Genomic DNA, 72,089 nt, shown 5'->3' with positions numbered 1-72,089 from the left:
CACCATTCCACAACAGATTTTCCATTCCCCAGATCCACAGGGGTCCAACCCTGCTGCTTTGAGGAAGGTGGATGGATTCTGAATATGTGAACAGACAGTCCACACAACAGTTGTTTTGTGATTTGTGTGGAGAAATGTGAGATGAAGAGTCAACGTGATCTGCAGACGATCAGTACAAGATCAGGACTAACTATTGCAAAATCAAGCAGAAGAATTGAAGGAGCCTAAATTCAAAACAGAGCTCCCAGACAATTAAATTTGTGCCTAAAAATTCTGAATATTGTTGAATTACACTGGTGTCTGGATTAACTAAAACACAAGACACGTGAGTGGAAAAATCATTTACAAAATATTGCCTTTTAAAATGAAACAGCTGGGTACCCGTGACTCAGGCTTGTAATCCTAGCTACTCATGAGGCTTAAATCTGAAGGTTGCAGTTCAAAGCCAGCTGGGGCAGAAACATCCATGAGAGTCTTATCTCCAATTAACCACCAGAAAACCAGAAGTGGCACTGTGGCTCAAGTGCTGAGTGGTAGCCTTGACTTGAAAATCTCAGGGACAGTTTCCAGTACCCAGTGTCCAGAATTCAAGCCCCATGAAATAAATATATATGTATATATATATATATATATATATATGTATGTATATGCATATATATACACACAATATGCATAAGGAATCACGAAATCCTATAGTCTGAAGCATGATGGATAGAAGTAGAAAACACCTTGTTAAACAAGGTAGTAAAAACAAAGGTATTGTCTATACTGCTTCTCACTCAAGTAGACTTTAAAAAAATAAAATGCAATAGTGATTCTATGGGGCTAACAAGGGCATATGATCAGAGTGCAGGAGGTTGAACACAGAAGAAAGATGGAATATCATGATCAATGCATATAATACACATATACTGAGAAACCGAGAATCCCATTAATGGTTACAGATAAGTACATTAATAAAAATAGGCTATCAGAAAATAAAGGAATAAAATCTGAAGCAATGAACCCATTCTTTGTATTAAAGGGAATTCCTGCTTAAAATACCGTTATTTATTTTATTATTGCATAAATATCAACTGATGCCACAATTCAGACTCTTGAAGTATTAACTGGCTTTTTCTGACAACATTCTGAGCAGGTGGAGGCAGCAGGAGGAGCAGCTGGGGCAGCCCAGACTCACACTTCAGCTTCCCTGGGAGGTTTTTGTTATGGCTTGTATCACTGTGGGAGGGTAACTATAACTCTGTTGACAGTAATAAGTGGCAACACCTTCGGGCTCCAGGACACTGATGGTGAGAGTGAACTCTGTCCCAGATTGACTCCCACTGAACCTTGATGGAACTCCGGACTCCAAACTATCTGCACCATAGATCAAGAGTTTAGGAGCTTTCCCTGGCTGCTGCTGGTACCAGGCTAAATCATACTTAATGACCTCACTGGCCCTGCAAGTGATGGTGGCAGTGTCTCCTAAAGACACAGACAGTGAAGATGGAGAGTGGGTCATCTGGATATCACACTTGGCACCTGGAAGCAGAAACATGAAAACAAATATCCACACTAATTATCAAGTTATAAGAGGGCATCCCTGAAGAGTAAGCATCCTGGATCACACCGAGCTGTGTAAATCCCTAGCATTGTCCTTCTTTACCTGGGAGCCAGAGCAGCAGGATCCCCAGGAGCTGAGCAGGGGTTCTCATGTCCATGCTGTGTGCTGACTTGGACTGACTACTGCCTAATTTGAGCAGCCTATGAAGAAGTCCTGAGCACACTGGGCTGTGCTGTTGGTGCATGCAAATCAGCAGCAGAGTTATACACAGCTGTCCAGCTGCCTCATCTCAGCAACTCTGCACATTCTGAGTCTCAAGGGAACTAGGTCGGGCAACAGAATAAGTTTTAAACACAGAAGAGAATCACCAAGTTGCTTTCCTGTGATGTGCACACAACAATGGTAGCTTTGAGGATCAAAGCTTTTTTTCGTCTTATTTCTGGAACTGAGTCAAGACTTGTTCACTGGAGTGTTAGTTCCAGAAATTTATAAACAAATTTTGCACAACACAAATTTGGCATTTCTTTATTATTATGCAGGACAGAAAGTTTTACAGTAGCTCTGATTCACTGATAATTTGTATGTGTCAATTTATCAGCACTGTTGTACTGTAATGAATCCAATCCATGAAAGTGGGATAAGTGGAGCTGTTGTATTGATAAGAAAATGCCTGGACTTCTGTACTGTGCTGTTTAGCCTTAATATCTCCTTCATCACTGAGTTTTTGTCCCAGGTGATCCATACAAGCATGTCCTCTCAGAGCCTTTCTCCCTTCATGTCTGAGCAGTCTTTATAATTTTTTCCTAACCTAGAATTGTGTATCATTTTATATATCCATGCTGAAGGTTCTCATATTATTCCTTCTGGCTTTTAATCAGCTTCACCACAACTACTATGTTCAGAAGTAGAGATAAATTCTCCTTAACAGGGAGGATGAACTTGGGCTGGGAAGGTTGCTCAGTGGTAGAGCGCTTGCCTTGCATGCCTGAGGCCCTGGGTTCGATTCCTCAGCACAACATAAGCAAAAGAAAAAGCCGGAAGTGGCACTGTGGCTCAAGTGGTAGAGCACTAGCCTTAAGCTGAAGAGCTGAGGGACAGCACCCAGGCCCAGAGTTCAAGCCCCACGACCGGACCCAAAAAAAAAAAAAAAGAGGAGGATAAACTCAGGTTATCTTGAAGCCTATTTTGTGGCCTAAACCTACATATGTCTCCTGTTCAATGGACTCTTCTAGTTCCTAAGAGAACACTGTGCTGCACAGCTGGGTAAAAGATATTGGGCCCAAGCAGAGTGAGTATGTTGGAATCTCTGAACAGAATCTTGAAATCAATAGAACATGGAAATGTCATCCATATTGGGATGAGGCAACATGGGAGAGCTGATTTTCTGTTGTTGACTCCATTGTAGGTGCTGAGATGGAGTGACCTAAGAGGACATCCATATGTGTTGGATTTGCAGTTGTCAGGGCTCAGGAAGTCACTATTGCATGGGATACAAAGTTGGCTCATCTTATCCATGTTATCACATTCTGAGGAATATCTGAACAAATCTGGGGGTGGGGGCAGGTTGTGTATGATCTGATCATGTAAGTGGCAGTAACACTGAGATTTTCATATCACCCAGAAGAGTTGTTGATCAAATGACTAAATTAATGAGGGAAAATTAGAGCCAATATTCTTGAGGTTAAAAAAAAGTAAGCTAATTAAATGAAAATTTCATCTAATCTTAGTGACATATTTCAAAGATTTTTATACCGAATATTTTGTGGAAAAAAGAAAATCAGAAAATTTTTCTAAGAATTCATTTAATAATAACCTAATTTTTTGATGTGAGTGAAGTAATTACCATAAATTTACATATGTATGATGTATACATATGTATATATGAATGTGTACATGTAAATATATATACATATTGATGAATAGATACAGAAGTGGATAATTTTTTCTAATCTAGAAGTAATGATGCTTTCATTTTAATAACAGATAGCACCTTCATTAATTGACCTCATTTATTCTCTCATAAATAAAACCAGTGACCTTTGCAGAACAGTTCATTTCTTTCTCAAAATTAGAAAAAGAGGAAGATGAGTTTGGATCATTTTTCATCACAAACTACAAATTCATACTGGATGATGTACAGGAAAGAGTGGAGAGAAATCAGCTAACAAGAATGCCCACTGGCCAATTTTGAGAGGTTTTGAATATTGAATAAATGCCACAGTATTCCATGAAATAAATTGTAAGTCCTTGGATTAGTAGTGATATTTTCACTAGGGATGTGATATCCATAAACTACCATATATTTCTCCACAAATCCTCACAATTTCAAAGGAAAAAGAACAACTATATAGCAGAGAAATCCAACAGCCAACACCTTAATCTAGAATTGAAATAAAGATCATCAGTAATGATGTCCTTATAGAACATAGCAGCACTTCTGGACTTTGCTCACATATATCCATTACTGAAAGAACCCTGAGGGGAAAAAGGCACAAATCTAATCTGAGAGGCATTCATCCACATGATTAGTATGTGATCACCATGAGCAATAAGAACACAAAATTTATGACTGAACTAAAACTCTGTTCCTTGGTGCCGTGATTATTGGGACGTGGTCTGACTACTTTGTTCTGACTTAACTGGAACCATATTCCTACCATTCTCTATAGGTTGAACTGTAGGTGTGAACCATTATGGCCATCATGACCATTAAAGTATTCTTTTGTTTGGAATTTTTGTGTCTTGAGATCATTCATCTACTGCCATCTCTTCACAAGTTCATAAACATGATATGTACAGTGACTAAGATTAAAGATTGAATTCACATGTCTGGTTAAGAGAACCTCAGTGACTTCAAACTGAGATCTTTTTGAAAATAATGACATAGCGAGCAATATCTGTAAAAAACAAAACAAAACAGTAACACATACAATTGTGACCACTGTTTTTTTACTGCTACAGAATAAGAATACATTTAATTTCTTTTAAAATTCTTTTTTATATATTTTATTGTAAAAATACTGTACAGAGGGGTTACAATATATGAGTAAGGTATTGAATACATATCCTATTGAGCATTGTTATCTCCTCCTTTGGTTTTCCCCTACTGTCCCTTCCCTCCCCACTTCCACAACTACTCCCTTCCCACAACTCCCCCAATGAAGTTGTAAAGTTTGGTTTCAACATAGCATCTTGTAATCTCATTGTTATAATGGGCCAACCTGTATCCTTTTTTCAGCATTTTGTTATTTATATTCTCCTCTCCAAATTAGAAAAATGTATATACAAGATGCAGGGCACCAGAATCAAATACAGTGAAAACAGGGGTTATACCATGGGGAAAGAACATACAAAAGAAACAAAACAATCACACAGTATATTATAAATACATTAAAAAAACAGCAAGTAAGATAAAACCACTTGTGTCCCTATCTTGGGATGCGTTTTGGTTAGCATCATATTATATGATCATATCTACATAGCTTTTGAACTTTTCTGATTGTCCTAGACATATACTAGTCTTTGTCAGCATATATTAACTGTACAAGAAGAGTTTTATTGTGACATTTCCACACATGTACTCCATTAACCTCACACCCTTGATCTCTCATCCTTATCCCGTATTTCCCTTCTTAAAGCAGTTGAATGGGTTTTGCTGGCCTTTTTCATATATTCCAGAGAAGCACTTCAATAATCTTCACCTTCATATAACCTCCTCCATTCATAGTCCTCCCTCCATAAAATGCCAACAGAGCCTATTTCATTCTCTTGTCATTCATTTGTTTCATATATATATATATATATAAATTGTACCAAGGGATTTCACCATGGTATCTGACCTGTGTGTAAATCATATTTCCTTTCTGTTTCTTTTTTGCTGGTTCTAGCGCTTGAACTCTAGGAATGACCAATGTCCCTTAGTATTTGTGTTCAATTCTATCTCTCTACTACTTAAGCCACAGCTCCAGTTTCAGCTTTTTTGTGGTTAATTGGAGATAAAAGTATCACAGACTTTCCTGGCCATGCTGATTTTGAACCACCATCCTTATATCTCAGCATCCTGAGTAGTTAGGATTACAGTAGTGAGCCACAAGTGTCAGGTTATATATCATCTTTTAATCAGAACAACCTTTTCTATTAATCTTGCTTTTGGAGACATCAATGGTATTTTTTTAAAGGATTGACCTCTTTCCATTGTGTTCTTTTCCTTTTAAATTTTATTTTAAAATAAAATCATTTAACTAGGGATACAGGGGGACCCATTGCAACAATGAGATGTACAAGACGTTATATCGAAAAACGAACTTTGCAATGTTGGTGGAGGTTGGGGGAAGATCGGATTCGGGAAGGGGGCTAGTATTGGAAGAGATGGGAAGGGGAAACAAAGAGGAGGCAACAATGCTTGATAAGAAATGTACTCGTTATCTTGCCCATGTAATTGTAACTCCTCTGTACGGTATTCTCACAATAAAAAATAGAACGCTTTACAGTGTAAAATAAATAAATTAAATTTGAATCATAATTACATTGTGGATTTTTTTACTAACATCGTAGGATATAAGATAAACTAGTCTTCCATTACTGAATAACAATGATTAGAACTCCATGATCATTTGGCAATATTTCTTTGATAGTTGGCAGAGATTTCAGTTTACAATGAAGTGAACAGAAGAATACAGAAACAAAGATAAATTCCAGAGAAGAATCACAAAGAAAAATTAATACAGAAGCTTATTTGTATACTAAGATATGATTTTTATCTACTTGTTTCTTCTACCCTTTTTGTACTACTTCTGTATTAGGAGAAGGTTTGGGCTTGTTGCTACCCAATCCTAAGAATATGGATACTCTTAGCCATGTGCAGGCTTCTTTATCATATACCATTATCATGTTATTTTTTCTCCATGAATCTAAGACCCACAAGGCCAAATCTTGGACAAATATTGAGATGATCACAGCGAAGGGTGTGGCTTCTCAGACAGGCTACTCAGCTTTCCTGCATATGTTCACTGCAATGGGTTTAGATTCAGCATCTTCCAAAGCAAACTGTCTACAAACAGTCATAGCTATTTGGAGTGAGAGCTTCCATGTGTAATTGATGTATTGTAACAAATTGGTGCAAAAAATGAATTCATGAAGCAAACAGAAATGGCCATGCCCAATTTAAAGATTACAGGTAGAAAGTAATGCACAGTTCCAAAGAACTATCATTTTGAATCTGATTGACATTATACAATAGATAAGAATTACTTTTTCTCCCTTTGCTTGTGAACAACTCAGCAAAAACAAAGGGAGACTGGTGCTCTTCACTAACAGAAATAGAAAAAATATTAAAAAAAATGCTCTGCTACAAATGGATCCAGATTTATTTAATAGAGATTGAAGTGTAATTCATGGCTCTGATCTGTGTGTTTGGTGATTTCCAACTGCATGTAAATGATGGAATGAAAAACTAATATGTGTGTTCAAAAGATAATTTGGTTAAATGGTCTTCAGTGAAATTGCATCAGACGTGTTTTTTTGTTGTTGTTTTTGCATTATTTTAAGAAAATACAATGGTCAAATGTAACTTATCACCCTGCTCTTAACTCAGATCATGTCAAGTGGTAAGGAGACAAAATGTGGCCTAGATGTCCACAGCTCACTTTTTTTCCGTAATGGTGTTACTTGTGGTGAGGGGAGAAAGGGAATCCTGCATGTGGGGAGTGTCAGGAATTAGAGAATCATGAGAAGCTTTTGTTCAATTTCTGCTCTTTGCCTTCAAATGAAAGCAGCTCTGTGAGATCAGAGGTTGTATTTGATTTGTTCAAAATATTCATGTCTGTAAGTGTTCATGGTACTATTTCTCCATTCTTTTGTAAATGTGATTCTTTGTGTTTAGCATAAGAATAACAAAAATGTTCTACCAGCATTGAGGAACTAAAGGTATTTCATATTTTGTACCCAGAGGGAGCTGTGGCACCTCAAATCTCATGGTGACAGAGGAATTTCATAGGTTGTGAGATGTCATAGGTTAAACTAACTGTCCTGAGATACAGTGAAAGATGATTCCTAAGTATGTGTGAACTCATTTTGGAGATAGTGTTTGCACTGATGGAATCTAAGAAGTCTGCTTTGGATGACAGGGTGCCTATTCATTATCTAAGAAATCAAACATGTATTAAAATAGAAAAAGCGTCTGAAAAGTGCAGTCTTCTCATTCAATCTAGAAGTAATCAACTGTTTCATGTGTTTCAAGGAATTGTTTCACCATGTTTTGCAATTCTATATCAAGAATTTCATTGATTATGCTACATAAATCTATGTTTTAATTGACTCTATGTTATTTTAAAAAGCATAGTACAAGATATAAAATGCATGTTATACTTAGAATTGTAGCTAAATAGGACTGAAAATGAAGCATTTAAGTTTGCTGTCAGACACCTGGCAAACATACATTTATATTTCTAGGAGTAATGGCATCTTTCCTGTCTTTCCATTATTCTTCCTAAGAACTCACTGCCCCTCTTCTAATATTTAATTCTCTGATTCTTAGCCTGGGCTGCTCAGGTCCAACATTGGGTGCTCAGAGCTCTCATAGGCTTTCCTAGGAACAAGAGTCTGAGAGCATGATACGGGTGAATGGCAGCAAAATGGCATCACAACCCCAACTCCTCAGCTCCTTCCCTGCTTCTCTATGTCTCATATGAATGTGCACACAAGTAATGTGTTTCTAATTCTGGAAGGACTCTTGTAATGTATAGACAATATCTCATATTTCTTTTAATATTTGAAATTACATCATCCGAGAGTGTTTAAATATTTATCAATATTTAAATAAAAAGCTATTCATATATGTACATGTCTTAGCTTTTAATAATGTGATGGGAAACTAATTTATTCTTGTGATTGAAACACTTCATTGTGGTAAAATAACAACAATTTATTATCTAAAGTAGTATTTAGGTCACTCATAATTATGAGGATTTGTGTGAGAGAAATCCTATATAATTCTTCATATTTTCTGTTATATGGAGTAACTTCATGTTTTCCATGCTATAATTTCTGCTGTTTATTTTCAAATAGCATGACATAAGGTTGACTCTGATCAAGAAGCCCTAGACATTCCAATGGGCATGTTACATTATAATCTCTTGTACAACTCTTACAGTTCAGAGAAGAAAAGACTTGTGAGAATTATCCTATTTATCCTGCAAAGAGTTGATAAGGCAGAGGAAACATGTTGGTATTAGAACCTTGTGACTACTATGAATGTATGAGTGCATTAAATATTTCATAGACAGGTGGTCTTAATAATTACTCACATATAACTTCTCCTAAAGATAGAGTAAGTAGAAGGTTTTCTATATCAAGGTACTAAAAGGCAGAAATGGCAATTTGAAGAAAAATAATTTAGTGATTATTACTGTAAACAATGTTTGAAAAACACACAACAAATTATAAATATCAAGTGGTGCAAACTATTATGACAATCCATCTGTATCAGCTGACCAGGTGTTTTACCTGATGAAGTGCAGACAAGAGGAACAGAGACATGGACCATGACAGAGACAGCAATCCCCAGTGCCTCATCTCCTAAAGACATTAGTACTATAGGGTTTGCTTCAGCCCCAGTGATTTAACATCACCTCACTCACTTCTTACAGGCCTCTTCCAAGTAAACATAACTCAGGGGGACATGAATCTTCCCTGAAAAGATTACTTTTGCTAAAAAAGCAGGCATGAATAGAGACAAGACGAAGTTTCCAGTCTCCAAATACCAAAGACAGAAGACTTTTCCCCACAATCCAGCCTGCTGACAGGTCCTCTTGAGTGTGGCTGGTCATACTCAAATATCCAATCCTGCAGAGTTGGTTGATAGTAAAACACTAACTCTATGACTTCCTTATTACTAAGATGAACAGCTTGTTTTCTACTGGGTTTCTCTGCCTTTTAGTGGTAATATTTTAGCTTTATATCTTATAAAATATGCTTTCCACCCTAGAAATGTTAATAAAATATATACCAAAATGTCTTTTTGACGTTTTCAATGGATTAAATTTGTATTGTATATTGTTGGTGGTGGTGTGTGTGTGGGGGGGGGGGATAATGGAGTGTGTTTCTGTGTATGTGTGTGTGTATGTGTGTTTGTACTGATATCAGGGCCTGTATGTTGCCATTAGCTTTTTTTATACAAGCTGGAGGTCTACCACTTGACAATTCAACATACAGGTGTTATTTGCTGGATAATTGGAGAAAGTATCAAAGACATTCCTGTCCAGTTTGCTAAAAACTCTGATCTTCAGATTTCATTCACTGAACCTAGATCTCAGTGCACTACTTCAGGAGTTATATGAATTCAACCTATATTATTATTTCTAGTAGTAATAAATTCATATGGAAAAAGAAGCCCCTCTAGCAAAAATACCTCTTTAGAACAGCTCCATCACAGCTGTTTTCATAATTCTTTCTATTTGGTATTGTGCACAGTTTATTAGGAATATTCTATCCTGATTGGAGCCTGCCTTTATGTCTTCCTCATTTTCCTTAGGGATTTTATACTCAACTGTTATTCACTGCCTTATATTGTAGAGCACTGTGTTTTCAAGTTGATTGAACACCGCTTTGTTCAACCTTAGGAGTAATTTGTGAGATAAAATTCTACTCTTTTTTATAAGGGGGGTATGGGGAGGGTATCCAGTACTAAGTTGAAAAAGAAGAGCTAAACTAGGTGCCTGTGACTCACTCCTGTAATCCTAGCTACTAAGGAGGCTGAGAACTGAGGATCTCGTTTCAAAGCCAGCCCTGGCACTAAAGTCAGTGAGACTCTTATCTCCAATAAACCACTAGAAAACCAGAAGTGGCACTGTTGCTCATGCAGTAGAGCGCTTGCCTTGAGCTGAAGAGCGCAGGGATAGTGCCCAAGCCCAGAGTTCAAGCCCCACGACTGACAGAAGAAGAAGGAGGAGGAGGAGGAGGAGGAGGAGGAGGAGGAGGAGGAGGAGGAGGAGGAGGAGGAGGAGGAGGAGGAGGAGGAGGAGGAGGAGGAGGAGGAGGAGGAGGAGGAGGAGGAGGAGGAGGAGGAGGAGGAGGAGGAGGAGGAGGAGGAGGAGGAGGAGGAGGAGGAGGAGAAGAAGAAGGAGGAGAAGAAGAAGAAGAAGAAGAAGAAGAAGAAGAAGAAGAAGAAGAAGAAGAAGAAGAAGAAGAAGAAGAAGAAGAAGAAGAAGAAGAAGAAGAAGGAGAAGAAGGAGAAGAACTAGTAAGTCCACACAGGGGAGGACACAGAAACACCGAGATCCCTGAATCCCTCCATTTAACACCCAGCATTTTACCAAATATGAATCACTGAAAGCATGTGGAGGGCTGAACTGGTAAAGGAAATCCATCAGTATTTGGTTCATGGCATAGTGCAGGTGGAAAGAACCAGTGGCTCCTCTTCTGCTTCTCTGCCTTGAGTCCTGATGACTTACAAAGTTGTTAGTTTTGGTTACCTGGAGCCATTGCTGGGAAAGTGTTATAATTAGAAGAAAACAGGCTGTTGCACTCTGTGAGGATTGGTAACTTAGTTACAGATGTCAAATGTGCTTTTAAAGGATATATAATATGATATGGACTTGTTCACAAACTATTCAGAAGATTTAAGGCTAAGCTTCTGGAGTTGGAGATGGGGGGGTTGTAGTTGGAGGAGTTCTGATTGAGGGTCTATACCCACTTGCTTCCAGCAGAGAAGTGCTGCCCCTCCCATCCTGCTCCAAGTAGCATAGCAGCCAGCCACCAGGGCTCAGAACCCACTGCCTGGCCTGCAACTCTTCTGTGATGTTCACTTCCACATCTCATCTTCCTAAGCATAAATCCATGTGTTCAGGGACTTATTCTACTCCCTTTGTGTTACAGCTTTCCTTCACTGATAAATGTTTTCCCACATTTAAACTCTCACTTTGAAAAAATCTTCTGCAACAAATTACCAGTTTCCACTGAAAATAGATACCATCCTTCTCAACCCAGTGATGGGGACACCAAATGCTCTCAGTGTAGCATCCATCTTACATCATTGGGTAGAAAGTAAGCTAGAACCTAAGTTATAAAGATGTGTTACTTAACTTGTCATTTCTGTGACTAAGACCTCAGTAAAAACAACCGAAATAGCAGAAATTTTGTTTCAGCTCAGAGATTAGAAATTTTAGTGTATCATATGGGCAGAGTAGTCATATAATGGCAGCCAAGTAACACATTGAATTGCTTACTCCCTCTTCCTTTTTTACTTTGTAAGAAGCCCTAGCATTTTGGAAGGGGTTGTGTACAATGGCATAGAATTTCCTCTCTTAGTAAATTCTCTCTACAGTAACTCTCACAGATATGGCCACAAGTATATTTCTTCATCTCGTAGCAATCCAACCAATTTGACAATGCAGATAAACCATCACAAACCCTCATCAAAAGTACTTCTATTTTCCTAAAGCTTCCGAGAGAATGGTGAGTGAAAAAGGAATATTATTGAGCATATACATGTTTCTTTAAAAGTCTCCAGGTTCTAGATTCTTACAAGGTTTTCTCTAAGGCGATCTCTGGAAAGAATAAATTGTCTTTCACAGGATCCCTGATTTTTGTGTGTACATCTATCTGCATATGTATGCATTTTTCCTGGAAATTTGTATATATGCAGCAATAAATATATAAATAAATAAATGTTCATATTTTATAAATATATGACCAATATAGACAAATACTCATTTATTTATTAATATGCCTCTTCTTTATTAACAGTGCACCTAACGATATTTATGATTCTGTATTTTACTTGTAGATTCTCATTTTTATTTCTTCATATATGACTATGCATTACTATGTATTACAGTTAAGAGATAGACAACACCAGAGACTAGACTAGAGATGAATATCATAGTATGGTTAATGTTAGTGCTAACTGTTCCTGACATGTTTCCATAAAGGAACGAATTTTGCACTCAATCATATTTTGTAGATATTTTATTTCTCCTATTTCTTATAGTTTTATGAAGATTTACAATTATGTAATTTGTTTTTAGCAAGCATAATGCACCTACCAAAAAGCAGCACACAATCCCAAACAGTTATACTCATTAGCTATTCATGCTCTGAATTTCTGCTGATCCAGATGTAACTCCTATCTGTCATGCTGTGGGTCACTCAACTTGCCACAAACATGAGTTTTATTTGATCTTCCTCAGTGGCCAGAGTGGCAGTGACTTCTAGAGGTCACAAACAACATCTAGAGGTTAAGATACAAAGTGAAATTCAGGTCACAATATATCCAACACAGAAACACATTTTTAGAGGGTTTGTAGTTCATACATTATAATTCAAGACCTTGAGTATGCTAAGCAAGCTCTCTAAAGTGAGCCATACTCCCATCACCGTTTTTAGTTTTAGTTTTGCTTGTCAGATAGAGACAGGACCATATTCCTCCCATTGGTAGCCAGTACTATAGGCTATCATTCTTTTTTGTATGTTTTTTATTGTAAGAATACTGTACAGAGGCGTTACAGTTACATGAGCAAGGCAATGCATACATTTCCTATCAAGTATTGTTGCCTCCTCCTTTGTTTTTCCCTTACCATCCTTTCCCTCCTGCCTCCACAACTAGCCCCTATCTATCTTTTCAGATAGATTCTTGGTAGCAATTTTGCCAGTATAGCCTCTACTTCAATTAACTTCTTTACTTTTCAAACTTCAGTGAAATTGTTGGCCATTTTTTAGTAATTACTTCAGTCTTGTTATAGTCTTAAGTTTCTAAAATCATTGTTGTTTTGACACATGAGATCATTGTTTGAATCAATATTTGCATATGCCTAACTAATTTATGCCAAATTAAGATCTTCTTAACCAAAATAGACTTCACCAAAAGCATAATTTCTCTAATTTTGAATGAATCCTTTTCACCTGGTTAAAGTATAGATTACTAGTCAAGAGATATGAGAGATTTTATAAATTTCCTTTGTCTGAAAGCAAATGCTTGACAGAAACAACTTCTGGTCACATTCCTTGGCTTCCATGGCCAATAGTGAGACAGAATGTTATGGGTAGGAACATCTAGCAGAGGCCACTCAATTTAGAGCAGTCAAGAAACCACGAGAAGACAGGAAGTGGACAGTAGAATATATAGTCCAAGTCCAAGCCCATAAGTGGTATATTTCCTCCAACTAAGCAGCACCCCATTTTTAACAGCTTCACATAATACTATCCCATGGTTAGTCCATAAAGTGATGAATCCACTCATTATGGTAGAGCCCACATGATCAAGAAACACCCTCATGGACACCATTTGAGATGAGCTGATCTCTTAGACATTTAGCAATCAAATCAATTTGTTATCAGGATTAACATGCCTCCTATGCTGTTCAGTTTCCATCCCTGAGATCAAATAAAATACCAGAGAAAAACAGCTTAAAAATTATTTTAGTTCTTGGTTTTAGAAATTTCCATCTATGATATCTTGGCCCTGTGAAAATTGGTCCTATGCAACTCAGAATCACCCATTTCCAATATTTCATTGCCAAACCTCCAGGTCTTTAGAAATTTTCCTCAAAGAAAGGAGTTATTTTAAGATTGTTGATATGCCACATACAATCATTTATTTATTACACAATGTAAGTCTTATTGAAACTTGATATCATGCCATTAACTACATCTGATTAATATGTGTGGATCAAATATAATTAAGCTTTAATTCTCTTTTACTAGGAAACCACAAGAACAGCAACAACCCTGTTTCTAATACTGAGAATGGCTTCTCATTTGCCCTGTGAATCCAAACTAGTTGTATAACCTAAACTACTAGGTAAGCAAGTTCAGTTGGTAGGAATATAAGTTAGATATCCAGTAGGGATGAGAGTAAGGAAGGCACTAAAAACCTAAAAATAGATGAGTTGACTAGCTCATTCCTGGGTATATATCCAAAGTAAAAACAACCAATTTATGAAAGTAGCATTAAGAAAGAATTTATTCATGCCTATGTTTATTGTGATATTGTTCACAGTAGTGAAAGTTTGGATTCAGTAAGGTGTCCTACAAAAGATAAGAGAGAAAAGTGCTTCAAACACACACACACACACACACACACACACATAAAGAAGCATGACATCCTATAAGCAGCAGCAAAATGCATGGAATTGAACAAATGCATGGAACAAATGCATGCAAAATGCATGGAAATGAAGATGTCCTGAGCATAGTAGGCTGTGATGTTTGATCATGTAAATCAGCAGCATCTGGGCACGGTTAAGCACAGCTGTCCAGCTGCCTCATCTCAGCAACTCTGCACACCAACAGAAAATATTGTAGCCACAGAAAACAATCAGCAAGTTGCTTTCCAGTAGCTTGATCATGCCATCGGTCCCTTTGTTTACTTTTTATTTATTTAACTGAGACAAGACCTGTCCACTGGAGTGTTAGTTCTAGAAATTTACAGACAAATTTGGCATATGTCTTTATAATCCAGAACAGAACATTTTGGAATTGCTTTTGTTCACTGATAACTTTATATGGCAACGTATCAGCACTGCTGTCCTATAAAGCAATCCATAATGGTGAAATAAGAAAGTGGACCTCATTGATAAGAAAATGCCTGGAAGTTGTGTAATGTACAGCTCTGCCTTGTTTCCTCCATCTTCTCTGAGGTTTTTTTTTTTTTTTTTTTTAGTGCTGATCAATTGGTAAAAGCAAGACTTTTCAGATACTGTCTCCCTTCATACATGAACAATCTTTGCTACCAATTTACCCTTGTGTATAAATTCAAATGTTTGTGCTTAAGGGCCTCATATTATTCTTTCTGGGTTTTAAACATCTTCACCATAGTTACTGTGTTCAGAAGCAGATTCTTCTTGAAAAGGAGGATAAACTCAGGTTATCCTAGAACCTATTGTATTGTGCAAACTTGCATGTGTCTTCTACACTCAGTAGTCTCCTAGTTACTAAGAAAACACTGTGCTTATCACCTTTGCTAAAGATATTGGGTCCAAGCAGAGTGAGTAGAACCTCAGAAAGGAAGATGATGTTGGCATCTTTGAACAGATTTTTGGAACCATTAGCACCCAGAAATGTCATCCATATGGGGAGGAAGCTACATGGGGCTTGGAAGCAAGAGTGAGGAGAGCTGATTGTCCATGCAAGGGAGAAATAGCATTGTTGACCCCATTGAAGGTGCTGAGATGGAGTGACACAAGAGGACATCCAGATGTTTGGGATTGGCCTGTGAAGGTGTCAGGACCTAAGGAGTCACCACTGTGTGGGATACAAAGTTAGCTTGAGCTAAACTAATAAGAGAAAAGAAATGAGCTATTCACTGATGAATTTGGATATCACATCCATTAAAGAAATTGCAAATCCTTGAATTCATAGCGATATTTCAATAAAGAATAAACTATTTGTAAGCTATCAACAAGTTCTCCATGCATTCTCACAAATTACCAAGGGGAAAGAATAACTGAGCAGAGCGTTCTACCAGCTATCACCTTAGTCTAGAACTGGAAGGAAGATTGCTAGTAATGGTAATTCAAAACATGAACCTCCTAACAGACACCACAAAAAGAACACCGCAGCACTTCTGGACTTTGCTCACAGATATGCACCACTGAATATAAACCTGTGAGAAAAGAAGTACAAATCTAATCTGAAAGACATTCAGCACCACGGTTAGTTTTGGTCACCGATAGTGATAAAACCACAAAATTGGAGGCCAGACTAAAGAAACTGTTCTCTGGTAGCCTAATTAATGAGATGTGGCCTTCCTAATTTTCCCTGACTGACCTAGAAGCAAATTCCTACCATTCTCTGCTTCCTTAGGAGTCTGAACTACAGGTATCAGTCATCATGCCCAATATGGTATTCATTCATCAATTTCTCTGTGTGTTTTGAAATCATTCACTTTCTACAATCATTTCTTAACAAGTTCATGATTATTGTATGTATTGTGACGAAGATTAAAAATCGAATTTACATGTCTGGGTAAGAGAATTGCCATGACTTTGAACTGAGATATTTTTGACAGCATGAAGTCATAGTGACATTTTTTCTGTAGAAAGTAGCAACATATACAGTTTTTGACCACTGCTTTTGTACTGCTAGAAGGTATGAATGAATGTTTGTTTTTCAGCATATATAAGTTGCACAAAAAGGGTTTCGTTGTGACTTTTTCACTCATGCATACAATGTAAATCATCAACTTCATGCCGCTGATCTCTATTCATTATCCCACTTTTCCCTTCTTAAAACCTTTCAACAGGATTCACTGTTCTATTTTACGTATGCCAATAAAGCACTTAAATCATATTCACCTTCATTTCCTCTCCTATCTTCTCTGTCTTTCCTTCCCAGAAACCCATAGAACCTATTTTATCTTCCTTTCATTCATTTATTTAGTATATATTAAATACATGAAGGGCTTTCACCATGTTATCTCACCTGTGCATGTCTCATATTTCTTGCCTTTTCTTTTATCTTCTCTTTTTTTCACTTTCTTTTCTTTTCTTTCTGCTGGTCCCAGGCATACTCTGGGCCTGGCCTATATCTCTAAATTTTTATGTTCAAGGCTATCTCTCTACTACTTGAGGCACAGCTCTGCTTCCAGTTATTTTTTGTGTTTAATTGGAGAAAGACACAAATTCTTTCTGAGGAAAGCTTTTAAATACTACCCTCAGACTTCAGCTTCCTAAGTAGCTCAATTTACCACCAGCACCCAGCTCTCACATCATATTCTAATCAGAATGACCATTTGTTAGTCTTTCTTTTAGAGCCATCAAAGTTAATTTTTAAGAAAGGATTCACAAGCTTCCATTGTATTATTTTCCTTCTTAATTTTTATTTAAAAGCAATTTAAATGGAAGGATAGTTAGATATTTATACTTGCATAGTAGGATGTAAGATACAAATATTCTTCCATTACTGAAAAATATCCATTAGAATTCATAGATCATTTGACAAAATTTCAAGGAGAGTTGGCAGAGATTTCTGTTTACAATGCAGTTAATAGAAAAATAGAGAAACAAAAGAAAATTCCAGAGAGGAAGTTCAAACAAACTTGATCCAGAAGCTCATTTGTATACTAAGATATGATTTTCCCTACTCTGTGCTCTGCCTTCCTGTGTGCTATTTCTGTATTGGGAGAAGCATTTCCCTTGTTGCTAATCAATCTCAGTATCCTTGGCATGTACAAGCTTCTTTCCTGACACTCCCGTAAGATCTCAGTTTCTCAATATGAAGTCAAGAGAGGTAAGACCAATCCTTAAATAACCAAGGACATGGCTTCTCAGAAAGCCCAATCTTCTTTTCTGCACATTGTCTTTGCAAAGGGTTTAGATTCATAATCCTTAAAAGCAAAGTCTCTACAAACAATAATAGCTATTTGGTGTAAGAACCCCAATGTGTAATAGGTGTACTGTAATAAATAGTTATAATAGTACATTAGAAGAGAAAACACCATTGTTCATTCTTCCATCTGTGAACAAGGATGTGAGTTAAATATTAGCTAAGAAAAGTGTAGTCAGAGTTCCAAGAAAGTATCATTATAAATTCTAGGGACATAATAGATAAAAATATTTTCTCTCCTTTCACCTGTGCACAAATCACCAAAAAAAATTAAGATTGTCTTCACTGACAGAAATGTCAAAAATGGTCAATGACACTGTACTACTTGTGTCTCCAAGTATGATTATATAGGGTATCAGAGTCTGTTCATGGCATTAAACAGTCTCTTGGCTCTTGGGGATTTCTAATTATAGGGACATGATGGAATTAATAACTAACAGTTTTGATCAAAAGATGATTTGGTTAATCAGTGATATTGCTTCAGAGTTCAATTGTAACTTTTTCCCATTCCTCTCCCTCTAATGTTAAGAGATGAGATGGCAGTGTGGTCCAGGATACCAACAGTCCACTTCTCTTTTTTATTTAAATGTCAATTTTATTGTTAAGGTGATGTATATAGGGGTTACAGTTAATTACATAAGTTAGGTAGTGAGTACATTCCTTGTCAAACTTGTTACCCTCTCCTCTATTTTTATCCCATTTTCCCTCCACAACAAACCACCCCAGGTTGTACAGAACATTTCCAACATACTGTCTTGTGAGTATCACTGTTGCATTCATTTCCCCTTTGTCCTTTATCTCAACATTTTTTGTTCCCCTTCTCTTCCCTAATTCAGACAAACATACATACAATACCCAGGGTACCAAAATCAAATACAGTGACAACAGGAGATAAACTATATGGGGAACTAAAGACACAAAAGGAAAAAGAAATCACATAGTACATTAAAAACAACAACAAAGAGAAACCTTTTATGTCTATGTCTTGGAGTTAATTTCACTTGCCATCATCTTGCTATTTGGTATTTGAATACTGATGTCATTGAATTTTTTCACTTTTTATTTCAGTGTGTTGTTTGAATTGTTAATGGCTGACCTCTATCTACATAGCATGAAAGTACCAGCGATGGGTCAGGTGTGTAAAAAACACACTGAAATTTCATCCTACTTCTCCCAGTTTTGCGACTGCATTCAAACTGCAGGCAGGTCACATCAAGTCCTTTGCTCATGGCCTCTCTTGGGTCTCTGTCATTCACGCATGGAGTGAGGGTTCAGAGAAGAGCTCAGTGATTGAATGGTTTCATCATTGACAGGAATCAGCGAATCCTGCCTGTCTGCAGTTTGCTCCCAAATTGCCAACACTTAGCACTAGCAAAGCATCAAACATTTGCTTATAGATTTCTATAGAGTCCTTCACATTTCCTTGAAAATATGAAAGGATCTCACTCCTTGCCACACAGAAACTGTGAAGGTGTATGATGTCACATACCATAACACAATGGTCATGACATCTGGTAGTTTGATGTCACAGGGGTCATGAAGTTCCAGTGGATTCTGATATCACATTTCATATCTGAAATATTATGAGGTCCAAAAAATAATATGAGCTCAGAAATGGCCTAATATATCACAATGGCAGCATGTCACACAAGTTATGAGGACAGGACAGGTTTGTGTTGTCACAGTGGATTAGTGGTATCATAATGGCAATGAGATGTCACAAAGAGATTGTGATATCACAATGGCTATGAGGCCACAATGCATTTCTGATATTAACCCACGTGCCACATTTGAAATAGAATGAAATTACAGAATAGGCATTCAGAAATGTTTATGACATCACAATGATAGTATGATGTAATAATGCTATGATGTCATTGTAGGTGGGTATTGTCAAAATGAGCTGATGGTATCTTAACGACTATATAATGTCACATTTATGATGATGTCACTGTGATGTTACAATGGCAGGTCTGACTTTAATTTTCCTTAGTTCAAAGTGAGCATATTGGTACACAAAGTGACTGTAATTTCACAAAGGCCATATGTTTTTTGAAAGGTTCTAAGAGATCATAATAGGTTTGGGATGTCACAATGTGATTGTGAAGCCACAATGGCAATGTAATTTCACAATGATTATGTGAGGTCAAAGTGGTGATGAGGTCACAATAGGTTTGTGATGTCACGAGTTCGTAATATCACAACCACATGTCCAATTTTAATTGCTGCTATTTCCAAATGGGGATGCGAGTTCACAGAAGGTGCTTAAAGTCCAAAAGGCCATGAATTTTCTTGAATGTTATGAGGTCATACTGGGTTTGTGAAAACCCAATGGAACAGTAATATCACAATGACAATGTGATGTCACAATATTATGATGTAATAATCTTTTGATGTCAAAATTATTAGGTGATGCTATATTGTGATGGTGTCACAATTGGTTTGTGATGTCCCAATGGATTGGAAATGTCACAATGTCATGCTGGATCACAATTGTCATGCATTCACAATGAGTATATGAGTTCACAAGGGGACTGTGATATCTCCAAAGGTATATGTTTTCACAAATGTGATGAAGTCCTAACAGGTTCTTCATGTGTCAGTGTAGCACAATGGTCATGATATCTGCCAATATGATGCCAGAATTTTCATGATGTCACAGTGGATTTCTGATATCACATTCATACCTGAAATATTATGAGGTCGAATACAGATTATCAGCTCACAAAGGGCCTAAGATATCACAATGGCAGCATGTCACAAAAGTTATGAGGACAGGACAGGTGTGATGTCACAGCAAGTTAGTGATTTCACCATGCAAAGTGATGTCACAATGCTTATGAGGTCACAATGGGTTTCTGATATCAACCACATGCCACATTTGAAATAGCATGAAATCACAGACTAGGCATTCATATTGTGTCTATGACATCCCAATAACAATGTGATGTCCTAATGGTATGATATTGTAGTTTTTTTATGTTACAATGAGCCAATTGTATCATAACAACAATGTGATGTCACACTGGTGATGATGTCACAAAGGGTTTGTGATGTTACAATGGCATGTCTGATCTCAATGGTCATTAGTTCACAAAATTGGCACACAAAGGGACTCTGATGTCACAAAGGCCATATACTTTTTCAAAAGTGCTAAGATGTCACAAAAGTTTTAGAATGTCACAATATAATCACTATGTCACAATGGCAATGTGATGTCACAATGTGATGATACAATAGCATGTCTGATCTCAATTGTCATTTATTCACAACGAGGATATAGGTACACAAAGGGACTGTGATGTCACAAAAGCCATGTTTTCTCAAAGAAGCTAAGAGGTCATAATATATTTGGGCTGTCACAATGTGACTGTGATTTCACAACAGTAATGTGATGTCACAATGGATTTGATGTCACAGCTGTGATGAGGTCAGAAGGGGTTTGGGTGTCACAACAAGTTTCTATTATCACAATGGCATGTCCCATTTCCACTGATTCTAGTTACCAATGAGGATACAATCTCATAGAAGGAACTTGAATTCCTAAAGGATATGAATTTTCTGAAATGTTATGAGGTCATAATAAGTTTGTAAAAACACAATAGGATGGATATCACAATGGCAATGTGATGTCACAATATCATGACATAATGTTTTGATATCACAATATGTTGCTCATGTCCTACTAGTGATGAGGTCACAATAGGGTTGGGATGTCACAATGGGTGGGTGAAGTCAAAATTGTATGTCAGGTCTCAATTGTCATAAATTCACAATGAATATATGAGTTCACAAAGGGACTGTGATGTCTCAAAAGGTAGGTGTTGGCACATATGTGATGAAGACCTAACAGGTTTGTGATGTCACAATGTGACACAATGGTCATGATGTCTGACAGTGAGATGTCACAAGGGTCATGATGTCACAGTGGATTCCTGATATCACATATCTTACCTGAAATAGGTCAAAAACAGACTGTGAGCCCACAACAAGCCTAAGATATCACAATGTTATCATGTCAAACAGTTACGAGATTAGAACAGGTTGGTGAAGTCACAGTGGGTTAGTGATATCACAATAGCAATGTGATGTCAAAAGGGATTGCAATGTCACAATGTTCATGAGGTCAAAATAGGTTTCTGATATCAACACACATGCCATATTTGAATAGAATGAAATCAGAATAGGAATTCAAATGTGTATAGAACATCACTGTGACAATGTGATGTCATAATGCTATTATGTCATTTTTATTTTGTGATGTTACAATGAGCTGTTAATGTTACAATGACACTGTAATGTCACACTCCTGATGATGCCACAGAAGGTTTGTGATGTTACAATGACACATTTGATCTAATTTTCATTAGTTCACAATGAGGGATGGGTTCAAAAAGGGAATGTGATGTTACAAAGGCCAGGTATTTTTCAAATTTCCTGAGGTCCTAATAGGTGTTTGATTTCACACTGTTTTTGAGGTCTCAATGGATTTGTGATGTACTAATGAGTTTGTAATATCACAGTGGCATGTCCAATTTCAGTTGTTAATAGTTCACAATTAGGATATGAGTTCAAGGTAGGAGCGAGAAGTGCCAAAGACCAGGAGTTTTCTAAAAGGTTATGAGTTCATAATAGGTTTGGGAAAAATCCTATTATGGGCCTTTTGTGACATCACAGTCCCTTTGTGTGGTAATATTGTAAACTAATAACAATTGAGATCAATCATGCCATTGTAACATCATAAACCCTTTGTGATATCAGCACCACTGTGACATGTCATTGTCATTATGACACCATCATCTCATTGTGACTTCACCAAACTATAATGACATCATACCATTATGAAATGACATCATCACCCATCACAACATCACAAGCCTATTGTGACCTCATCACCGGTATGGAATCACCAACTAATTGTGACATCAAAACGTTATTATGACCTGATACTGTAACATCACATTGCCAATGTATTATCACTGTCCCACTGTGTTTTCACAAACTTATTATGTCCTCATAATATTTTGGAAAATTCATGGCCTTTCTGACTTCTAGCTCTTTCCTTGAACTGGTATCTTCATTGTAATCTAGTAGCAATTGAAAGTGGATTATGTGATGGTGATATTACATATTTGTCATGACATCACTCTCCAATGGAGACTTCATCACCACTGTAACAACACCAACCCTTTGTGAGTCACATTGCCATTGTGACATCACAATCACATTGTGACATTCTAAACCTATTATGACCTCTTAGCACCTTTGAAATAACACATGGCCTTTGGGACATCACAGTCTCTTTGGATAACCATATCATCATTTTGAATTAAGGGCAACTGAGTTCAGACAGGACATTGTACCATCATTATCACTTTGTGACATCATCTCCACAGTTACATCACATTGTCCTTTTGCTTGCAGTAAGCACACTGATCTCCTCCTAGAGGTTCCCTACTGCCATTTGCAAATGAATTTTATTGTTTTTGCCAAGTGTTTCTTGATCCCTATCCTGGTGCTGCTACCAAAACTCAAACTCCCTTCTTAGGCTATTTTTCTTCCAGGGTATCTCTGTTATCAAACACTCACTGAGCAACAATTACCAATGCAGGTAACTCCTTTCCCTCAAAACCTTCTAACTTTTGAAGCTTTCTTCAAATATCTGGGGCTGACTGGGTAACAAAGGCCATATTTAGGGCTCTTCAATTCTCCAGGGCCTCAGGATCTATAGCCATATAGCTCCTATGGGCCTCTAGGAGCCATTCCAGAAAAGCATTAGGGGACTCACTGGGGAGCTTAGAGTCTCACTTACATAGATAAATTAGTTGATGTCCTAGCCACTGCTTGTATCCCTGCTAACAAAGTGGTGATAATTGAAAAGTGCCTCCTTGCCTCGATCCCTTTTGTAGTCCCAGCTTGGGCAAGTCTGAGGAAAGACTTGCTCCAAATGGACTGGTTCATAAGTGGGGAAACCATCTGGCACATGGACTGCCTTCAAGGCACTATGCTGGATTCACTCCCTTTCCCCCGGTACAAAGCATCTGTAAATGTTGCTGACAATGATCCCAGGAGGGCTGGTGTGTGAAGAATATGGTCTCCAATAAGAAGATGAGCCCCTCTGGTTTTTCACAAAAGGACAAAATTTGCTGTTGCCAGTAGACAGGTCAGTAGGGTTTTGTTGTATTATGGGGGGAGGTAAACCAGTACCATGTTGATAGTAATAACTTGTGACATCTTCAGGGTGCAGGCTGCTGCTGGTAGAAGTGAACCCTGTCCAAAACCTACTGCCACAGAACTTGAATGGGACCCCAATTTGTAAACTCATTGCATATTAGATCAGGAACATAGGAGTTTTCCCTGGTTTCTGCTATTAACAGGTTAAATTGGTACCACGGCTCCTACTGGCCCCAAAAATAATGGAGACTATTTCCTGGAGATACAGACCGGAAGGATGAAGACAGAGTCATCTGGATGTCACATCTTGATTCTGACATTAGAAACATAAAAACATAGTTAACATCATGCCAATAAATAAGTGGACTAAAGACTTAAAGAGAAACTTCTCTGAAAAGGAAAGAAGGATGGCCAATAGACACATGAAGAAATGCTCAACCTCTCTAGCCATAAAAGAAATGCAAATCAAAACAACATTGAGAAACCACCTCACCCCAGTTAGAATGGCTATAATCAAGAACTCTAATAACAACAGATGCTGGAGGGGATGTGGACAGAAGGGAAACTTACTGCATTGTTGGTGGGAGTGTAAACTTGTTCAACCACTTTGGAAAGCAGTATGGAATTACCTCAAAAGACTCCACATAGAGCTCCCCTATGACCCAGCAATCCCACTTTTGGGCATTTACCCAAATGATCACAAACAAGACCATACTAAAGCTACCAGCACAACGATGTTTATTGCAGCATTATTTACCATAGCTAAGACATGGAACCAACGGAGATGCCCCTCAGTAGATAAATGGATCAAGAAAATGTGGTATATATACGCAATGGAATTCTATGCTTCCATCAGAAAGAATGACATCTCCCCATTTGTTAGGAAATGGGAAGACTTGGAAAAAATTATATTAAGTGAAGTAAGTCAAACTCAAAGAAACATAGGTCCTATTCTTTCCCTTATTTGCAATAACAAAGTATATGTCTGAGACAAACAGAAAAGGTCAGATAAGTTGATGTTAGGTGAAATGAACCCCAAAATAAGTATTCAAATATTTTTGCTTTCATGCAATTGTTTCTAACATATTTATAAGATGATTTGTTTGTGGCTATGTATGTCCCTCCCCGATGATGTAAGCCCTGCTTTCACTGTATTTGATGTTGGTATTATTTGTGGAGGGGAAGGAAAAAACAGATCATTTAAATAGGGATACAGGTGGACCCATTACAACAATGAGATGTACAAATCATTATGTTGAAAAACAAACTTTACAACTTTGGCAGGAATGGATGGGAAGGGGAAACAAAGAAGGAGGCAGCAATGTTTGATAAGAAATGTACTCATTATTCTGCTCATGTAAATGTAACCCCTATGTAAGATATTTTCACAATAAAAAAGTTAACATCATTACTCTTATTTAAGTTTCCTGATAGTGACCAGTACTGGCCACACCTGCCCAACATTTTTCTTCCTTACCTGGGAATTACAGGAGCAGAGGCCCCAGGAACTGAGCATGGGCTCTCAGGTCCATGCTGTGTGCTGATTGGGACTGACTCTTGCACAGGATGTGAAATCCTATATATACACCATGGTTCAATATTCACAATATTTGGATACTCTGGGATAATATTTTCCTGTCTAATGTAATATATGACTTTATTTTTTGGTAACTTGCCTTGGGGACATAAAACCAACTCTGACTGAGCATTCTCATGATCTTCTCCATAGTCAAGACCTCCAAACATCAAGAAACTCCTCCTGTATTCCTGCTAATGGGGAAGTTTGTTTTGCATTGCTGAGAATGATAGGTTATCTAAATGGATCTAAGACACAGAGAACCAGATGCTCTGGGAACCTCAGGATATAAAGGCTCCATGTGCAGAGAAGCTGTGGTTGAGGAATTTACAATGAATTTGCTTCCCTTGGATTTCCCATCACTCAGGGCGTATACCTTGGTAGGATCTATGTGGACACAGAACAAAGAACTGCACAGACCACTGTCAGCCTCCTCTCTGACTGGGAGCAATGAGGGTTTCTCTGCTCAGCTGGGAATCTATTCCTAAAAGGCTACAACTTCCCCATATGTAATCCTCTATTTATAAAGCACTTCCTTTGAAGTTTGTCAATAACCACAATTAAACAAGGAAGATTCTTAGAGTACAGTAGAGACACAAGTAAGCCAGAGTCCAAGATCTGGAGAAAGAACTGAAGCTCAACTCAAGAATAGCTACGTGAGAAGTAGGGAAGAATTGGCTTTTGAGCATAGTGTAAGAGGCAAGTGGGGTGAGGAAACTGAGAAGTCCTCATTCAGAAATGCAGAGCAGAATCATGGAGGTGTCCTGTATGAGAAACAGAAGGATGTGGGAGGGGGTCTTGATGTTATTTCAGAGCAGAACCCTGATCCCTCAGCAAACACTCCACTCCAACACCTGTTCTTAAAGAAGTTCCCAGGCTCTAGCTGCCCCTTGCAGGGCAGCAGCTACTGTGAGATTTCCCCTTCTAGTGGTGACAGGAGGAAGTTCATGTGCCTCAAAGGATATGGGCCTGCTGATGGCTAGAGTGAACTATGTCCAGACCCCATCCTAACTCTGGTACACTTGATGACCAGGCAGGGAATGAGCAGGAGTTCAGGATTCAGGCTTGGTTTCTGCTGATTCCTGTCTGGGATGCTCTTTATATTCTTGCTAGGACATAGGAAGGAGTCTTGAGACCATGTCCATATAAGGTGTTCACTGGTATCTGAGCAGAAGAAAAAAAATTCATATGCATCTACAAACAAAACCAATGAAACACTGCATAGAGTCATTTTTTCTGATTCTGATCAGAAAACGAAGCAGGCTCACACTTTCATTTCCAAGGAAATGTTCTCGTTGTATGCAAGCATCCTCAGGATGAAGCCTCTGTCCTGCTTCCTCCCCAAGGTCAGAGCAGAGAGAAGAAGAGAAGCAAGGCTGTGACTCCATGTCCAGAAGTCAACTCCTGAGGGAGGCTGATCCTATTCAGAGAGAGCTTGTTTGGTGCCTTACTCTGCCTGCATTGCCATGAAGAACATAAATATCTTAGTCTGGACAGATAAATCAGCATATTTTTTAAAAACAAAATTCTGAAGGTTGCAAAGTCAGGAGCTATCATTTTATTTGGTCTTTCTAACTGTTCAACTTCTTGCAACATCCTGAGGCCTTGATACCTTTAACAGACACAGAGACAGAGACAGAGACAGAGACAGACACAGACACAGAGACAGAGACAGAGCAACCCAATGCCTCATCTCCTAATGGTATTAGTACTATGGGTTTTGCTACAGCTCCATTGACCTCACATGACCTCACACACTTCTTAAAGGCCTCTTTTCCAAGGACACATATCTCTGGGTAACATGAATCAATCCTTAAAAGATGGCCTGTGCTGAGAAAGAAAGCAGGAAATAGAGGCAGGCCCAGCTTCCAATCTCCAAATACCAAAAACAGAAGACTTTTTCCCCAAATGAGCCTGCTGGCAGCTCCTCCTGAGTGTCCCTTATCATAGTCAAATGCCCAAGCTCAGAGCCTCTTCATTGATGATAGAACACTAATTCTATGGCTTCCTTATGATTGCTAAACAGCATTTTTGTTTATTGTGGGCTTTCTCTACTATCTAGTGGTATTTTTTCAATATTATATCTTATGAAACCAGGATTTTTAAAGGAAAAATTAATTATTACATTTTAAATGTCTTTTTATCCTTTTCTATAGATTAAATTCAGATTGCTTGATTGGGGTTTGTGTGTGTGTGTGTGTGTGTGTGTGTGTGTGTGTGTTCCTGTGTTTATGGAAGTACTGGATGTCAAAGTCTAGGTGCTGCCCTAAGCTCTTTTGCTCTAGGCTGTTGCTCTACCTCTTGATAACTCCACTTAAACATTTTTTGCTGGTAAATCAGAGACAGGGTCTCATAGTTTTTCCTTCCCAAGTATTTGTACTCTGATCTCAGATCTTATCCTCTCATCCTTAGATTTCAGTAGTATCTGGATTAGATTGCATATTTTTTTGAGAAAAGTAATACAGAAAGAATACTGTCAGTATTCCACATCAGGAGTTACATAATTCTAACCTATCTTATTTTCTCTGGTAGTAATAACTAGGAAAATGAAGATGTTTTAGGCAATATATATCTGGCATCATGGCAGCAGCTTTCATTATTTTTCGTATTTGGTTTGTTAACAGTTTATTAAGAATATTCTATTCCTATTGGAGTCTGTACCTTCTGTCTGTATTTTAGGTTGTCCTCTTCTTCCTCAGTGATTCTATACTCAAAGTTTTAGTCCCGGGTATTACATTATAGAGAGCTATGGCTTCAAACTGAATTAATATTGCTTTGTTTAACCTGAGAAATGTTAGTGAGATAAAATTCCACGTTTTTCAGTAGTATGTGTAAGTGTGTGTGTGTGAGAGAAAGAGACAGAGAGAAAGAGAGTATGTCTGTGATTTGCCAGTAGGAAGTTGAAGAAGAGACCTAGGAAGTCCACAAAGTTGAAGACAGAAAAATGAGAGATAAAAGCTGCACAGAGATCCCAGAATTTCTTCAAGTCACCCCTGGGATTCTACCAATATGAATCACTAACTGCATGTGGAGAGCTGAAGTGATTAAGGAAAATCTAACTCTTTTTGTTGCAAAACAGATGCATGTGAGGAGCACCAGTGGCTCCCCTGGGCTTGTCTGACTTTAGTCATGATGTCTTACAGGGTTGCTTGTGTTGGCTTCCTGAAGTCAGTGTGCTGGGGAAGTATGATAATTTGACAAAAAAGACCCTGTTGCTCTTCATGTGGGTTGTTCACTGTGTTTAGTTATAGATGTCAAGTGCCTTCAGCTCCAATGGACTTATGAGGTATGTTTTTGACACAAACTACTGAATTCTTAAATCAAAGGTTCTGGAAACCACGCTAAGAGTGGAGCTGTAGGGGGAACCCCAGCTGTCACAGGCTCTATACTCACTTACTTCCTGCAGAGAAGAACTGCCCCTCTCATCCTGCTCTAGAAATACTGTACCCAGACACCAGTGTTCACAACCCATCTGCTGTCCTGCAGCTGTCCTGTGCGCTTTATATCCACATCTCACCCTCCGGAGGTTAAATCTATCAATGCAAGAAGTTTTTCTACACCTTCTGCTTAATTATTTTTCTTTACTAATAGTTATTTTTGCCCATTTAAACAGTCTCTTAAAAAATCTACCTCAACATATTGTTGCCTGACAAGTTACCAAAGTTTCCACTACAAATAAGAGCTGTCCCTTTCAACTAAGTAATAGTGGTTCCAAATGCTCTCAGTTCAGCATCCATCTTCTATCATTGTCAAAGTAAGATAGAACATGTTATAAAGATAGGTTAACTTTCCATTGCTGTGACTAAGATCTTACTGAAAGCAACTTGAAGGACAGAATTCTTTACTTCAATCTTGCATTAGAAATTGTAGTCTGCCATGTAAGCACAGTGTAGTGGAGTTCACATCATGACCCCCAAAAATAAGAGTGGATATTCTACTTCCTCCTCCCACCCCTTTTCTTGCAGAAGAGACACCAGCCTATTGGAAGAGGCTGTGGACAATGGTGTTCAACTTTCTCTCTTAGTCAATTGTCTCTAGAGAAGCTTTCACAGACAGGTGCAGAAGTGTACTTAACCTACAAGTAATCCAACCAATGTGACAATGCAGAAGAACCACCTGAGAAGTCATCAAAATTACTTCTGTTTTCTTAAAACTTTCATGAAAATGATAAGTGTAGAAAAAGTATTTAGCAGTGAATATATGTTTACTCAAAAGTCTCCATGTTCTGCATTTTTACATCTCTTTCTCTATAAAAGGCTCTGGAAAAACTAGACTACCTTTCATCAGATCCCTCATAATGTGTGTGTGTGTGTGTGTGTGTGTGTGTGTGTGTGTGTGTGTGTGTGTGTGTGTGTGTATGTGAATGTGTATCTGCACATGATGTATTTTTCTCTGAATATTTATACATATATATATATATGTGTAGTAATAAATATTTGTGCATGTTTTTAAAATCTATGATCCATAGAGAAACATACCCATATATTTATGAATATGCCACCTTTTAACTGGGCAACACTGTGAGACACCTGCTCCCCACTATTCATTTAAAATCCTAGCTACTCAGGAACCTGAGATCTGAGGCTCTCAGTTCAAAACCAACTTGGGCAGGAAAGTCCATGAGACTCTATCTCCAGCTATAATCACTGGAATACCAGAAGAGAAACTGTGATGCAAAGTGGTAGAGACCTAGCCTTGAACAAAATAGCTCAGGGGCAGTGTTCAGGCCCTGAGTTCAAGCCCTAAGACCAACAAAAATGCATGAATAGCTGATGAATATAAGTGCTTGGGATTGTATGCCAAAAAGGTTTAGGGTGCCTGGGTGCCGGTGGCTCATATCTGTAATTTTAGCTACTAAGAGAGCTGAAATCTGAGGATCATGATTCAAAGCCAGCCATGGCAGGAAAGTCTGTGAGATTCTTATATCCAATAAACCACCAAAAAACTGGATATGGCACCATGGCTCAAGTGTAGAGCACTAGCCTTGAGCTGAAGATCTGAGGGACAACACCCAGACCCAGAGTTCAATCCTAAAGAACGACCAAAAACAAAGTTTTGGGGTGGTTCACTGTACTCTATTTTTGTTAAAAACCAGTTGATTAACTATGGATCTTTATAGAAACACCTTGGCAGGAATGAGAAAACATTTACAAGATATATTAACAAATATAATACATTTTAGTTTATTTATTGAAATATCTGAGGAACACAGCACTAATAGTACCCATATTGTAGTATTATATAATGTAATGTATGGTAATATATGAATAGAGCAACAAAAAGGAGACATTTCATCCACTGCTACTGAATTTGGAAGGAGTCCCAGATTTCAAATTAGTTGCAAAATAAATCAGGAGCTTAGGGGCATTTCCTGGTTTCTGCTGGTACCAATGTAAATAATTCCCAATGCCCTGACTGGCCCTGCAAGTCATGGAGACTCTCTCTCCAAGAGATGCAGACATGGATGGCAACTGGGTCAACTGAACATCACATTTGGCACCTGAAAATGGAAACATAAAATCCATTAGCCACTTAGTAAATTATGCTTTCCAAGAAGAGCCAACTAATCCTTAGCATTGTCCATCCTTACCTGGGAGCCAGAGCATCAGAAGCCCCAGGAGTTGAGCAGGGTTCCTCATGTTCATGCTGTGTGCTGACTGGAACATTCTACTGCACAGTGTGTAAGCAGCTTATCAAGTCCTTGGGCTGTGCTCTGGGGAATATGCAAATCAGCAGGGGCTGGGCCAACTGCAGGGTGTCAGATCTCAGTGACCAAATAGAGACTTAAGGACACCATGTGGCAAATTTGCCTCTATACAGGTGCCTCTCTGATAATGGGAAAAAGATTGATTCTTTTTCATTTAAATATAAGTAAATGATATCACATTAAAACTGGGAGAAGTAAACCAAAAACCAGTCCGTTACTTCACATGGCACTGAGTAGCTGTTACTTAAGTTGCAAACTCTACAGCTACTACATGACAGATGACTATGATGTTTGTTCCCTTGTCAAAAGTTTAATTGTTATTAGGCTGGTCTCATATCCTTCTTTTTTGGACCCGCTACTTAGACCATGTGTGGCCAGCTCAAGGCTCCCCCTAGTGGCACAGCTGCTGTTGCTTGATGACTTACCCATTCTCTCTGGACTCCCATGGGTAGTTCAAATGGCAGCATTCACTTAGGGCAGGGGAAACTGCAGAGGGAGCTTCTGGCCAGACATAGCCACCCTGTGATCCTGGGGCTATGGGCTTAACTGAAACTTCACATTATTGCTTTGTTGCACGCTGGACACTGCCAGGTACCTGCTGCTTGACGTCAGTTTAAATAAGGGACTTCAAGACTAGAAAGGATGGCTGTTTTCAGATTATTGCATGAAGGAGTTATATTAGTCCAAGTTAAAAGCGGACCCCAAATGATTACATTATGCAAGCTGTGAGGTTTTTAAACTTGTGACAAGGGAAATGAGGAAATTCTACTCATTGCAAGGAAATCCTCACTTAAGCTTTAGTGAGCCATAACCACTTAAAACCCATGAACCTTCAACTGATCGTCCTTAGACTGTCCAAGCTCTACCAGGAACTGGCATATGTTCTTGTGCTGGTCACCCTGTAGCTGAATTACTTCTCCATATTCTGGATGTTTAATTACAGTACCATTGCAGGCAAATTTCTTCTTAAACACCTTCACAAGTTTCTTTTTATCATAATCATCAGCGATCCTTTGGACAGTAGTAAGGGTCTTCCTGCCATTTCTCTATTGAATTTTTTATTTTTCTTTTTTTAAATAAGTTTTTATTGTGAAAATACTGTACAAAGGGGTTACAATTACATGAGCAAGGTAATGAGTACATTTCTTATCAAGCATTGTTGCCTCCTCCTCTATTTTCCCCTTCCATCCCTTCCCTCCAATCTCCACAACTATGCTCCTCCCCCCAATAGCGTCTTGTACATCTCATTGTGCAATGGTCCACCTGTATCCCTACTTAAACAATTTGGTTTTTTTTCCCTTCTGCTTCCCAAATTATAACAACATCAAATACACTGAAAACAGGGGTTATACCATGGAGAAGGGTCATACAAAGCAAAAAAAAAAAAAAACTCGTGGTACTTTATAAATACATTACAAACAATAGTAAGAAAGAAAAAACACAGATATAATCCTGGGAGAGAGCAGGAAGCAGGTCATCACCCTTACTTGCATCAGCAAAGGGATCAAAAGGGTGAAGGTTCTGAATAGCAGACAAAGGATAAGAAACATAATGTTGAGAAACATAATGTTGATGTTCAATAAATCACTGAAAAACCTAGGAAGTATAATCCCATTTTTACAAACTTAGAAGATGCATTATTTGTATTTATGTCACCCTAAAGAAAAAACAAAGAAGATGCTAATATTATTATTCTGAACAAGCTTTCTTAAAGGGAGAAATCCAGACTGCAATGTTACTGAAAATGTTATTTCTTAGGCCAGGTAGTCAGTAACTGATATTCATTTTATTATTTGTTAGTAAATAATATATCTATATCCAAGATTCTCATTTGTCTATAGTGTATAATCAATAAATATTTAAATAGCGTTCTAATTTATTATGAAATGATGTTTTGGCTATCATTTACTGGTAAAGATGACCTATAGTAAACACTAAACTTATGTGTGACAACAAAGAATAAGGGTTCTGATAAATACAGAAATCCCTCAGACTTTTTGGTACATATTTAAATTAGCTTTGTGTTATGCAGCTGAAAGGTGTGCCAGAGAGTGAATCTTTTCTGTTCTGACTGCAGGAAAGTATTCATTTTCTGTCTAGATTGAGATTGGCACCCTTTGGATGGGAAAGCATGGGAGGACAGCATTCCTTCTCCATTCCCTTAAGTGGTGTGTTCCCACGGGCTACTTGAAATCCTCTTATTTACCTTCTGGTTGCAATCAACTTGTCCTTGTCAGTAAGAAGGTTTGAAGAATTTTTGTGTATGTAACATGATGAGTTCATAGTTATTGGAAGAAAAGTTGAGATAGAGCATGTTAGGATTTTGTCCTTTAGACATCCTTTAGAATCTGTGAAGAATCCTATAAACATTGAAACATTAATCTAAGGAATACACCAGGTTTGGATGAATAGTAAGACCAATGTTCAAACTCTGAGGACAGAGAGAACTCTAGATCTTAAATTGTTGATAATGTTGACTACATTCTTCAGCAAACATAAGAATTCTTACAGAAAGCCAAGTATGGTGGCCCATATATGTAACTTCAAGTAAATACTCCCAGGAGGAGGCAACAATGCTTGATAAGAAATGTACTCATTACCTTGCCCATGTAATTGTAACCCCTGTGTATGGTATTTTCACAATTAAAAAAAAAGAAAGAAACAACATGAGGAATTACCCCCCGCCCAAAAAAAAAGAAAGAAAATACTCCAGAAAAGAGACTAGAAAAGAGAGGAATAGAGACAATGAAATAGAAGAAGTGGTTAATTTGGAATATGATTTCTCTTGTTAGTAAGGATTTTGAACAAATAAACTATGGGAAATTATTATTTTCAAAGAAATTTTCTAACAAAAGAAATGTGGAGGATGGAGAATGAGTAATTTCAGAGCAAGAGAGTTAAAAATGTGATCCTAAAGTTTTCCTACTAAATGTAGTTGTTTGATAACATATTTCAAGTTTGGGATATAGATAAATAGATAGATACCCATATATATATATATATATATATATATATATATATATATATATATATCTGGACAAGACAAATGGCCACTGGCTTCAGTTGGATTGGTGCAGAAATGATCAGCAGTTCTCTAAACAATTATCTAACCTGAGAAATGAAAACTAACATCAGGTGATGAAAGACATTGAGGAACTCTCTCCCATCTACCCAACCTGCTTCCTACTAAACAACAAAGAAGAAGCTAAGATCAGAACACACTCTAACAGCAGGGAAGGTTAGGAGATCAGTGTTGATGTTCCACACCTGTGGGACCAGTCTACAGGAGGCCAACTCACCTGGTTCCAAAGCTCAAGTTTAACCTGGTCTTCCCAGGGGGACCCTGTCACTGAAACCCAGCAAGCAAATAAAATGGTTCCCACCAAGCCAGAAGTCTCACAACCCTACAAAGAACCAAGAAAGAGGAAGGAAAAGCTGGGAAAAGACATTTACCTGTACACACACACACACACACAAACACACATATATATATATATATATATATATACATGCAATATATGTATATTTTATAGGTTTCTGCATATGTATATGAACATATATGTATATATGCATACATATATACACAATTGAAAATATACTTATATATACACTTATCTCTAGAAGACCAATAGCCACTGGCTTCAGTTAGATTAGTTCAAGCGTGAGCAGCAATTCCCTAAACAATTATCCAACCTGGGAATTGCCAACACACATCAGGTGATGGAGGAGATCAAGGCACTCTCTCCCATCTACCCAACCTGCTTCCTACCATAACAGAAGCAACAAGCTCAGATCAAAACACACCCTAATCACAGGCGTAGGAGCTCAGTATTGATGGTCCACACCTGTGCTCAGCCTAAGGCGGCAGAATCACCAGGTTCCAAAGCACCAGTCCAACTTGGTCTTCATAGTGTGACCTTGTTTCTGAAACAAAGCAAGCAAACAAAATAATTCCTTAGCCAGCCAGCAGCCCACAACCCCAAAAGGAACAACAAAAGAGGAAGGAAAGACTGGGAAAAGATACTGGCCAGTACAGATTTGCATATATATGTATATATATATGTATAAACTATAAATAATTATATATAAATATATATGCTTGTGTATATATATGTATGTATATATGTTTGCACATATACATAGGTTAAAATACACACATAGACACATATATACATATTTATTCATTCATTTATATATTTATTAAACTTGACCCAGCAAATGGCCATTGCCTTTAGTTGGATTGGTGCAGGCGGGATCAGCGATTCCCTCAGCAAGTGTCCAATCCCGGAAGTGCCAACGCACATCAGGTGATGAAGGACACTGAGCTCAAATCAGCGACAATAGCCCTGGAGTTTGTGAAGCAACTAAAAAAGTATGTCTAGGGTTATGGGTTATCTTTAAAGGTGGAAAAAAACAGGACCAGATAGAGAGGATCCTGTAAACAAGATGGAGACAAAGGGAGTGTTAGTGGAAGTTGCCAGTTGCACCATCCCCTGGTCCCCCAGGTTAGAGGAGTAGTGGGGGATCTCTTGATACAGTAGTTGCAGACAAGAAGGGCAGAGCAGACACTTGGCCTTGGGAGTTGTAGGGAGGGGGGAGGGGACTTGTGGAAGCTCAGGCAAGGTGCATCTTGGGAGACCCCCTGCTAGGATGTAAGGGTGTGACAGGCATGAGACAGGGAGGGGCTTACAGGAGGAACTGTGGGAAGAGGTGGGGCAGTAAGAGTTTATATAAAGCAGGCAGCTGGTGGGCAGGATCATTCTGGACTCGGCTGCAGAGAGGACCAGGAGGAAGCCTACGTGCCTCACAGCGACTGACCAGAAGAGGAGTCCCAGAGCACGGTGAGTGACCCACGGCATTCCGGAAGCCAGGTGAGTGCCCTGGGCATCTCTGTAGTCATAGACGGGGTTGGCAGAAGGATGGAGGCAGCCCAGTGGGAGTGCAGAGCCGTGAGGCAGATTCAGGAGCGCCTGGCCTCCAGCACAGATGCCGACGAGCTATACAAATCCTTGAGGCTGCTCTCAGTCATGCCCATCTCGGCAGAAATCCTTGCCACCACGGGTGTCAGAGAGACAGTGAAGGGATTTAGGAAGTACCAGCAGGTGGGCAGTTTGGCCAAGGAGCTGGCTAAGCGCTGGAAGACCTTGCCTGTGCTGAGGCGCAAATCAGAGGCTCTGAGCCAGGTTCCTGAGCAGGATGGCGGTCAAGAGCCCAGGAAGGATGATCTGGGAGAGGGGGAGTGGAAGGGAACGAGGAAGCCGGAGACGGAGGACATGTTGAAGTCCTCAAATGTGGATCCGTTCTCTCAGAGTAGGGCGAGTGACCCGCAGGATCCAGGAACACAGGTGAGTGGGCCCAGCATCTCTGTAGACATGGTGGGGGGTGGCATCGGGATGCAGAATGCCGAGTCTATGTGTGGAGTTGTGCGGCAGCTCCAGGAGCGCCTAGCCTCCAGTAAAGACACGGACGAGCTTCTTCATTCCTTGAGGCTGCTCTCAATCATTCCCATCACGGCAGAAATCCTTGCCACCACGGGTGTCAGAAGGGAATTGAAGAGTTTTAGGAAGCACCCACAAGTGGCCGGTTTGGCCAAAGAACTGGACAAACACTGGAAGACCTTGGCTGTTCTGAGTCACAAACCAGAGGCTCTGAGCCAGGTCCCTGACCAGGACAGAGATATAGAGCCCAGTAAATATGATCTTGGGCAGGGGGAGGGTCAGAGGGAGGTGGAGGATGGTGAGAGGGAGCAGGAGGACCTGTTGAAGGCGTCAAATGTGGATCTGTCCTCTCAGAGCAGGGCGAGTGAACCCCTGGGTGGAGGAGTCCAGCTGTGTGGTTCCCGTGTCTCTGTAGATGTGGCCAGGGGTGGCATGGGGACGCAGACTGCCGAGTGGGTGTGGGGAGCCGTGCGGCTGCTCCAAGAGCACCTGGCCTCCAGCACACATTCGGAGGAGCTCCGCAAATCCTTGAGTCTGCTCTCCGTCTTGCCCATCACGGCAGAAATCCTTGGCGCCACGGGTGTCAGAGAGATAGTGAAGGGTTTTAGGAAGCACCCGCTGGTGGGCAGTATGGCAAAGGAGCTGGAAACACGCTGGGAGACCTTGGCTCTCCTGGGGTGCAACCCAGGACTTCTTTCTGCGATTCTACAGCAGGTCTCTGAACAGGATGGCGCTCAAGAGCCCAGGAAGGAGTCTCTTGTGATGTCAGAGTCAGGGTGGGTGCAAGAGGACAAGTTGAAAGAATCAAGTGTGGTTTGGGGGAAAGAGACAGCAGACAGGAAGGGAGGCTCCAACTCTGGGCCAGAGCCCCCACTGCTACGTGAATTCCAGGGACCTGGCAAGCGGTCTGCCAGCCCTTGTCCCAGGAGCAGGCGGGAGAAGCGTCCCCGATTGGACCCAGAATCCTCTGAGGGCAGCAGCAGGTCTCATCGTTGGGCTGTGGACAGCTCTGGAGTCTCGCGGGACCCTGGGCCCACTGGTATCCAGGACATGCCTGGCAATGCGTGCCTTCTGGTCCGGCAGTCTCAGGATCCACCATGACTCCCAAAAGAAAGTCTCCCTTGTGAACCCCAGGGACAGGCTGGGGCCAGACCAAAAGATGGGTGCCGATCCTCTAAAGAGGGGAAGAGAAGTTCAGGCCCCCTGCCCTCTAATGTCAAGCAGACCTCTGGCAAGCCAGAGACGCAGGCAGCAAAGCTGCGCGGGCGCAATCACCAGAGCGAATCCCAGCAACAGAATGAATTCCGCGCACCTCCACAGTCTTTCGAGGATGCCCTCAACCAGACCCAGCTGCTGCCGAGGAGACAGAAGACCAAGGGCAGGATTTGTGCAGCTGCCTTGGCTCAAGGATGCCTGAAAAGGAATGGCTCCATCGGCCCCAGAAGACCCTCGGATTCCGTGCACAGCTCAGTCCCAAGGGCAAGCGAGATCCAGGAAAACCAGGTGCCACAGCTGGCACCAACCTCAGCCGCCAATCCAGCCAGTCCCGTCAATTCCACAGAAGAAGCCAGGGTGCCAATGGTGCAGCTCAGCACTGACACTGCTAATTCCCCTGGGCTTCAGGCCTATTCGGGTCAGCTGCCTGACCTGAAAAAGATGTCCTCCTTCTCTTCATCTAGGCTGGGAGCCTCTGAGCCCTGGGAAGTGGGAAAAGAGGAAGGGGAAGGAGGAAGTGTTGAGGAAGGGGTAAAGGGAGATGAAAGGGAAGGGGGAAGGGGAGCAGAAGGCAAAGGGGGACAGGGAGAGGGAGGGGAAGAGATGGCCTTGCCTTTTGTCAGAAAGTCCCTGAAAATGCCACTGTACTCTGGACCAAAGCCCGACTCCCTCGCTCCCTGGTGCCCCCAGAATGTCCAGGGACTCCCGCAACACAGCAGTCCAGCCACTCACAGGCCGCCCTGCATTCTCCTAGCACCCATTTCCCAGATTTCTACCCCTTCTGCACACCAGCCTCAAGGGAACACTCACCCGAGGACTGTGGCGCACAGTGGTACAGACAGGCTGTGGCAAATCCGCTGTTGCAAAGCATTCAAGGATGAAAAACCGGCAGAGGGTGAGTCCTGGCGAGAGCTGTACCTGAGGCTTCGCCAAGACCGAGAGCAACGTGTGCAAGCAGCGAGCGCCTGCCCAAGCCAAGAAGAGTCAAGGCCAATGGGCGCAAAGCTCTTAAACCAACCTCAAGAAAAGCCTCCTGGCCCGGGAAAAAGCTCCCAGGCCAGGACTGTGTTGGAAGGATGCTCAAGGGCTGTTCTCACTGCTTCTGAGGGACTGGGGTAATGAGGAGAGTCAGCAGAGTCCGAAGAACAGAGTCTTAAATCCACTGGAGTCTGTTCTTATCAGAACACCGAGAAACACTTCATAAATGCATGAATGCAAAAGCTATATGTCTATTGTGTATATGTAGTAAATTAGGTATTAATTAATTAATTGGAAAACTAATATTTAATTGTATAACTTATCATTTTAAATTCTGAAACTGGGAAGGAAATCTAGGGAATAATGGACAGTCACTAGGCTGTCCTTCCCTCACTCTTAGCCTGGGCATGATGAAGCTTAGGACACAGTCTGTGCCCTTGAGCACAAGCAGTGACCTGCTCACTGCAGAGGACTCTGGTGACCTGCTGGGGACAGCACTGATCCTGCAGTCCTCTCTCATCTCCCACAACTGGACATGCTGTGTGCACATGTTCCCTTAAGGGCTGGAAGTCACAATATAGCTTAAGCTAATACTGAGCTGGTAAATCCCACCACCACAGCCAAAGATGAGAATTATTTGAAAAGCACTAGTTTTTAATATTAACTATCCAATTGGAAGTGTTCAAATCCAGTGGACAAATGATGGAGAAGAAAATGGAATCAGAATGAGTATTTATTAAATGATATGATGCATTATCATCCCATCAGCCAAAGGAGCCATATGGCTGCCTGTGCAATTCCATGGCTTTTGCTGCAATATCCTAAAGGGTATCAGAAATGCTTGGTTCAGAGAGCACAAGTGACTTACTATCCTGACTTCTCTAGCTTCTTGCTCTCACATTCACTCAGAAAAGCTGTTGTGCAACTCCTAAAAAAGGCTACACGTCACAGTTCTGCTACACCAGGCAGGGTGGTTTTTGTTCAGGGCTGTATCACTGTGGGAGGAACATGTGTATGTTGAAAGCAGTAATAAACACCAACATTCTCAGCCTCCACCCTGCTGATTTTCAATGTGAAATCTGTGCCTGACCCACTGCCACTGAATCTGTCTGGGACCCCAGAATACCGGTTGGAAACCAAATAGATTAGGGCGTGTGGAGACTTGCCTGGCTTCTGTAGGAGCCAGTACAAATAGGTTTTTCCATCAATATATAAGAGACTCTGACTCGACCTACAGGAGATGGAGACTGGCTCTCCCAGGATGACAGGCAGAGAGAGTGTAGTCTGAGTCAATATAGCATCTGCACTGGATCCTAAAATAATTAGAAAAGTGGACAGGGTTAATTACTAGCATCATGAGACATTTTCACAATTATCTTATTGCAGGCTATAATTTTTTAAAATTTTTTGTTTCATCCAACAAAATGTTCATTAAATACATGATGAACACCCCCACACACACATCAGAATTTATAAAACAGGGTCTTTGCTCCTTCTGGAATCTTCCTCACTCTCAAAGATACATATGCCACATTTCCATTCAAAAGGGCAAATATGCAGGAGTGTACATAAGACACTTGGGGAGCAGAGGTCAGCCCCTCCCCATCTCCTTCCTCAGCTCTAGTGTGTTCTTACCTGATACTCAGAGCAAGAGCAGCCCCAGGAGCTGAACAGGGCACCTCATTTTGAGAGTAAGCAGTGCTGGTCAGTCCAAGCAAGCTTAGAGCTGAGCTTTTATGTTGGACTTGCAAGGGAGCTCCTCCCTAAGGAGCAATATGCAAATGTCCTGGTGGGTGCAATGGTGAGAGACAAACTGTCAGGTGAGATGGAAACACACACTGGGAGGGTGGGGCCTCTCCTGTGAGCAAATGACATTAACTGGGACCAAGTAAAGCAAGAGAAATCTAATGTGTGTTCCCTAGAAAGGGAATGCCTTCATGATTCCTCCTGCTCTTGTCTGCTGCCTAATTCTTCAACCTGCTCTGGTATGCTTTACAGTTTTCTTGATAAGGATGCATTTCCATAAATATTGAGTCATTCTTATTTATTCTCTAGATATTTGTTTACAAGTTTAGGTCAGGTCATTTTATGTTGCTTAGTATAAACTACATTAATGTAGAGAGCAAAAATAAATGTACAATGTTTATCACAGATATACAATTCAGACAAACCATGGAATTCAGTATCAAGTTACTCAAAGGCCCCTCATCCACTACATAACAGAGGCTGTAATATACTAAGGTGACATTGACATTCCCAACATGTGGCATTATAGTTTGTTTCCTAGACTTGACCATCACATGTGTTGAACAGAGAACTTTTATTTGGTTTCAGCTTCTTGTTTCTGAAATCCTTCTGAGGGCTTTTCCCCTCATAGGTTCAGTGCCCTTCCTATCACTTCCTTTGGTTCTAAAAGGCTTCTAGTTCTGCCAAAGTATATCTGCAGATACCAATTCCCCTTCATTTGCAGTTAAAAAACAGTTATTATTTTGCCTTCAATTTTGAGGTATGGGGTCATGAATACAATATTCTTGTTTGGCTTTTCTATTGATTGTCACATATCCCATTCTACTATACTCTAACTTCAATTATTAATGATAAAATTAATCCAAGACTTTATAGAATTTTCCTGTGCAAATAGACATAATTTTCTTGAAGACTCTCCTTTCCTGTATAACAGCTTTTTATCTGTGTTTACCTGATTGTGATTCAGTAGATCTCTTTAATGCAAAAATAAATCTCTTTTTGAGTTATTTTTTAAATATTTTTGTCTTATTTATATCTTTTCCTTTATAGGTTTTATACACAATCTTACCATAGTAATCACTACATTAACCTATAATATTCTGAGGAATTATCTGTTCATTTTTTCATTGACTTATTTTACTAAAAAACTTATATTGTAATATATTCATTGATTCTTCTGCCATAATCAAGTCATAACATACCTATTCAGCGCATTGTTCCATTGGGTTCTAGAATTCCCAAAACTGATTTTTACACCAATGTAAATTTTTGCCTTTCTTCTCCTCTACCTCTCCTTTCCCTCCTCTGTATTCTCCCTAGGCAGTTTGTATTACTGGCCAAATTTGTATGTTTAAAAATTCAAACTTGCATTTGTTTCCCCTTTTTCTCTCACATGCCCATGATGGGGAAAACAAGTTTAACATACTTTCAAACCAAACAGACCATCACCTCTCAACTCTCCAGCCCAGGAAGTTATTAAATCTCTGTCAGAGAAACACAGAACTAAAGAGATGAAACAACAGTAAACCAAGAGATAAGAACCAATTGTGCTACCATTTAGTCTTGGGATGGACATCTTTCATGTAGCCTGGAGCAGACCCCTTGAGCAGCCTCTTAAAACTGGGACCTTTTCTCTGATTAGTAGGATAATAGAGCTTTAAAATCTTCACTATTCTTCTCATTTGACATGTGACAAATAATAAGCCTTATTTTCTTTTTCTTCAACATAGTGCTTTCATTTTTTGTGTGTGAATTAGCTTTGTGAAGTCAGGAGACCAAACTTTGGAAACACAACAACATAGAAACTCTTTTGAGAGAAAGAAATAACTTAACAAAAAGATGAGTGATAGTGTAAACTACCAAAATCATTTTGATACATAAGCAAACATTCCAAACACATGAGCAATCCTTGGGAAAATGTGTCCATTCTTGTGGTCAAGTGGGAAGAAGCAAACTGAAAACTTCCTCCCTCCTTGTAACAGCATTGGAGGGACACAATATAAATTAGAGGGATATAATTCTTCAATCATCTTCTATGGATGTCATTCTTTTCTAGACATAACATTTTTGAATGTTTTTATATTGAATAATCTAGGACTATGGCTAAATGAGTTAGTCAGATAAAGTCTTCAGTTAGATGTTAGTGACTCTGAACTTGAACTCCACCACCATTTCTGTCATTCGAAGGCCTGGAAATCCTCGGTGCCAGTGCTCCCTAGGTTGCACTGGAGAGACTTCTATGTCACTGGACTTGGGGCTCCAGAGATTCAGTTAGTCTTTATTGTGCTAGACTTTCTGTTTACTCTTTATTTATAAGGCATGATAAAACAATCATCCTAAATTTTGAAAGCTGGAAGAAGGAGAAGGGAGAGATAAGAGAAGTCAATCACTTAAAAGTTAAAGGCCCAAAGAATGAAAGTTTGACAAAAGCTTTCTGAAAGTTAATTGGAATACAAAAACATGACTAGCCACCCACCCAAAACTTAGAAATATTTAGTAACAATGAATTTATAGACTGCTAACCCCAATCATTCCCTAAGCATCAAATATATTGTTTACAAAGAGACACACTTGACCTCTGTATGTACAATCTAACTTCTCTCATTTCTAGCTAATATAGAATTATTGCAAGAGTGAAGGTTGACAAAAATGTTCTTGGTGTTTAGATACAGAGATAAATGGCCCTACTTCTATTCAGTATTGTCACTGATGGATATAGGAACTTATCCTAGGACATGATGTTTTTCTTTTTTTATGTGTCATGACTCAAGAAACCATTTGATTTCACAGAAAATAAAGTCCAAGTGCTTTAGAGCTTTAACAGGCAGTATCTCTTTTTCTGGCTAATGTCTTCCCTGGTCATTGTTGGGATGTATTGGGCAGAAAGAAATGATGGTCAAAGAGGAAAGCTTGTCTTCAAATTCTCAGTTCCAGTTGGATCTCATCTTCTTCAATTGTTAATCTCCTGGGATCTGGGGAACACCTGTTTGATGGTCTGTTATCTTCACTAAACCATTGATTTCCTAAATCATGTACTTTCATGAACTTATTTGAATAAAAAGAAAACTCTTTCTTTTGTCATGAGATGAGCACTATGTATGAAGATGAGAATGGTGCTTGACATACTATTTTGCTTCCTGGTTCCAAAAAAAGGAAAGAATACAAAATGTTTTAGGAATTCTTCAGTGTTCTTATGTTGTACTATTTAATATCTCAGCTCTTCTTCCTCAATTACATTTCTGGTCACAGAGATCTGGGGTGTTGTAGATGGAAACTGTATGATTGGTGCTTCTTTAATTCATAATTTTAATTCATTACTTGAGAAATAAAATTCCAACCTTCATTGTATCAAATTATGTTGACCTAGATATTTTAGAATAATGTTTGTATATTATTTTAAATAAATTACCTACTGACCTGACTGTAAGGCTAGCTAATCTTTCAGGATAGTGGATTCTTATTCACAAATATTCTCTCTGACGTTCACATTTTCCTTTTCCTCTTAAAGAATCATAATTTCACCTTCCTTTATTTTTCTCATCATCTATTCCTTTTGTATATGTGTAAGTTTGATATTGCACACCAAGTGAGAATTAACAAAATGAAGGAAGTCATGCTCAAAGTAAAATCACATCTCTAATCCTTCTGTCACATTGCTGGGTATCACAGGTACTGGGTATCACACTCACTTGCTGTATGCTTGTAGTTTAGGGGTTTTTTCCTGCTTATATTAGAATACCAAATAGTTTTTCTTCAACTTTATATGAAATATATTCCAAATACTTCTTCAATTTATTAACAATATATACTTGTATCATTCCATAGCCGTTCACAGAAAGCATCCTTCTTTTACAATGGAAAAAAAATCCATTGTGTGTGTGTCTATGTATGTGTGTATATGTGCATGTGTGTGTGTATGTGTGTGTATGTATGATCAGAGAGAGACAGAGAGAGCAAGAGAGAGATGATTGTTCAGTCATACTTCATGTACATGCATTTTGTTTCTTGCCAATATTTTTCCTACGGTCCAGAAGTTTATCTTCAAGGACATTTCTTGAAATGTGATATATGTTAAATGATAAAATCACGCTGCTTTGTAGATTTTGTCATGTTTTATTTATCATTTTTAGAATTGTCTCTTCAGTTGTTCTCTCTACTATTATTTCCATTCTTTGCATTAACTTTTGAAAAAGTTGCTGCAGGTAAAGATGTAAACCAAGAGAGTCTGGAGGAAGATGGCAGAGGAGAACATGGGGGCTAAATAAGCTCTCAGGTAGAAACCAGTTTTACTGTTCCAGTGGCAAATCTAAGGCTAGAGTCACACCAAGTATGCCATCATAGTACAAAGAGTTTGGCCAGAGAGAAAAACTTCAGGCAGCTTGGCTCCAGAGAAAGATTTGAACACTCTAGGGTCTGTGGGAGTGGCAGCAGCAGCTGCTACCGTGGCCACCATATCTACAGCAAGAGTCCAGGACAAAGGCACCAGAGGCAGTGTAAAAGCAGATTCTATCACCATAAGCAAGAACTGACAAAGAGTGAAAATCTTCATCCTGCTGATCATAGATAGTCACATACGGTAGATGGCCCAGAAACCAAGGGAAAGGTGCGAGTACCATCAAGATATCCTTACTCCTTCTTATAGAGCAGCAGTGGAATGGTAGCTCATCCCTCAGCCCTGGAGAAGAACTCCATGTTTGATATTGAGAACGACCAGGCCAGAGCAGCTAACATCTAACTCAGGCCTTAGAATAAGGAGCCATTCAACAGGTCATAGGAAACTGACCTGTGGGTCTCAGCTCAATCCTTGTGGAAAGTTGTCCTTCCCAAGCAGAGGGAGCTCCACTTGGGCAGGGCAGACTGTCCCTCAGTGGGTAAATAGACACAGAAGCTAACCTACCCATGCAGCATAGGCAGCAACTCCAACTGCTGGAGGGTAAAAGTAAAACAATTAGAAACTTGTTACACATAAATCCTGAGAATAGCTCTAGGCTGGCCTGCTTGACTCTCTCAGGAGCTAGACCATCCGGGAGAAAGCTACTGATTGCTAACTTTCCACAGCACTGACTACAACCTAGCTCCCGCACAGCAACTCTAAGCTGGAGAAAACAGCCACATCCCTCTTTTGTGATAGTCAAAGTAGATCACACTTCCACTGAACCAGCCTGAGAGGATTGTCGTAAAGACTCGGGTAAGACAGAGCTTCATTTGCCTGCTCAAACAAGCTGATTTAAGAAACTAACCAAACCACAGGAAAACCAAACACCACAGTAAAACAAAGACTCCACCAAGAGACTGGTTACAGACACAGGGAGACACAAGATTCCCCCCATCAAAAAAAATTGAAGAACCCTTTTTTTTTTTTCTGCCTAGTTTTGTTAAAATGTTTTTTGGTTTAAAAAACTGTTGCTTGAATATTACACTTAATAGGGAAAAACTACAAACAATTCTCCTAAAATCAGCAACAATGCAAGGATGCCCACTGTCTACACTCCTCTTCAATATAGACCTGGAATCCTTAGCCAGGGCAATAAGGCCAGAAAAAGACATTGAAAAGATCCACATAGGGAAGGAAGAAGTTAAACTATCCCTTTTTCAGATGAGATGATAATCTACTTTCATGATCCCAAAAACTCCATCCCCAAACTCTTAGAAATTATAAACCACTTCAGCAAAGTAGCAGGATACAAAAACCACCCACAAAAATCAGTCATCTTCCTGTACACCGACAATGGACAAGTAGAAAGGGAAATATAGGAAGCAATCCCATTCACAATAACACTCCCAAAAATAAAGTATTTAGGATTTAACCTAACCAAAGATGTAAAAGAACTATTTAATGAAAACTATAAAAATTTAAAGAAAGAAATTATAGAGGACACTAAGAAATGGAAAGACCTTCCATGCTCTTAGGTAGCAGACTTAACATAATGAAAATGGACATACTGACAAAATTAGTACACAAATTCAATGCAATTCCTAACAAACCCAATGATGTACATTTCTGAAATACACAAAACGAACCAAAAATTCATATGGAACAACAAAAGACTAAGAATATCCAAAACAATTCCAGGCAAAAAAGTCAACATGGGAGGGATCTTGATGCTGGACATCAAACTCTACTATAGAGCCATACTAACAAAGACAGCATGCTACTAGCACAAAAAAGACCCGAAGACCAATGGAATAGAGTAGAAAATTCAGAAATATCACCACACATCTATAATCAGCTGCTATTTGACAAAGGAGCCAAAGACATACAGTGGAAGAAACAGCTTCTTCAACTACTGGTGCTGGGAAAACTGGGAGGCTACATGCAGAAAACTAAAAGTGGACCCCAGCCTATCAGCATGCACCAGCATCAACTCAAAATGGATAAAAGACCTTAACATCAAACCTGAATCTCTGAAACTACTGCAGGACAGAGTAGGAGAGACTCTTGAATTTATAGGCATAGGCAGGAACTTCCTGAACAGAGTCCTGGGGTCACAACAAACTGGACAGAGACTGGACAAATGGGACTACCTTAATCTAAAAATTGTCTGCACATTTAAAGCTATAGCAACCAAGCTAGAAAGACAACCAACTAACTGGGGAAAAATATTTGCCAGAAATATATCAGACATGGGGTTAATATCCAGTATATACAGGGAACTTAAGAAACTAATCCCTCCCAAACCTAACAACCTAATTTCTAAATGGGCAAGGGAAGTAAAGAGAGACTTCTCAGAAGAAGAGATTAAAAATGGCAAAGAAACACATGAGAAAATGTTCACCATCCTGGTTGTAAAGGAAATGCAAATAAAAACCCTGAGATACCACCTTACCCCAATCAGAATGGTCCACATTCTAAAATCAGCCAATGACAAATGCTACAGGGGATGCGGAGAAAGAGGAACTGCTGGTGGGAATGTAGACTTATACAACCATTTTGGAAAGCAGTCTGCAGAGTCCTCAGAAAGCAAAATATTGACTTCCCTATGATCCAGCCATACCACTTCTCAGCATTTATCCTGAACGACAGGAACCAGTATAAAAGGACACATGCACTTCCATGTTTATTGCAGCACTGTTCCCAATAGCCATAATAGGAAAACAACCCAGATGTCCTACCACAGATGAATGGATCCAAAAACTGTGGTATCTATATACAATGGAATATTATGCAGCCTTTAGAAAGGACAAAATAATGGCATTTGCAGGGAAATGGATGGAGCCAGAAGAAATCATGTTGAGGGAGGTAAACAAAGAGACAAATGACACATGGTCTCCCTCATAAGTGGATGTTAAATCCAAAAATGTAAAGTTGATATGACAAAGATGACAAGGCTTAAAAAACAATTGAAAATAAATATCACATTAGGAACAACAACAACAAAAATAAACAAAGCACTTCCACTCATCTGGTAGAATCACTACTAAATAACCCCATGCTGCTGATCACATATATGGCATATATATGCACACCAGAGGGAAACCAGGAGGAAGACACAGAACTAGAGGGCATCAGGGAAAAACATAAAACAGCCGGACCCATCAGCTGCACTGGTCATTGATCAAAATGAACTAAGCAACTCAATGGCAGCGATGGCAGGGAGGGAACAAGCTGGAAAGAGGGAACAGATGACTATGCAAAACAAAAGAAAGGTACATATCACCCAGTGTGGAAGAAATAACTGTATTGTCAAAGCTCATAGAACTCATAAATGTTATTGACCATGACAGACAATTTGCCCATGAAAGTTAGAATGTGTTTGTGACTTTAACTAGCATCACTATTCCACAATACTGTGAAATTAGGAAAATTATGTAATCACTTAATCACAATTAAAGAATTTGAAAAAAACTGTTGGTTTTTTTCATCATTTAAATATTAGGTTTCTTTATTTGTTTTTGTTGTTTTTTTTTTAATTCTCTTTATAATTTTGTTCGTCACCAGATATATACTTATCTTCAATCATTATAGTTTATCCTTCATTATGTGCATACTTAATTCAGATATCAGTTACTCAGCTCACAAACTGTCAGCCTTAACTCCTTTAATTGTAGTAATATGTATTTATGCTTAAATAATTTTAAAGTGTTTCATTTTTAAATTTTCAATTACTTTTTATTTATATTTTATTGTGAAAATACTGTACAGAGGGGTTATAATTACATGGGCAATATCATGAGTACATTCCTTATCAAGCATTGTAGCCTCCTACTTCGTTTCCCCTTCCCTTCCCTTCCTCCCCCCACCCTACCTCCTCCACCCCCACTCCCACACCCAATTCTACTCCCCCCCACCAAAGTTGTAAAGTTCGTTTTCAACATAACAACTTGTGCATCTCATTGTTGCAATGGGTCCACCTGTATCCCTATTTAAACAATTTGTTTTTTCCCTTCACCTCCACAAATTATACTGTCATCAAGTACAGTGAAAGCAGGGGTTCAGGAGAAAATGACAGATAAGTTGATGTTAGGAAAATGAACCCTAAGTTACGTATTCAAATGTTTTTTTTCTTTCATGCGATATTTTCTAACACATTTATAAGATTATTTCTTTGTTGCTTTGTATGTCCCTCCCCCACAGTAAATTTTTTAAATTTTTCCTTTTTCTTTTTCTCTCTTCTCCTTTCCTTCTATCACTTCCCTCTCTCTGAATTTAGGTATTGGTTATATTCCTTCTCTCACTTTCCATCCCTATTTCCTCCAATCTTATTTTCTACTCACAATTCTCCTTAAACCTATTAATTTCTGGTCTGCTGACTCCTTATTTGATTTTTCTTTGTCCATTGATTCCTAGTTTATTGTTGAACTAGATTGCTTCTGTGGACAGTTTGACTGTGTCAGTCTATGTAACTACAGGTCTATGGTTCATGCTTGTTTTAAAATAGTCTTCTATTTCAGAATTGGTTTTGCTTTCATACCCAAATTGGCAGAACAAGTCAGAGAAACAGAAGAAAAAAGGAAAGTCTAGGTATCTCAACTCCCACCACCCATGATAATCAGGCAACAGAGCAGTTAATGAATAAAACAGAGGGGAGTTCCCAAAATCCTCCACAAACACTACTGGTAACCATGCTGAATGAAAAGATTGAAAGCCTGCAAAGGACTCTGTGTGAGTGTGACAGGAAAATGCGTGAGCATGGAAGTGAAATGTGTGAGTGTGATGAGGCTAACCAAAGATGAATACAGGAATGTCGTGAGAGTGAGGAGGCTAATCGAAGATTAATAGAGGAATTGCATGAGCAGGATGAGAATAGACAAAGATTAATAGAGGCATCATGGAATCCACAAACAGAAAGCTGGAGGAATCCATGAAGTACACAAAAGGAATGCTGAATGAACTCCAACAGAAGGAAAGGGAGTCCAATGAAACTATAAGCAATCAAGTAAGGGATTTGAGAATGAACACTGAAAAACAAATGAAGGAGGGAAAGAAGTCTATACAAGATCTAAAACCAAGCTCCAAAAAAGAATTTGAAGCCATCAAATCTGACCAATTAAAAGGAAAGGAATAAAAAGCAAAGTAGAAAAATCTTCACAGTAGGTTAGACCATGCAGAAGATAGAATCTTTGGGATTGAAAAGAGCCTAGACATAAGAGAAAGAACTTCCCAAACATCCAAAAAGATAGGCCCATTCAGATACAAGAATCCTTTGGAACCCCAAATAGACCAGACCAGAACAGTTCATCCCACATTGTAGTCTGCACAAGATCAAGTGAGACCACAAAGGATCCTTAAAGCTATCAGGGAGAAACGACCATCCAGCTATAAAGGGAAAACAGTAAGAATGACTGCAGCTTTCTCAGCAGAGACAATTAATGCAAGAAGAGTCTGGAAGATGTTTGCCATGACTTAAAGACACACAACTATCAACCAAGAATAATGCACCCACTAAAACTGTCCTTCATAATGGGAGCACAAATAAAAAGCTTCCACATCAAATAAATATTAAAGCAATATATCTCCATAAAACCAGTCCTACCTGGTCGAGACTACCGAGAGGGATGGAGCACAGCCTGCTTCCCCGGGCCTTCGGTGCCTTGCGGCCCCAGGCCTGAGGCTGAGCAGAGTCCCCGGGGATTGGCCTGTATGCAGTCTATGTCCGGCAGACATGGGGGGCTCTTGCAGCAACGAGCTCCACGCATCCCCGCGCCCCGCTGCAATGATTGGTAGCGATGGTGCTCCATGTTGCCGGGTCCAGAGGAAGACCTCGCCCAGCTGCCAAGGACGCAGCGCCCTTGTGTGGTGACAGGCATGGCGCAGCCAGGCGACCACGGCGGAGGCTTTCACCAGCTAGAGGATGGAGACCGCAGGAGGCCTTGGAAGCTCACCAGCATTCTAGGTTGCCGATCCGGGACCTGGGGTGACCTCCCTGCCCCACAGAGAGGCCGCACCCCGCGACAAGGACACACAAAGGCCCTAAGGGTCCTGGCAGTTGAGCGGAACCCCGGATGGAGGCAGGGGCAGCGGTTGGCGGCCGGGGCGGTTGGGCTGGTGCCCGCTGAGAAACGGTAGAGTGATGGCCACGGGTGACACAGGTGCCCACCAGAGCCCACCAAGGTTTGTGGGCCGCTGGTAGGTCTGTGTCCATCATATAGAAAGGGGGCTCTCAACTTCCCCAACCTTCTCAAAGACGACCTTTCGTCCACCTGGCCTTCTGGATGCGAAGAAGTTGCCAACCAGTGATAAAGGAGACGCAGGAAGTCGCACCTGTCAACGCCATGGGTTTGTAAAGACCATAGAAACATCTTCTGGAAGTGACCTGGAGTGGCGGTTAGAGACTACCTCCAGGGGACACAGCCAGAGCCGCACTCCGCGTTTGTTCCATTCCCTGGTTGGAGGACATGGAACAGAAGACCTGTGAGAAGGAAGAGGGGCCTGGCAAAGACGTTTTCCAGCGAGAGCCATTGATCTGTGTGCAGCTCATCCCCCTTGCTGCATGCAGAGCTGACTGTGCTTAAGGACCTTGGATATTCTGAATGCCTGATGTATTTTAAATGCCATTTTTGGGGGAGGGAAAACGGTTAACAGCTGGAGTTGTAGGCATGGTGCTTATGCCTTGGTACCAGGTGAAAGAAATACAAAAAGGCCACGCCAGTGCTTACAGTGAAGGGTAACATTGTCCCATTTTGTTCTACTTTCTTGTGTACATAGTGTATATAAAGGACAAAGGAGTCCTAACTTACATCTAGGCATTCTAGATGTTAGAGAGGTTGCCAGTGTATGATAAAAATAGTTAGTAGACTTTGTATGTTCTGTGCTAAAATTCCTAGAAAAGGTCTTCTGAAAATCTGAGCATTCTAGCACACTGGGTAGGTGGAGAAAGGTTCTAGAATATTCCTAGTTTGAAGACACTTTTCAGATTATAATTAGTCACATGTGTGCAGTCAGTGAAGACTGCCCATGTATATAGTGGGCAGACTGTGTCCTTACTTAAAAACATCTAGTCTCTCTAGATGTTTAGAAGTGCCCAATGTATATTAAATGTAGAGATAGTAACATATTACATTTTAGGTATCTTTTTGCTAACATTCACATGAAACACTGTCTTTAGAAAATGGAATAGGGAAACCACCGCTGTGAGCAGAATGGCCTGTCCTCCTTTATTGGGTTGGAGGAGAGGTGGAAGCAAGCAATTGCAAAATGTAATATTCTGGTGTATTCATTCATACCTGGACATCCTCAGATGCCATTTTTCTGTATTGAGCATTTTGTTTTGCTGTGTGGGTATATATATATATAAAATGGACCAAAAAACCAGTCCTACTAAAGATACTTAAAGAAGTCCTAAACATAGAAAATCAAAAAGAGCATAATAAAGGCCAAGAAACAGCTCCCAAACAGAGAATCCAAGAAGCACAGGAAAAGTCAAGTTGGCACTGCCCCCAAGAATATGGATAACATGGCAGGAACTACCAAACACCTCTCAGTCCTAACTCTCAATATTAATGGACTTAACTCTCCAATTAAGTGAAAAACACTGTCTAGTTGGATCAAAAAACAAGATGCTTCTATCTGCTCCCTTAAAAAGACATACCTTGCCCACCTTGCCTCCATCAGAAAGAATGACATTGCCACATTTCTTAGGAAATGGAAAGATTTATAATAAGTGAATTAAGCCAGGCACAAACAAACACAGGTCCCATGGATTAGCTTTGTTGTAATAACTGTACATGTGTAGGACAAATAGAAAAGGTCATGATGTTTAGTGAAATAAACCCAAAGATTGGGAAACAAATATTTTTTTTTCTTTCCTACTATTGTTTCTAACATTTTCATTATGTACCATGTGATTTTATGTTTCTTTGTATGTTACTCCCCCACATTATAACCACTATTTTCACTGTATTTGATGTTGGTGCCATACAATGGACAAGGGTCTCATATCTAAAATATACTTGGAACTCAAAAAATTAAATCCCTCAACAACACATTCTCAAGGAAACAACTGCCCAATAAATAAGTGGGCTAAAGACTTGAAGAGAAACTTCTCTGAAGAAGAAAGAAGGATGGCCAATAGACACATGAAGAAACGCTCAACCTCCCTAGCCATAAAAGAAATGCAAACCAAAACAACCTTGAGATACCACCTCACCCCAGTTAGAATGGCTATAATCAAGAACTCTAACAACAACAGATGCTTGAGGGGATGTGGACAGAAGGGAATCTTACTTCATTGTTGGAGGGAGTGTAAACTGGTTCAACAACTTTGGAAAGCAGTATGGAGGTTCCTCAAAAGACTTCACATAGACCTCCCCTATTACCCAGCAATCCCACTTTTGGGCATTTACCCAAATGTTTACAAACAAGACCACACTAAAGCTACCAGCACAGCTATGTTTATTGCAGCATTATTTTCCATAGGTAAGATATTGAACCAACCCAGATGCCCCTCAGTAGATGAATGAATCAAGAAAATGTGGTATATATACACAATGGAATTCTGCCTCCATCGGAAAGAATGACATTGCCACATTTTTTAGGAAATGGAAAAACTTGGAAAAAAATATATTAAGTGAACTAAGCCAAGCCCAAAGAAACATAGGTCCCATGGTTTCCCTTATCTGCAATATCTAGTATATGTATGAGTCAAGCAGGAAAGATCAGATAATGTGACGTTAGGAAAATGAGCCCTTAGATATGTGTTTAAATATTTTTTTCTGTCATGCATTTGTTTCTAACTCATTTATAATTTTATTTCTTTGTAGCTTTTTATGTCCCTCCCCCACAGTATAACCCCTGCTTTCACTATATTTGGTGTCGGTGTAATTTGTAGAGAAGATGGGGAAAAACAAGTCATTTAAGGATACAGGTGGACCCGATGCAACTATGAGAAGTACAAGTTGTCATGTCAAAAACGAACTTTACAACTTTGGTGCAGGGGCGGGGGTATTGGGTGGGGGGGCAGGGGGAGGCTGGGAAGGGATGTGAAGGGTAAACAAAAGAGGAGGCTGCAACGCTTGATAAAAAATGTACTCATTATCTTGCCCATGTAATTGTAACCCCTCTGTACAGTATGTTCACAAAAAATAAAAATAAAAATAAATAAAATAAAAAATAAATAAAAGAAAGTAAGAGAAAAAAGAAACATAGAATCAAAACAAGGCAAAATTAGAATTCCCTAAAAGAATATTTAAAGTAGAACTAATAAATCTAGAATTTCCCTGGCAATTTAAGACACTCAGTATATCCCAGAAAGTATTAAGCTCAGAAATCTGCCTTATGTTTTCCAACTTTATTTATTTTTGTCTTAAAGCATCATGGCTAAGTCAGTGTACATTCAGCAGTTGCAAACAGAAAAATAGTGATGTTGACAGCTCAAATGGAAAATATAGATCTTCTGGCTCATGGAATTGTAAGCCCTCTGTGCAATTCCTTAATAATAACAATAAAAATGTCAGGAGACAAGTACTAGTGGCTCATTCCTGTAAACCTAGCTAGCCATAAGGCTAAGATCTGAGGACTGATGTTGGAAGCCAGCCTGCATAGGAAAGTCTATGAGACAATTATATCCAATTAAGCGCATAAAAATCCAGAAGTGGAGCTGTGGATCAAGTGGTAGAATGCTAGCTTTGAACACTTAAAGCTCAAGGAAGAAGCAAGGCCTTTCCTTGAGTTCAAGCCCAAGGACCAGAACCAAAATGAAAACAAACCAAAAAGAAAAGGAATAAGGAACTGGATCCACCAGTGTACAACCAGGTGATTTCTAACAAAAGAATGGAGTGGAGAATAGATTGTTGTAATTATTGTTTTTCTTTACTGTGCAGATTTTACTAATCATTTACTTGTAAATGCCACCAGCATTTCCTTTAGAGTTTCTGCATGATGATTCCTAATGAACATGGACAATTAGTAGAGACTACACTACAATGTACTGAAACCTGCAGGCAGATGCTAGTCCAGAGGGGAGGAATGGAGGATCACCTGTCAAGATCGATCTACAAGCAGTTGAGAGCATTGGTACACACCCCTATGTGTCTATACAGGGAAAGGCCAAGGTAAGAAGGCCTGCAGCTTCACAAGCAGATGGTATGGGTCTGAGGGACACCAGAAATACTCCACTTCTGTGTTTAGCTTCACTCAATAAAATAAGCCAGTCTTGAAATGGCTATAGGCTAATAATTTCTTCTATTCAAAAAGAAACACTACTTGCTTGAATTAACTAACATGTCTCAATTTTACAAAAGAACCCCAAATAACACTCTCAAAGGTTCCTCCCTAGTTATGATTTGTATGCTCTATTGAATCTGGAGAGGCATTGCCATGTGTGTACTGCTGCAGACAGAGAGGTAGAGTACAGGGAATTCTGCCCAAATGATTCTACCAAAATCTTCAAGTGACCTTTAGAATCTAGCTGTATCAGAAAGCTGTGTCATTAGGTGGAGGCAACAGGAAGGGCAGTTGGGACAGCCTAGCCTCTCACCTCTACTTCCTTGGGAGCTGAATGTTATGACTTGCATCACTGTGAGTGTGTAGCTACTAGGCTATTGACAGCATATGCTTATGGCGAGAGTAAACTCTGCCCCACATCCACTGTCCTTGAATCTGGAAGGGACTAGGATGGTAATTACTTTGCACCATACATGAGGAGCTTTCCCTGATTACTGCTGAAACCACTGGCCCTGCCAGCCATGTAAACTCTGTTTCCCAGATATGTAGAATGAAAGGATAGAGACTGGCCATTTGTTTGTCACATCTGGCACCTGGCAGTGGAAACAGAAAACAAATACCCTCCTTGATAATCATGTTACAAGAGGCCTTCCTTGAAGTACTAGAGAGCCCCTGCTGTACTAGGCTGGGTATATCTCCTGCATTGTTCTTCCTTACCTGGGAGCAAGAGCAGTAGGAGCCCCAGACGCTGAGCAGGGACCTTAATGTCCATGCTGTGTGCTGACTGGGACTGACTCCAGCACAGGGTGTGAGCAGACTATGAAGTGCTCCAGGCAGTGGGCTGTGCTGCAAATCACCAGGGGTTGGTCAGAGTTGGGCACATCTGCAGGATTGGCTCAACTCAGTGAATCACAACAGGCCTTGCATCCACAAGTTTCCTAGGCTAGAAAAGAGGAACATGAATTTGCCTGCAGAGGATGTGGACATGATTTGATGGTAGGAGACACTTTTATGACTATTGTCAAAATGGATAATGCACAGAAGCAACATTGGAAATAGAGTATTTTATAAATGTATTGAAACATTCTTGTTTCTACTTAGATTTTTTTATTCAGTCTCAAGAATTATTTCTGGAAAAAAATCCCTGTGTTTTCTTTATGAAGTTCTTATGCATTGAAACTTTTCTTACTCTCTATTCCTTTCCTTTCCTTTCCTTTCCTTTCCTTTCCTTTCCTTTCCTTTCCTTTCCTTTTTTTTTTGTTGTCGGGCTTGAACTCTGGGTCTCGGCACTGTCCCTGAGCTATTCAGTTCAAGAGAAACACTCTACCACTTGAGCCACAGTGCCACTTCTGGTTTTCCTGTGGTTTATTGGAGAGAAGTGTCTCAAGGACTTTCCTGACTGGGCCGCCTTTGAACCACAACCTCAGATCTCAGCCTCCTGAGTAGCTAGGTTTGCATGTTTGAGTCACTAGCACATAAAAGGAAAAGAAATCTTAACCCGAGTAATGTATTTTCTTTTTCTGTATTGTAATATTGCTTTGCATATGATTTACTTTATCAAGTAATTATTGCAGTTGTTTGTTGCTGTGTAAGATCATGAACAAATTGTGATGTTTCTTAAAGTTTGCAGCTTCTGATAGTTTCCTGAAAACAAATTAATGAAGTTTGTTACTTTTATTAAAAATGTTCATATTCCCAGATTGGTAGAAACAACTTACAATCACATTTAAGTGAGTTTTAATGCCATCACTTAGGTGGACTGTTTCTGAGAGTTGGAGAAAAGTGACCATCTTTGACAGTCAGCTATCTCAATACATCATTATGATCATTATGATTATGTATGGAAGCTCAAATCCCTGTTCCTTCTCTGGTTTCCTGCAGAGTTCACCATTAGGTCATCCTTTGATTAGATTTGGTGAACTGGAGAGACATGTAAAATCCTTGACATAAGCAGGCTGACATGTGATCAGAAGTGAGGCCTGGAGAATTCTCCTGGAGAGACAGTTGGGTCAGGTGAGAGCATTAGCCGCTCACCCTGGCTTTTTCCACAGGGTGGAGAATCACAGGATTATGTGCTCAAAACCCTAGGACAGCCTCACTGAACCAGAGAATTCCACACTCCTCCTTCCAACTTCTCTCATGACATAGGAGTTAAGAAACTAATGATTAGACTCATTTCCTGTATTAAAACAATTCCTTCTTAGAGATTCTTGTCTGGCTTCTGTTTTACTGTGTGAAGCAGAAAGGATGACTTTATATGAGAAGAGACATGGCCGTGTCTGGTCATCTGGGACAGAGGAGGAGAAAAGAGACAAAGATTCAGAGGAGCCTTCACATTTCAATAAAAACCCTCGAAAGTGTTCAAAGCCATGCTACATCTGAGCAGCTCTATCAGCAGATAGAGGCACCAGGAGCAGCAGCTGGGCAGCCCAGCGCTCACTTCTGCTTCCCTGGGAGGTTTTTGTTTTGGCTTGTAGCACTGTGGGAGGTAAACTATAACTCTGTAGACAGTAATAAGTGGCAAAATCCTCAGGCTGCAGGCTGCTGATGGTGAGAGTGAACTCTGTCCCAGATTGATGCCCACTGAACCTTGATGGAATTTCAGAGGCTAAATTCTTTGCAAAATAGATCAGAAGCTTTGGAGAATTCCCTGGTTTCTGCTGATGCCAGTGTAAATAATCGCTAATGCCCTGACTGGCCTGGCAAGTGATGGAGACTGTGTCTCCTGGAGATGCAGACAGGAAGGGTGGAGACTGGGTCATCTGGATGTCACATCTGAAACCTGCCATTGGAAACATAAACACAAATATCCACATTGTAAATCATGTTATAGGAGGCCTTCTCTGAAGACCCAGGCAGCACTGAACACACACACAGGATTGGAGGATTGCTGTCCTTCCTTACCTGGGAGCCAGAGCAGCAGGAGCCCCAGGAGCTGAGCATGGGTCCTCATGTCCATGCTGTTTGCTGACTGGGACTGACTGCTGCATAGGGTGTGAGCAGCCTATTATAAAATCATTGGGGCAGTAAGCAGTACTCTGAGCATATGCAAATGAGAAAAGCTGGGTAAAGCTGGGAACAGCTATAGGACCAGCTCAAGTCAGGAAATCCTCATATGCCCACATAGTTTATCCCATAGAATGTGTTTCAACTGTACTGCAGAATCTGTGATGTGTCTACTGTCCTTTGAAGAGATCTCTTAGTGCATTCAGGGTTGATAACCACTCCTCTTGAGTTTTTCAATCTTTATGTCATAACACTTGAAAGGGAGAAGAGTAAAACCATAATTGAGTGCTTGATCATGCAGAGAAGTGAAGATATGGGAAAGAATAGAATTTGTGTATATTTTTAACTGGTTTAATATCTCTATACATTGAAACCTCACTGACATAGCTGGAGATATATAAACTCTTTTATTTTCAAGCAATTCAAGCTTCAGGGTCTTAAAACACACATATACACAAAGTAACATGTGATTCTTCCCAAGCAGGTATAAAGCCTGAGTCCAACTCTTACTTATTGAATTTACTGCATAATGGAAAATTTTACTACATAGAAAAATTTTCAAAGCAAAGGAAAACAACTATATCAAGGGTTTTAGTAAGCATGTCCTGTGGTTACATTGCTAGAGGGCTGAAGCAAAAGCATGTAGTTACTAGAAAAGTCCAAAATTTGTTAAGTGTTTGTGATTTGCCATGTCACCAGGTACAACTCTTACTTGGACTTATAGTTTTATATTATCCAAGAACTACAGCACATTCATAAATCCATTGCCCTTTGATCATTCCATATCAAATTCAGGGCAAATCACTTACTTTCAAACTCCCTAGTCCTCATGTATCTCTTTCTTGTTACATGTGTCCAAATTTCTGCTACTATCTGGAGAATAGAGAGGCTCATCTATACTTTTTACATCCAGCTGGTCAAGACTGGGAAACTTCAAGGGTGAAGAACAGATAACTGTTTTAAAGATTTAGTGGCATTGTGTCTCACTTTAAATATCGCTTTGTTTTTCAATTGATCTAGATGTGAGGGTAGGAGGTACTGCTATCTGGGTGAAATTCCTGAAGTGGTTGGGATAGAAGATAGGCCTTCTGGATGACAATGAAAGCAAAATTGTAATTATTTCAATGAGACTGCTAAATTTGGCAATTTGTGAAATGAGCGCTATTAATTTAATGCTAATGAATTTCACTTACTGTAATTGGAATCAAGTTGAAGACAGGACCAAAACCAATGCTACACTGCCTCAGTGGTACTGTGCTTTTATTCTGTTGCTGGGGAAGAGAAAAGGGTCAGATCTGAGAGGGGTTGTGATCTATGTGACCTATGTGACCATTACATGTATTTTTCAACTGCTATTCAGCCTTACTTGCCTTTCTTCTGATATTTGTAGGAACTTGTTTCTGGACCTAATGTTTCTCTGAATAACACCTTAATGGACAAATAAATTTTCAAGTTCCATCCAGAGAAAATGTGAAAATCCCAATGTTGTTTGTAAACGTCCATGGGCTGTATAATTCATAAACAAATGATAGAGCAGTTGCAGTTCTACCTGGATTTCAATTTAAATTGATTTATAATCTCTGGGTTTCAGCGTGGTGTCTGGCTAATGGTCATGGAGGAAGGGGACATCTTGTAACCCTTCCCATACCAATTTAATCCTTGAATTTAAGATTCAATGAATATTTGTAAAAAAAATGCAAACTCATTATTCCATATTATGATGAACACAAAGTCAGAAATTGAAAGTATATTGCCAGACCAACTAAAGTAAATCATGATACCCTGCCTGAAAACAAAAGCAGATGAGGAATGAATCATGTGACAGAGTAATTGTGTAGCAGACAGCAAGTTTTGAGTTTCAATCTCCATGGCACCCAAAATAAAATTCTGCATGTTGTCAATCAATTTAGAAAATAGGCAACATCTTATCACTGCCACACTCTGCACATAATTCCAGTTTCTAGTTTGCGTTTTACAAAGATTTTAGGCATTTAAAATATTCTTGTTCTTTTTTAAGTAAAACCATCATTCAACAGAAAAAGTAATAGAGGGGAGGAAGAACCCTGCATAATTCTTCCAATGTGACTCACTTGCAGGCTCACCAGCTTTCAGTGCTATAGGTTTCTTCGGTGTTCCATAATAATTGAGCTACAATTTTTTTCCTAATTTGGAATTGTTTATGTTGTGCCATGTCTGTCATTTGTGATGATTCTAGTTAACACCATGAAATTCTGACTACTGATACCAGATCTGTTCACGTTAGCAAACATCTCTATACCCTCTGCTTATCCTCTCCATTCACCATAAATGTCTATGCTTTTTCTTTGTTGTTTAGGTTAATTGGTGTTTATTTGTTTATTCCCAGGTGTACTAGTAAGGAGATGACCGAGGACCCAGCTTTGCTGTAGGCATCTCTAGGTGTGAGTTTGTGTCTCTTGTGCTTTTATGGGCTGGGTATAAAGAATCGAGCCAGAATCTTGTTGCAGGGAGAATTTTTAGCTGGATTATCAGACAATGCTGGTATCTTGGTATTCAATATATTTGTGCATACTTCTCCTAGACATTTTCTGTCTCACTGTCATCTTGAAGCAGGAGAGGAGACCTCTGCCTATACACCAAAATGAACACCATATCAGGAATGAGTGCCCTCAGAATTTCCTGAGTGTTGATGAGATGAAAGTTGGATGTATACTTAATCCCCTCATTTTATGGAGAATAACCTGAAGGTATTTTCGCCATTTCCACGGAATGTTGTGGTTCAGTCATCTTCAGCAACAGGACGTGTTTAGCTTCTTTTATGGTCCTTACTGACCATTTTCCTTTCCCTATGTTTCTTCCTCCCTTTACATTGCTTCCTATACATCCTAAATTGTGCAGAACCTAGAACGCATTGGGAGCTCTGACTGTGTACATAAAGTATGACTGACTTGTGTGTATGGAGAAAGCCTGATGCTAGTAGAAACTGCTGGCCTGGGTGTTGGCTTATCCTGTTTATATCGGATTCTAAGCACTTTTATCATTACACAGCTGTCCTATAGAAAAACAGAATGAGTGTTTGTTATGTAGTGCATTTAAACTTTACTATTTCTGATACTGGCATGGGCCAATGTTGAGGCCAATTCAGTTTTTTCCCTTATCTATCTATGTATATATATATATCTATGTATCTATGTATCTTTTTATCTGTGTTTCTATGTATGTATCTATGATGTATCTAAGTATCTATCTATCTCTAGCTATCCATCTATCGTTGCATAACTCTTAATACAAAAAAGCATCAGACTCAATTCAGAACTCAGTTGATAATATAGGGACATTATGGAAGCTCATTCTTTGGATGTGACACACTCAGAAGTTTTGCTCATTTATCACCAGATCTGCATGAAATGTGAGAACAAAGATCCTCTCTGCTATTTTCAAGCCTAGTTTTCTTTTAGGATTTTTTGCTTCTTTTTTAAAAAATTTTATTTTACTGTAAAGATGCTGTATATGAGTAAGGTAATTAGTACATGTTTTTGAAGATTGTTACCCCTTCCTATGTTTTTTTTCCTACTATTAATTCCCTCTCTTATGGCTCTTACTTCTCCCTCCCCCTGTCATTCTTTTTGAACAGGGCCAACAGCCTTTTGCTATTTGTGAGGGACTAGAAAATGGAATGGATTGTATCTTATGAATTCAGAATTTATCCCTCTAGTAAGGTTTGCTGCTTGTATACTTGGCCTTGTTCTTCCATTGTTTCCTTGCCATTTGTGACTAGTCAGCCTTTTAAGGCTCTTTCCTGAAACAGTGATGTTCTCTTTGAAACACTTGACCAAAAAATATCACAGTTACTGTGCTTTGGGTACCAGTTTCTAAGACTCTGAGAAGCTGAGAAAATTAGGTTTGTCTGTTGTAGTTTGCATGGGAATGGGAGGTGCTTATTCTATTTTGGAGCTCCCTAGGGAAATTGACTTTCTTGTTGTGGTCCTGAATATTGTAGGTGACTGTTTTCCCAGAAGCACTGTGAGATTATCAATGATGGCTTTTGCTTTTTGAGTTCATGATTTTTGTTTGCTTTTGGTGAGGTAACAGTTTTGTTTTGTCTGTTTAAAATAATCATCTTTTTTTAAAGCTTGTACTTAGTTGGTTGGAGTTTGTTTTTTAAGAATCTTTCATCTTGGCTGCTAAGATAATTTGTCATTAACAATCATTAATGAATTGTTTCAGCCAATGCAAGATGAAAAACAGAAATAAAAGTAAGTATCTGAGATAATATTTTGAGATTAAGAAAACAGACAAACAAGTAAAATTTTAAAAAAGTCATTTCTGTATAAAAATTTGTTTTGGCCTTATTAGGCTTGCAAATTTTTTTTTAAATTTAATTTAATTTTATTTGTGAACATACTGTACAGAGCAGTTACAGTTATATGGGCAGGATAATGCGTACATTTCTTACCAAGCATTGCAGCCTCCTACTTTGTTTATCCTTCACATCCCTTCCCAGCCTCTCCCCTCCCCCCCAATCCCAATCCTTCTCCTCCCCCCCCCCACCCCCCCCGCACCAACGTTGTAAAGCTCGTTTTGGACATGACAACTTGTACTTCTCATTGTTGCAACAGGTCCACCTGTATCCTTAAACAACTGGTTTTTCCCCATCTCCTCCACAAGTTATACTGACATCAAATATAGTGAAAGCAGGGGTTATACTGTGGAGGAAGGACATACAAAGCAACAAAGAGATAATCTTATAAATGTGTTAGAAACACATGCATGAAAGAAAAAAACATTAAAATACACATCTAAGGGTTCATTTTCCTGACATCACATTATCTGACCTTTTCCGCTTGACTCATACATATACTAGATATTACAAATAAGGGAAACCATGGGACCTACGTTTCTTTGGGCCTGGCTTACGTCACTTAATATAATTTTTTCCAAGTTTTTCCATTTCCTAACAAATGGGGCAATGTCATTCTTTCTGATGGAGGCATAGAATTCCATTGTGTATATATACCACATTTTCTTGATCCATTCATCTACTGAGGGGCATCTGGGTTGGTTCCATATCTTAGCTATGGTAAATAATGCTGCAATAAACATAGTTGTGCTGGTAGCTTTAGTATGGTCTTGTTTGTAAACATTAGGGTAAATGCCCAAAAGTGGGATTGCTGGGTCATAGGGAAGCTCTATATGAAGTCTTTTGAGGAACCTCCATACTGCTTTCCAAAGTGGTTGAACAAGTTTACATTCCCACCAACAATGAAGTAAGGTTCCTTTCTGTCCACATCCCCTCCAGCATCTGTTGTTGTTAGAGTTCTTGATTTTTGCCGTTCTAACTGGAGTGAGGTGATATCTCAATGTTGTTTTGATTTGCATTTCTTTTATGGCTAGGGAGGTTGAACATTTCTTCATGTGTCTATTGGCCATCCTTCTTTCTTCTTCAGAGAAGTTTCTCTTTAAGTCTTTCGCCCACTTATTTATTGGGCAGTTGTTTCTTTGAGGATTTGTTGTTGGGGAGTTTAATTTTTTGAGTTCCAAGTATATTTTAGATATGAGACCCTTGTCCGTTGTATGGCTAGTAAAGATCTTCTCCCAATCCGTGGGCTTTCTATTGATCTTGCTAGCTATGTCATTTGCCCTGCAGAAGCTCTGCAACTTTATGCAATCCCATTTGTCCAACCTTTCTTTGATTTGTTGTGTTTCCGGGTCTCTATTCAGAAAATTTCGGCCTGAGCCAAGGAGACCTAGGGTTTCTCCTATTCCATCCTGTAATGTTTTCAGAGTGTCTGCTTTGAGTTCAAGGTCTTTGATCCATTTGGAGTTGATTCTGGTGCAGGGTGATATATAAGGATCTAGCTTAAGTTTTCTACATGTAGTTAACCAATTTTGCCAGCACCATTTACTGAAGAGGTTATCTTTCTTCAATTCTATTGTTTTAGCTCCCTTATCAAAGATTAGATGGCTATAGGTCTGTAGGTTCATTTCTGGGTTTTCAATTCTATTCCATTGGTCCTGAGGTCTGTTCTTATGCCAATACCAAGCTGTTTTGATTACTATGGCTTTATAGTAGAGTTTGAAGTTTGGTATTGATATTCCTCCAGCAGTGTTCTTTCCATTCAGGAGCGTTTTTGCTATTCGGGGTCTTTTATTGTTCCATATGAATTTTTGGATTGCCTCTTCTATTTCCTTGAAGAATGAGGTTGGAATTTGGATAGGTATTGCGTTGAATTTGTAGATAGCCTTGGGAAGTATTGCCATTTTCACGATGTTAATCTTTCCAATCCAGGAGCATGGGAGGTTTTGCCATTTTTTAAGTTCTGTGTTGATTTCCTTTTTCAAGATTTTAAAGTGTTCATCATAGAGGTCCTTCACTTCTTTAGTTAAGTTAATTCCTAGATATTTTATTTTTTGTGGGGCTATTACAAATGGAGTTGCTTTCCTAATTTCAGCCACACTTTTCTCATTGTTGGCATACAGAAAATAGGCTTGCAAATTTTCAAGTTTATCCATATAAACAAGTGACCTTTGCTTGTTTTAGGTTTTGATAAATATTTTAGTTTAAGTGAATGTGTATATTTTTAGTAATCTTCCATTACCACATTGCTTTTTCCTGTACCATCTCTCAATTCCAGAGGCCTTCCATTGACAAAGAAATAACTTTAGCTCTTCCCTATATTTGTCAGGTGAATTAAATTTTATAGGTAATGTAAAAGCATCTGTTCAAAGTGAAATTATGAAATACATAACTTATTAATAATACATTTATTATACATTTATTATACATTAATAATACATTTATTAATAATAGAAAGAGGACATGGCCTCTTTCTAGTCTATATTAATTCTGATAGGGAAAATCTAAATTTCAGAATGATATGAATATAAGAATACCTGGATAACATTATGTAGGAATACTGTCTCACATTTCTAAGGAGTCTGAACAAGTATAGTGGCCTTTTAATGTAAACTCAAAATTTAAATTAATATATGAATATCAGCCTACATATGGAAGAGAGATAGACTTTTGTCTGTTCAGAGATTTTTGTTTTTGAAATGAGTTTCCACCTACTACTGTGAATAGTTAATTCAATTAATACCAATATGTTTTGAACTCTTGAAATAAACAGATGTTCTATCATTTGAGTCATGTTTTACACCTTTTTTGTTTAAGTTATTTTTTATTGTGAAATACCATACAGAGGATTTACAATTACATGGGCAAGGTAATGAGTACATTTCTTATGAAGTATTGTTTATTTTTCAGTTATTTTGTCTCACACAATTTCCCAGCCCAGTCTCAGGCTACACACTTCCTCTTATGCTTATCCCATATATTAGAATCCAGGCATGTGCCATCATGTCTTTTATTCGAGTAATACGTCTTGTGACCTTTCTGGGATGTCCTGAAATTCTGGTCCTCTTAATTTTGTCCTCCACATAGTTGAGATTGTGATTGCAGGTAAGATCTATCACACTGAGAGTAATATTTCTTAAAATTCAGAATTTTTTCTTTGCAAGGGTCTTGCTCATCTAGAAAAAAGTACAAAGTATAAAATTCCTAAGTGGTTCTTAGGTAGGAAGGAAAACACCAAATGATCCATCTAATTTTGTTGTACACACTCACACACACACACACACACACACACACACACACACACACACACTACAGTTGTTGCATTTTCATTCTTATAGTTTGCCCACTTTATACAAACAAACTGAGAGTGTTGGTTGAAGAGCTCAGTGGAAGAGAAACACCTAAGACAGTGAACCTCAGTGAGCAGCTTTCTGAAGAATATTTTGTTTGAGCTAGAGCACTGTGAGAGGAAACTTGTTATTTTCCTGACTATAGAAATTGGCAGCATCTTCAGCCTCCACTGGATTTATGGTGAAGTTGAAATCTGTCTCAGACTCACTGTCACTGAACCGGTTTGGGACCCCGCTTTGCCTGTTGGATCCTCTATAGCTCAAAGGTTTTGGAGGCTGTCCTGGTTTCTGTTGGTACCAATATCTGAAACTCTCCAAAATTCATTATCAGCATTATTACTGGCTCTGCAGGTGATGATGGCCATGTCTTGAGAGACAGGGCCAAAGATGCAGGAGTTTGAGTCAGTACAATGTCTCCAGTGGAACCTGGAATGGTAATCCTATATCAAGAATGACCACAGGTGTACTGAGACCATCCCAATGTAGGCATATTGCATTAGTGACAGCTTTAACTTGTCAGGGAAGGCAGGTTAATAACAGAAAATTGAGCAAGAAAGACTTGAATCAATCAGATTGAGAACCTTGCAAATCAGAGAGCAGCAGTGGCCACGATGAATATGAGTAACCCTTTCCGCTCATTTCACCTGGAGCCCAGAGCAAAATGGTAATGACTCAAAAATTTGACACTATTGAAATATTAGGTATCCCCAGTACTTTTTCTGTACTAAGACCTCTCATACCTTTGTGCCATTTGATATTACTTCTCACTGTTCTTCAGCATGAAGTGATAAGTGTTGATGCTGGACATGACTACTTCAACAAAAATCACTGCTACCCAACCATATATGCCTCTGACTTTATCCTTTCCCAATGAGTGGAAACATCATCCCTTAACAGATAACTAGTATATCCTGTTGCCTATCTATGAGAAAAAGAGAGAGACATAGAAAAAAGGAGCCAAACATAGACATACACACATACAGAAAGAGAGAGAGAGAGAGAGAGAGAGAGAGAGAGAGAGAGAGAGAGAGAGAGAGAGAGAGAGAGAGAGAGAGTCTGGATCTCTTCTCAAGCCAGTAAAATGACCCTTTGCAACAATGAGATGTACAAGCTGTTATGTTGAAAAATGAACTTTACAACTTTGGCTGGGGAGGGGGGAAGGTGGGAGGGCAGGGATGTTAAGGAGAAGCAAAGAGGAGGCTACAGTGCTTGATAAGAAATGTACTCATTTCCTTGCTCATGTAATTATAACACTCCTGTACGTTATTTTCACAATAATAAAAAAATAATGGATTGGGATTAGGTGGGGAGGGGGGAGGCTGGGAAGGGATGTGAAGGGTAAACAAAGGAGGAGGCTGCAATGCTTGGTAAGAAATGTACGCATTATCCTGCCCATGTAACTGTAACTCCTCTGTACAGTATGTTCACAAATAAAATTAAATTAAATTAAAAATAATAATAATAATAATACCAAAAAGTAAAATAAGGTCTGTTGATTTTAAGACCAATGATTTTCATCCATTGGAATATGGAATGGGATTGAAACATGACTAAGGACAGGCTGCATAGCCCCTGGTACTTTGTTCTGGATTCCTCCCTGTGGATGATGCAAGTACTTTACTCAAGAAAGGATCAGGGCTCTGGGGAATCCATATGACCTGCGGGTTTAGATCCAGTGAATGTGTCTATAACTACTGTCCAGCCTTGTCTGTGGGCATTTGTAGAACTTGTCTCAACCTGATTCTTTTGTAATATCTTAATGGCATTGGAAATTCTCAAGAGATTTCTAGAGAGAGTCTCTTTGTAATCCCAGTGATATTTGTAAACATCTATTGACTGTACAGTTCATAAAGAAATTAGGACTGCAGTGAAACCTCTCTTTTAAGTCATTGTTCTAGCTAGATCTCAACTTATATCTATTTACTATCGGTGGGGCTCAGAATGGTGCTTGGTATATGACCGTGGAAGAACGGGAAATCTTGAACCCTTCCTAAACCAAGTTCATCTTAGATATTAAGTTTCAGTGAAAAGATCGAAACTCATTTTTCCGTATTATGAGAAAACAAAGTCTGAAGTTGAAAGTGCATTGCCAGCCCAATTAAGGTACAAGCATGCTACCTGTCTGAAAAATAAAAATGAATAAGGAATGGCACATGTGTATGTCAGGAAGCATCAACAAAATAAATATATTAGCCACTTTGTCACTCAATGTTTTAAACATGTCATATCCTCTTATTGCAAGAATCTATATAGTTTTAAATGGATTATTGTCTGCTTTCTTTTTGAATTTGCATTGAAAGCATATCGATTATAAGAATATTGACATAATTATATGAATTATATTTTTTAAAATTCTAAAAACTTTTATAGGTGAATGAGGGCTGTGGAATGAGATTTTTTCCAAACAAATGTTTGTAACTTTGATTCTGCTATATTGAGCCATTGGAGAGGGCACCAAATTAGTCCTCTCTGCTTCTGAAGTACTCTGAAGCCAAGTTCAACACTGCTGCTGTGGTGCTGATCCTGGTTCCTTCTCCCTCCTGGTCTTTGGCTCTGTGAGGATGCCAATAGAAGGTCAGTGTCAGAACTCATCTTTATCTTCTTTTCTGAGGCCATTATTAATTACAAACAAATAGGACTGAGAATTGTGCTATAATGTGAGGCCTCTTAATTCCTACTTTTACTGATTCACAGTTTTGAGCACGCACTTCAGAGCCTGCATGAGCTTCTTGAAACACTAACTTTCAAAAAGTTTGCTCACTTTTTTGATATTATCTCATTTCTTCTTTGTCTTTGAGATCATCTTGCTCTTGTATTTTTATGTTTCTCCTGAGGAACAGTAGTAGACACCTTTTCTAACAAAAGGAAATTAAGTTGAGGAGGACGGACTTGCCAATAGAATTGGAGGTCTTTATTATCCATGCAGTTGATTCCTGAGTCAGGTGGATACCAGTTGGTATATTGACATCACCCAAAACTAGGAAAGCTCCTAAGCTTCTGATCCAAGCTAGGTTGAATGAGGCAGGGGTTAAGACATTTATAACAGTTGAAGGACCAACTATAGAAATATTTTGTTCTGTAAGCTGGATATTTGTGAACTTAGAAATTGAAATATCACTTAACACATATGTGCTTGTAGAAGAAAGAAAGACATTGCTTGCAGAAGATAAGTGGTGAGCAAAAATTGTGTTGTAGATTCTTTAATACATCAATTTAGAAAAGCTCAAAAAGACCATTTTTATTTAGGCACCTGTTTTAGTTTCCACGAAGAAAATGATTGAAAATAAGCTATTTCATAATTTAGTGAAGTGGAATGTCCAAAATAATTTATGGGCACTCCTCATATGTAACAATTGGTTTCAACTATTAAATCAGACTCAGTGCCATGGGTATTTTGCTGGGGCTAAGAAGAACAAAATGCTAGATTGCAGAGAATTCTTCCTTTAGAATCTGGCTGCATCTGAGAAGCAGTGTCAACAGGGAGATGAACTGGGCAAAGCAGCTGGGGCAGGCCAGCATCTCACTTCTGCTTTCCTGGGAAGTTTTTACTTGGCTCATATCATAACATGCTGTTGAAAGAAATAAGTGCCAAAATATTTAGGCTCCAGGTTGCTGATGGTGAGAGAATTATCTTTTTCAGATCCACTGCCACTGAACCAGGTTGGGACCCCAAACTCCAACCTTGAAGTATAGTAGATCAGGAGCTTTGGGGAATTCCCTGGTTTCTGCTGATACCAGTTTAATATCCTGCAAATACCCTGAAGGCTCTGCAGGAGATGGTGATGGTGTCTCCTGGAGATGCAGACAGGGAGGATAGAGAAAGGGTCATCTGGATGTCACAACTGGCACCTGGCATTAGAAACATAAAAGCAAATATCCACATTATTAGTCATGTGATTACAGAACTTCCCGGAAGCCACAAGCATCACTGACCACACAGGGTGAAAGAAGTGTTGTCCTTCCTTACCTGAGAGGCAGAGCAGCAGGACCCCCCAGGAGCTGAGCAGTAGTCCTTATGTCCATGCTGTGTGCTGACTGGGACTGACTGCTGCACAGGTGTGAATGGCATATTATGAAGTCATTGTGGCAGTAGGATGTGATCTAGGCAAATGCAAATCAGGAGGGCTGGACAAGGAAGGATATTCCTGCAAGGCTGGCTCATCTCAGGAAATCATCCTAGGTCCATGGTGCCCATGTGTCTTAGTTTTAGACTAGAGAATATGATTCATTCAAACAAGACAAGTTACAATCAGTCTGCTGTCCTGTGCATAGATCTGTTGGTGATAGCGGGATGAGGACCTACTTTTCCTGTGTGTCCAAATCTCAATTATCTGTAATGACTCTAGAAAGGGATAAGATAAAGGCAAAAAGAGTGTTTTATATAGGTATATGGAGGAAGTGAAGATATGGAGAAAATAGAGTTTCTGGACATTTTAAACTGGTTTAATATCTTTATGCATTGGAACATTCTCCCTGCCATAGCAAGAGAGATATAAGCTGTTTTTATGTCTTAGTCTATTTCAACACACAATATAAACATAAAATAAAATGTGGATTCTCACTGGGCCCCAATGGCTCCCACCTGTAATCCTGCCTACTCAAAAGGCTGAGTTCTGAGGATCATGATTCATACTAGTCTTGGCAAGAAAGTCCATGAGAATCCTATCTCCAATTAAGCACCAGAATAATGGAAGTGGCACTGTGGTTCAAGTACTAGAGCACAAGCCTTGAGCTGAGAGCTCAGAAATAGCGCCCAGGCCCAGAGTTCAAGCCCCTCGACCACTCCCCTACCCCCACAAATATGGATTCTCCTTAAGATCAGGTATAAGACTGAGGTAAACTTTCCCTTATTTGGCTTTACTATATAAATTAGTAAAACACTTAAAGCAAGGGAAGCAATTATAACAATGGCCTAAGTAAGCCATGTCCTGTGGTTTGATGGCTAGGGGCTGAAACAAAAGCTTGTTGCTACCAGAAAAGACCAAAATTACCGCAGCATTTGTGATATGCCGCTATCTCCACCCGACTTTTTAATCTTGGACTTAAGACCACATATTATCAATGTACATGCTATGTTTAAACATCTTATGATGACATACAATAGTTCAAAAAAGCAAGGAGCCTAATTTATCCAAAATCTGCTTCCTCACATGGAACACTAATAATGAAGAAGCATGTAGTCTCACATTGAAGGTGGTCAGAACCAAATCAGTGAGTAAGAGAAAGGACATTGAGACAAATGGCTTTATATATCATGTTGTTTCTTTCTCATTGGGCTTCCAGTTTTATGATATCTTCTCTGGGTCTTCATTATGTTCTTACCCTTGCAAATAAATAGGATGATATCCAGACTCTTCCATTCTATTTGTGAATATTAGCAATCTCAAAACTAGAACAGGTCAGAGAAGTTGTCTGTAACAGATAGTGAGGAGAATAAGGCAGAGCCCATCCTCTTAACCAGAAAAATTGCTTTGGGCCAGAGGCCTGTGAGAGCTTTTTCTACCTGTGAAGAAAATAAATTTCTACTATCTTGAATGTCCACAAGTTGACTCTGGTGTTCCAGAGGTCTGCAGGTGAAGGGCCTGGAGAAATCACTGGCTAAATATATCAAGAGCCTATTGTTACAAGGTTGCCAGCCCTACCCCTAATGATCTTCACTGGATAGTAGTGTGTAAATGCTGCCACCTGCTGGAAGGAATGGTCAAAATAAGGACAGCGTGGTTTGGTCTAAGTCAGTCCCCTAGAGAAATCTATGTGTAGGTGGTTTATGAAAAGACAGCATTGGGATACTGTAAATCAAACAGGATTCTAAATATCTACACAAAATCTGACCAAAAGAGAATTCTCTTAGGAGAGAAACAATTGGGCAGAATGTATACATGCCTCTTCATATTTATATAAAATTATATATATATATACATATATATCTAAATGAACTCAATGATACAGAACAAAGATCTGTCTTTATTCTTTGAATTTTTGATGATTCTGTTTTCTTTATATATAGTGAATTCAAGTGTACATACTCAGGAGGGTTGAGGGAATACTGAATTGTATGGATTTCAAGGTAGTAATTGTGAATAGGGGTAGCATGG

The 72,089-nt window shown here is 39.3% G+C and overlaps 1 pseudogene and 3 gene segments (V, D, J or C); all 4 read right to left on the bottom strand.

Annotated features, from left to right (window-relative positions):
• Positions 1–1,109: 1,109 nt before the first annotated feature.
• Positions 1,110–1,697, bottom strand: LOC122116656. The segment is given in 2 exon segments: positions 1,110–1,524; positions 1,649–1,697. Coding segments are annotated over 2 exon segments (390 nt in total).
• A 29,190-nt stretch (positions 1,698–30,887) lies between these two features.
• On the bottom strand, positions 30,888–31,307 carry LOC122116728. The segment is given in 2 exon segments: positions 30,888–31,116; positions 31,207–31,307. Coding segments are annotated over 2 exon segments (285 nt in total).
• Positions 31,308–32,138: 831 nt separating this feature from the next.
• LOC122116852 lies at positions 32,139–32,856 on the bottom strand (annotated as a pseudogene).
• Positions 32,857–35,193: 2,337 nt separating this feature from the next.
• Positions 35,194–58,297, bottom strand: LOC122116851. The segment is given in 5 exon segments: positions 35,194–35,226; positions 47,037–47,042; positions 48,191–48,196; positions 57,783–58,084; positions 58,207–58,297. Coding segments are annotated over 5 exon segments (402 nt in total).
• Positions 58,298–72,089: the final 13,792 nt, after the last annotated feature.

The sequence above is a fragment of the Dipodomys spectabilis genome, unplaced genomic scaffold (genome assembly GCF_019054845.1).
Source record: "Dipodomys spectabilis isolate Male_0828 unplaced genomic scaffold, ASM1905484v1 ptg000137l, whole genome shotgun sequence".
Taxonomy (NCBI): domain Eukaryota; kingdom Metazoa; phylum Chordata; class Mammalia; order Rodentia; family Heteromyidae; genus Dipodomys; species Dipodomys spectabilis.
Note: the sequence above shows the minus strand (reverse complement) of the source record. Positions and strands in the feature narration are given on the sequence as shown.